Source organism: Nicotiana sylvestris, chromosome 3 (genome assembly GCF_000393655.2).
Source record: "Nicotiana sylvestris chromosome 3, ASM39365v2, whole genome shotgun sequence".
In the NCBI taxonomy this organism is placed as follows: domain Eukaryota; kingdom Viridiplantae; phylum Streptophyta; class Magnoliopsida; order Solanales; family Solanaceae; genus Nicotiana; species Nicotiana sylvestris.
In genome coordinates, this window is record NC_091059.1 from 52,090,222 (window position 1) to 52,162,310 (window position 72,089).

At 38.7% G+C, this 72,089-nt stretch overlaps 2 protein-coding genes across 3 annotated transcripts; one reads left to right on the plus strand and one right to left on the minus strand.

The window, feature by feature from the left end:
- The first annotated feature begins 21,656 nt into the window (after positions 1-21,656).
- On the plus strand, positions 21,657-32,736 carry LOC104228583 (guanine nucleotide-binding protein subunit beta-2-like). Of its 2 annotated transcripts, none has more exons than XM_009781059.2 (6): positions 21,657-21,963; positions 22,042-22,136; positions 30,547-30,971; positions 31,066-31,423; positions 32,091-32,204; positions 32,417-32,736. In XM_009781059.2, the coding sequence occupies exons 1-6, from the start codon at positions 21,849-21,851 to the stop codon at positions 32,450-32,452; spliced, it is 1,143 nt and encodes a 380-aa protein (XP_009779361.1). In that variant the 5' UTR covers positions 21,657-21,848; the 3' UTR covers positions 32,453-32,736. The 2 variants fall into 2 exon arrangements, with proteins under 2 accessions (XP_009779361.1, XP_009779362.1); XM_009781060.2 differs by having other exon boundaries at positions 21,838-21,963; positions 22,042-22,131.
- Positions 32,737-44,347: 11,611 nt separating this feature from the next.
- LOC104241872 (coatomer subunit gamma) lies at positions 44,348-56,348 on the minus strand. The gene is made up of 18 exons (XM_009796828.2): positions 56,183-56,348; positions 53,691-53,788; positions 53,443-53,493; positions 50,411-50,524; positions 50,119-50,319; positions 49,926-50,027; positions 49,158-49,265; positions 48,813-49,046; positions 47,957-48,207; positions 47,628-47,799; positions 47,323-47,478; positions 47,186-47,236; positions 46,378-46,518; positions 46,100-46,297; positions 45,882-46,013; positions 45,578-45,751; positions 44,933-45,172; positions 44,348-44,787 (listed from the first exon to the last, which is right to left on the minus strand). The coding sequence occupies exons 1-18, from the start codon at positions 56,226-56,228 to the stop codon at positions 44,593-44,595; spliced, it is 2,664 nt and encodes an 887-aa protein (XP_009795130.1). The 5' UTR covers positions 56,229-56,348; the 3' UTR covers positions 44,348-44,592.
- Between the last annotated feature and the right edge of the window lie 15,741 nt (positions 56,349-72,089).

A 72,089-nucleotide genomic window follows, 5' to 3' on the forward strand; every position in this document is an offset into this window, starting at 1 on the left:
TGTGCCTTTAAGTCACCACCATAATGAACATGTTGACATGCTAATACCACTAGTAAGTCACCTATAAACACACAGAATATCTTGTAACGAGTGAGACTAGCAAGATGTAATCTTATATAATGAGACATCAATCCGGAGCCTTTCTTTTTGCAACCCTGACCCTAAGGTTAGGAGTTTGGTATTTGTCAAGATTGATTAACCTCTTTCCTACACTTGGTAATTCTAAGAATGAATGATATTGGATTGTACCTGCAAAAGAGAACACAAGGTTAGTCAAATAATCAGCCATTGTGTTTCCCTCCCTTAAGACATGCTGAAACAACACATTGAACTTCTCATTCATCTCCTTAATCCACTTAACTTCAGCCCCAATGCACCATGGAGGATCCCATTCTCCTTCTATAATCTTTTTCATACCCAGAGAATCTGTCTCCAAAATGAGAGGGTGCAGGTCATGAGCAACACAATATGATAAACCTTTTTTTATTGCCTTTGCCTCAGCTACAGTATTAGTTGTCTCCTCCAGTTGTTGTGCCTTTTCAAACACTAGATCACCTTCCACATCTCCCATACAAAAGACAATAGAACTAGGACCCGGATTTCCTCTTGATGCCCCATCAGTATTGCACTTGTACCAGCTAGTATAAGGCAGATTCCATGGCACTCTTTTAGTTACAATCGTTGGACTATACTTTTCAAAGAAATCTATCATGTCTAGCCACAAATGTGGGATATGAGTAAGCCAACTATATCTAACTTTTTCCAAAAAGTATAGTGTCTTGTTGATCTCATGTATTACCCTATTTATTAACACTGACTGTTAGCACTGCCTGGAATAATGGATCTAGTTTTGGACAACATGAAGCATTCCACCATTCCCTAATAACCTAATGTATGGGCCTCTATACTCAGATACTTCTTCAATTCTGCATGGGCCTGTTGAAGAACTATTCTATTAGCTATTGTTGGCTCCTCCTCAAACAACATCTCTTTCACTTTTACTATGTCTTCCAAGATTTCCAACTGCTTGAAGATGTCACCAAAAGTGACTTTACTCCATTTAGATAATGCAGCCTTCACGTTCTTCAACTTATGCTTGAACATCAAAAAAGGATCTCCGGTAAAGTTTGCTTGCCAATTCTGCCTCACCACCTCTTTAAAAGATTCATCTTTGGTCCAAAAGTTTAGTAACCTAAATGGTTTCACATAGTTTGCAGCTTGTTCTCCACAACTCATGAACAAGGGGGCATGATCAGATCCAGTTCTTATCAAATGTTCAATCTCAATAGTAGGAAACAAATTTTGGAAAGGAAGATTTACCAATATCCTATCTAGTCTCTTAAAGATACATTCTGCATTAGGTCTTCCAATCCACCAAGTGAATGGACTCCCTTTGTACCCTAAGTTAAATAAACCACTTGAATTGATTCAAAAAGCAAAATTCTCATACTCAAGAGGGTACACTAGGAGACCACCAATCTTTTCATCTTCATGAAGTACCACATTAACTCCACCTACCATCCAAGGCATCTCCATGTCACTTGCAAGATAATACAAGTTATCCCACAAATCCAGCCTTGCTAGTGATATACACTTTGCATACACAAAAGTCATCATGATATGTTGGACAATGTTTTGCTGAAACACCTTAACAGTAACATGTTATGCAATGTCCATGATCAATTCCCATTCCACATTGGCATCAAAGATAGCCAAATCTTCCCATTAACATTTCACAAAGCAACTTCCATATTCAACCTTCTTTTATATCTTTGTATGTGTCTTTGATTCTGAGATGGTTCCATCAATGCAAATACAAGGAAACTGTCACAACCCAAACCGATGGGCCATGACGAGTGTCCGAGTCCTACCTACCGAACACCCTTAAGCATATGTCTAAGATATAAACATGAAATAGGGGTAGGTCATGCATAACATCTGTCAATAAACTACTGAATCATGTGAATAACATACGTGAGGAAATATGCCCAAAAGACATAGATACATATGCGGAATATGGTAGGGCGAGCAGACAAGGCTGTTATGGACAACTATATATCAAAATTGAATTCGACAAAGCCACATATTATCCAACTATATATGATTGTCTACAGATCTCTAATAGAGTGTACAATTATATAAAGGACAGGACTAGGCCCCGTCATACCCATATATGTATCAAAAATATTTTACCAAAACCCAATAGCAGCTCCGAATCAAATAGAGCACACCAACTCTCACTGAGCAAGGATCCTAAGAAGGGGGACCGTCAGCCTATTTACCTGCACCTACGGGAATGAAACTCAACCCCCCAGGCAATAAGGGCATCAATACAAATAATGTATAGAGTGTGTAAGGCATAAATATCAGTATAAAAAGACATGAAAGAACATGGAGTAAAGGACTCAACCTGTAAGTTTAAATAGCTTTGTGAATCATAAAACATTTATAATGCCATGCATATGTATATAAATGTCATATCATGCATAGGTATATGTGTATATAATATCATCAAGCCTTTGAGCGCATCCCATCACATCATCTCGGCCTCAGTGGGTGAAATCATCAACGTATACCAACTAATCAGGTGGTGGTGTGTTTATAATGCCATAACCTTTTTCCATACCCCATATACATATAATATATGTGTATATAATGTCATCTTGTCATGGGTCAATGTACATGTATAAATGAATGCAATGCATAAGAAGTAAGTCAATAAGATCTCTCGGGATGTCATAAGACCAATATGCTTTCGGTTAATATCATGAAATAAACTTTATCAACTTACGTATTTTCTGAGACCCATGAACAGACGATATAATAATAGGACACATGGGGAATCAAGAACATAGGCAACCCTAGTACTTCTAAGAATAGAGTCATCTGTGAAAAGTGTGTGTTTGCTCGTTTCGTTGTATCATATGGATCATGCCAAAAAGAAAGAAGGGATAGTCTTAACATATATTATAGAAATCTATCTAATAACAATGGTAAACGCAGCTCACTGCACCATAATCTATAACAATGACAGTGAAGCTATTGTCAAGCTATGAATGACTCTCTCATTTATATAACGAAAGTAACTCAATCTGTAACAAAATGGGCAGCATTTCCCTAAATTTTACTGCTCCCTCAAGCCTACTATAGGCGAGACAACAACACAATACAATTAGTAACTCAAAAACAACCTAACTATAATTCGGTATCTTTGATACAACAAAAATCCCAAATATATCATAACACACCCAATCAACAAGTTATCAATTAACTTGAAATCGCAACAACGAGCGACCAGCCCACTACCCTACCACATATGGAACTTCTCCATGCCCTTTATCCTTCCAAACTCCATAAATCAGCAGCACAAGTAGCCAACACAAGTGGACTACAAAATAGTCCACTAAAAGTGGAACAAATCAAACTCACAGCTTCCAATCACTGTCCCGTAAGTTCTAACTATTAGAAAACGAATTTATCAACCTTCCTTGTTATTTAAAAGCTTAAATATAGAAAGTATGCATTTTATTAACTATGAAGTACCTTCCAAAACTCAAACTATAACGAAAAAGAGAGGCGATATAATGATATTTATGTCGTAGGGATCGTTCCAATGTTATCGCTTCTTGATTTCATACCCGAGATGTTAATCCTCTTAGAAAGCTTAAGGGTAAGTTTATAGGTCTTATTTTGGTCGTGGTCTATGGAGAAATGAATAAAGATATGGCATAAGGCATATATATATATACCCACTTTTGAAAAGTCAAAGAGGTGCTAGCTTGGCATCCTAGCATTAGCCTATTTTCAGATGCTTATATCTTTTTATCCGGATGTCGTATGAATGAATGGTTAAGAGTGTTGGAAATGAAATTCCAAGACCTTCAATTTGGTATATAATATGTCCCAAAATGACCTCATATAACACACGGAATGTATTTCTCAAAAAGCTTTGTTACAAGGCAAATCCTTAGTCGTTTTTTCACAACTTAAATCCGATTTTGCCCAAACTTTATATTTTACATACAAACATCATATAAAGTAATATTATGACTTTAAAATCATTTAAATCATGATTAAAAAGTCTCATATTTATTATATGTCACCTTGGTATGCATAGGGTGTAAAAAATCGTCCCCCCTAGAAATATTTGTCCTCGAAAGTTAAACTCCTAGAGATCTATAGAAATTTTGGCAAAGTCTCCTCTGTAATGTTACTACTACCAACCTGTCACGTAGTAAAATCAACAATGAAAAGCCATACGGGGCCACAATCATCAATAACACCAATGTCCTAACACGACCAATGGCAGTAACTAACATAGGAATCTAATATCATATACGCACCTAAAGGCTATGATGTCTCAGTCTGATCCTCCTCCGGAAGCGAAAACAAGTGAGGATACCTAGACTTCATGTCTTATTCATCTTCCCAAGTCATCTCCTCCACATTTTTGTCTCTCCAAAGTACTTTAACCGAATCTACGTCCTTAGTTCTTAATCTCTGAACTTGTCTATCTAGTATAGCAATAGGAGATTCCTCATATGATAGCTGCTCTGTGACCTAGACATCGTCAACTAGAATGACCCTAGAAGGATCTCCGATACACTTACGGAGCATAGACACATGAAAGACTAGATGTACAAACTCCAAGTTGGAAGGTAAGTCTGACTCATATGCCACTTGGCCTACTCTACGTATGATCTTATAAGGTCTAATGTATCGAGGGCTAAGCTTTCCTTTCTTACTGAATCTCATAAAGCCTTTGATCGATGATACCTTTAGGAATACCCGGTCATCTACCTGAAACTCCAAGTCTTGTCGTCAATTATCTTCATAGGACTTCTGACGACTCTAAGTTGCTAGTATCCTTTCCTGTATAAGCTTAATCTTCTCAACTACCTGTTTTACCAACTCTAGTCCCATTAATTTAGTTTCCCTAACATTGAACAATCCGATAGGTGACTTACACTTTTGTCCATAAAGAGCTTCATATGTAGCCATCTGAATGCTAGAATGATAGCTATTATTATATGTAAACTCAATAAGTGGAAGATGATCATCCCAGCTACCCTGAAGTCTATCACACAAGCTCGTAGCATATCCTTAAGTGTTTGAATAGTACGCTCAGCCTGACCGTTCATCTGGGGATAAAATGTTGTACTAAGACTTACTTGAGTCCCTAATCCTTTTTGGAAGGACCTCCAGAAATTAGTAGTAAACTGAGCACCTCTATTTGAGATAATAGATATAGGGACACCATGAAGTCGTACTATCTCTGTAATGTAAAGCCTTACATAATCCTCTGCTATATACATAGTCCTACAAGCAGAAAATATGATGATTTTGTAAGTATATCAATAATCACCCATATAGAATTGAACTTACGCTGGGTATGAGGTAAGCCTATGATGAAATCCATAATAATTACATCCCATTTCCAAGTCGGAAGTTCTATAGATTGCAATAATCCATTGGGTTTCTGATGCTCAATCTTAACCTGCAGACAATTAGGGCACTGAGCAATAAACTCTGCTATATCCTTCTTCATTTTGTCCCACTAGTATATTTACCGATATCAAGATACATTTTTGTCGCTCCTGGATGAACAGAATAACGAGAATATTGAGTTTCTACCATAACCTACTGGCACAGCCTTGCCATATTAGGAACACATAATCGACCTCATATCTGAGGACTCTATCTCCAGTAATCTCAAATGGTGTCTTCTCTTTTTGAGGGGTTGTATCTCTGTAATGAGCTAGCACATGATCCTCATACTGGCGTTCCTTCACTTTAGTTACTAAAGAGAATGTTGTCGTGTCCTAAATAGTAACTCTGGTATCACCTGAATCTAGTAATCGAACTCCAAGATTAGCTAGCTAATGAATCTCAGGGGCTATCTCACTCTTCTCTGGCTATAAATATGATAGTCTACCCATAGATCTACGACTGAGGGCATCGGCTACTACATTCGCCTTCCTTGGATGGTATAAAATATCAACATCATAGTCTTTCAGTAGCTCCAACCATCGCCTCTGCAGTAAATTCAATTCCTTTTGCTTGAAGACATATTGAAGGCTCTTATGATTTGTATATATATCAACATGAATTCCATACAAATAGTTCCTCCACATCTTTAGTACATGAATCACTGTGGCTAACTCTAAATCATAGGTCGGTTAATTCTTCTTTTGCTTTCTTAGTTGTCTAGAAGTAAAGGCGACAACCTTACCATGCTAAATCAATACATAACCCAATCCAATGCCCATTATAACATCAGATTCTACCATATCTAACTCAATTAGGTCTGCTACTATAGAACGACTATGAACTACTACTATATAATTTCTATATACCTGTCTAGCTATCACTGGATCCCCAATAGGTGTAGACACTTGAAAAGGTTCAATCAACTCAGCTTCTATCTCAAACTTACTACAACCAACAGAGTGACGCACGATAAGGTAGAACCTAGATCAATCAATAATATACATGTAACAACATCAGGTGACGAATCCTGATCCTGTCAACCCGCTAAGGCCTAAATGCGGTTCTGAGAACCGCTCAAGCTAGATGCTCCACTTCTGCCTCTACCACGACTAGCTGGTGCCTATGAACCTTGCCCGGGGAGCGTACTGATGATGACGAACCAGATACAAATCCCGCTAATTAAACTATGCCTACACCACCTCTCATCAGACAATCTCATAACGTGGCCTGGATAACCACAAGTATAACAAACACCCAACCCTACAAGGCACTGTCGGCATGCTTCTTACCACATTGAGCACATCGTGGCAAGGGTGGCCTCATCTGACTTAACTCACCCCTGTACTAAGAACTAGAGGCCTTGGAACTCTAATTGGGCCTTGAATATAGGGAGCGATCAAACTCTTACCAGCAAACTGAGGGGGTTCACTAGCCGATGGTTGGGTTGGATACCTTGGGTACTGCTATCTTTGACCACTTCGAAACTGACCAGAAGGACCTAAAGATCTCGCTCTCGTACTTTGGCCCCTATCATGCTCATGATCGGCCTTCTGCTTCTGCTTACGCTCCTCTACACCCTAAGAGTATGCCTAAATACGAGAAATATCAATGCATGGCTGAAGTGAGATCGACATACAGTCATTAAGCAGGTGCGGCTGCAACCCTATCACGAACCGGTGAACCCGATCCTCCATCTTAGCTACAATAGTGGGAGCATACCTAGCCAAAGAATCAAACTGAAGGTTGTACTCCCAAACACTCATATTACCCTGCCGAAGGGTCAAAAACCTATCAATTCTGGCTCGTCTAAGCTCTGGTGGCAAATAATGATGAAGAAAAGCCTTTGTAAGCTCCTGCCATACTGTTGGAAGGGCATCCTCACCTCTGGACAACTCCTAAGACTCGTGCCAATTAACTGCAACATCCCAAATCTATAGGAAGCTAGCTCAACTGACCCAGTCACAGTGGCCTTCATTTCCCTCAAAGTCCTCAGCATCTTATCGATAAATACATGAGAGTCCTCGTTTGGATCTACTCCAGTGAATATCGGAGGGTCCAAATTAATGAAATCACGAACCCTCACACTGATGGACCTATTTGCATAACCAATACCTACTTCATAGTGTCGAGCCTATGCGGCCACCAATTGAGTCAATAGTTGAATAACATCTCTCATGTCCTAACCCGGTGCATCTGGCTAATGAGCTGGGGGTACTGGGGCAGGCGCTGGAGCTGGTGCCCCTCGGATCTCCTCTCGAGAAGGCAGGGTATGTGAATTCTGAGATGGAGTCTCACTCTAAGACTCTCCCCGAGCCCTGGTAACTCGTGGCGCTTGACTCGTAGTCTCATCAACCACGGACTTACCCTTCTGGGCAGCTGTAGCCTTCTTAGGCATCGCTAAAAACATTACATACCATTAGGAAAATGAATCATTATATTGCATGATCTAAGATAAGAAGGGAGGATAACATCTTATATGTCTTGTAGCCTCCTATTTATAAGTGTGGTGCTCAACACACTCATAAACAAGACTCTACTAGACACGGTCAGTAGACAACCCTAGGATGGAACTGCTCTGATACAACTTTTGTCAACTTTTCTTCCACGACTTGCTTGAATTCAAAACGTAACACACAACTATCATACGACTAAAATAACTCATAACATAACTTCCTTATCATGTTAAGCACCCTAGTCTACCCCAAAAGTATATGTTATAACTTTCCCTGCTTGTCGACTTTCGACGAAACTAATTTTTTTCAATTCGTTTAGCTTCTAAGACTTCCAACACTCTTGGTACTTGTTATTCATGATCTTAAATATTTGTAACCTCCAAGGTAACATGATTAAATTACTTTAAGTACTTTCAAAAATGATCTCGTTTATGTTCAAAAATGATCCCCTTTAAGTACTCTTTAACATGTTCTTATCATACCATCATGTGTAAATGGGATAGAAGGTCCATCATGATATAACCAAAATAAAACATAAGGGAATACTTGACATAGGACGACCCAGCATGATATACAAACTTATACATATGACATACGTGCATATAAGACCGAAATGATTATTTGTACACTAAAAACATAGGCTGAAAAGGCCATACAGTTATCCATATATGTGGCATATGTCTACAATCCTCTAAGAGTACATAAATATCATAAAAGTCGGGACAGGGCCCTGCTATACCAATCTATAGATGTCCAAAGAATACTGACTAAATAGGCAACTCCGTAGCAAGTGGAGTGCACCAAAACTTTCCGTTGAGCTGATAGCCTACTAGAGGACTGTCAACCTATCTATCGGGACCTTTGATACAACAAAAAACCCAATATACCATAACACACCCAGTTAATAAGTTATCAATTAGCCTGAAATTGCAACGACGAGCGACCAGCCCACTACCCTACAACATGTGGCGTTTCTCCACGCCCTTTATACTTACAAACTCCATAAATTAGCAGCACAAGAAGCCAACACAAGTGGACTACAAAACAATTACTAAAAGTGGAATAAATCGAACTCACATCTTCCGATCACCGTCCGGTGAGTTCTAACTATTAGAAAATGAATTTATCAACCTTCCTTGTTATTTAAAAGCTTAAATACAAAAAGTATGCTTTTTCTTAACTATGAAGTACCTTCGAAAACTCAAACTACAAAGAAAAAGAGAGGCGGTATAATGATACTTACGTCGTAGGGATCATTCTAATGTTATCGCTTCTTGATTGCGTACCCGAGATGTTAATCCTTTTTTAAACCCTTGTCGAAAGCTAAAGGGTAAATTTATAGGTCTTATTTTGGTCGTGATTTGTGAAAAAATGAATAAATAGATGACATAAGGCACATATATATATATATATATATATATATATATATATATATATATATCCACTTTTGAAAAATCAAAGAGGCGCTAGCTTGGCACCCTAACATTGGTCCATCTTCATACGCTTATATCTTTTTATCCGGACATCGTATGAATGAACTGTTAAGAATTTTGGAAACTAAATTCCAAGACCTTAAATTTCGTATATAATATATCCTAAAAATACCTCATATAATAGATGAAATGTATTTCTCAAAAAGCTTCCTTACAAGGCAAATCCTTAGTCGGTTTTTCCGCAACTTAAATCCGATTTTTTTCAAACTTTATATTTTACATCCAAACATCATATATAGTCCTATTATAACTTTAAACTCATTTAAATAATGATTAAAAAATCTCACATTCATGATACGTCACCTTGGGATGCATTGGGTATAACATAAATTGTGCTCTCTTTGCATGTTAATCACCATAGGAAAGACCTGCTGTGTATTTACAGACCTTATATTCCAAATTAGTATTTTGATAATCATTTAGTCTCTAGCAGTGTCCTTCTAGTCATTACTCTTAAAGGTTGAGGTACTTCGTTGTTTTGGGCATGCTTCTTGCTTTTCTTGCCTACCTTAGCACTAGCTCTAGGAGATATGTCAGCCTCCCTTGCTACCTTTTCAAAATTTCTAGTTGTGGACTCATCTTCTCCTTGCTCCTCATATTTTTGTTGTTCCATTAAAGGTGTATCAATCACCACAGGATCCATATTGTGTATCACTAAATCATGTAAAGTCTGAATAGGAGTCTTCACATGCACATGGACCTGGAACTGCCTATTTTGCTCAGTTCCTGGTGCGCATGCCAAGGGAATTGGTTCCGTATCTTCTGTTGCCTTTGGTACTATAGCCTGCTCCTTGTCCTCTTTGGACATCACTTTAGCTTCCTTTGTCATATTATCATTATGTCGCATAGCTCCCAAAACCTCCTGTATCACCTTAAATTGTAGCTTATATATATTACTTAGGCTAGGGTTTACTGTAGCTACTAATGCAGGAGTTACTATTCCATTGAAATCAGAAGGCATGTCATTAGTTGTTTGATCCTCTAACCTCACTGTATCTTTCAATGCATCATTGTGAACATCACCAACCTGTCCACCACCTAAAACATTCGCTAGACCACCTGAATCTAGGTCAAAAACCTCGGCAGTATTCCTAGGTTTTACTGCTCCATTGGCTTGCTCCTTCCCTATATCTTTCCTAACTGGATCCTCCATGTTTCTAGATTCTTCAAGTGACCCTGCATCTGCTCCAATAGGTTTCCTCCATGCTGCATTATAGTACTCTATGAATTGCTAACCATAGTTTCTTGTACTCTAGGGTTTACTGTAGCAGTGTTTTCACCTGCTCATGTGTGGTTGTCCTATATATTGCCAGTTTGTACTTGTATTACATTCATGTTTGCCTCTACATTATCCTCCAAAGCATGTAACTTATCACTCCATTGAGTTTTAGATTTGTTGATAACTTCAGTTGCCTGTATTGTCTTTGGTTCCTTCTCTACAGTATGAGAAACTATCTCCTCGCCTAACTAGTTAAGTGTAACGTTGGATACTTCCTTTGTTGAGCCAAATCTTCTTTGAACCTAATCAATTGTTCTCTCTTTATTGGCTAAATAACCAGACCCAGTTCCATGTGAATTAGCACTCTGTTCAACCCTAATCCCTTTATCACTAGGATTAGCATTGCCATGAGTAGCTACTGTAGTTCCAGCTTTCCTTGAGTTGGAATTGGGATTGTCAACATTGTGTGGCTGCTCCTTCTCATGTATTTTCTTGGATTCATCCTCACGCAGTCTATGTGTTGTCTCCTTACTATTTTCTTCTTCTTTTCCATCAGTGATTCTCAATATAGGTTGGTTAGTTTCTTCAACTCCTAGTACATCAAACTTGTTGCTTGTGTACACCACCTCACCATTGTTCTTTCCCTTCAATTTTTCATTCTCCTGCTCCTTTGCATTCTCAATAATATGACACCGATTATCTCTTTGATATTTGTTTTGCCTTCTTTGCATCCAATACTGTCTAGATTGATTAGGAATAGGCTTCCCAAGGATCTTTCCACTACATAAAACCTTAGTCGTGTTAACAGTTGTTCTCACGACTTCCTTTCCTTTGACAGTATCATCAACATTCTCCTTTACCTTCTTGTGAAGTTCGGGATGAATGATCCAACATTCATGTTCATTATGCCCTTATTTTTTTAAAAATCTTCCAATACATAGGCATATAGTCATATTTAATTTTAATCTACTTCAATTTTTCCGAGCCAGTTTCATCCTCTTCTTTTATAATCTTGATTCTTTTAGGAAGATTAGATAATAAATTCACCTCAATTTTTACCTTTGCATAGCTTGGCCTTGTGCCATTTTTTGTAGCCATATCAATATGTAAGGGCTTACCCATAATCCTCTCTAATGAGAACACAAACTCCTTACTAAAAAAGTTAGGAGGCAAATCATGAAACGAGATCCAAGAAATTGCTATGGGTGTTTCCTCCTCCAGCTTCCACCAAGGGCTCCACTTAATACATCATATCTGCCACATATCTCCTTGATCCTTCACGTAAAATGCTGGTTTGGATAGCAAGTGAATGGAATCCTCCATTAAAGACAACTTAATCAGGGCACATGCATCTTCAATCAAACTAATCGAACATGAACATTTTAATTCACATTGAATTGGTATCACCTTTCGCAATTCTTGAATAACATGCTTACCATAAAAAATCTTTCCTAGAACTGCCACTTGTAATCCTTGTTGTACTATAGATTTCTTTACTTCATTCTTCTTCCACCTGATAATTAGTTCCCCATGTAGTTACTATACTGGTTTGATAGGGACGTGATCTAGGGTTTGCATGGGAGCATTTAATGCTTTAGGTTGTAGAAGTTGCGCATAGTTTTGTAATGGATTAGGATTTGTAGTGGTTAGGGTGACTGTAACGGAGTGTTTGATGACTGACCAGCCTCTGGAGGAGGCTGGGCAATGGCCGGAGCAGCCATGGAAGCTAGGGTTTAGGCGTTAAGTGTAGGGTTTTTCGTGAGAGAGAAGAGGCGTGGGTATATTTTGGAATTTTTTGTGTTGTTTCCACTTTGATGGTTTGCTTTTGAGAATCCATTGGCCATTGAGATAAGCATGTGGGTGGAAATTTTATTTTATTTGTACCAAGTTGTTTCATTTCTTGTGTCATTCATGTTATAGATAGATCGTTTATTCTTTAACTATTCGTCTTAGTATTTAGTGTTTGTGTTGGAATTGTTGTGATCTTGGAAATTGAGTTTGTTGATTCTAACGCTATTATTGAAGTTAAAATTGCTTACCACCTTGCTTGATACTTTGGGTTGTTGTTGTTACTTGGTGAGGAAGAGTGAAAAGCACGAAGGGTGTTGCCGTATCATATTTACATATTGATATCATTGATTGAGTGAATGTGAGAATAAAAGCACGAAGTGTGATACCGTGCACTTGCTTATTTATCATGAGAAGTTAATGCATGAAGGGTGATGCTGTATATATGCATTTTTATTATGATCACGTGAGGATGAGAGTAAAAGCACGAAGGGCGACGTCGTGCACTTGCATTTATTTGATATGGCGAGGATGAGAGTAAAAGCATGAAGGTGATGTCGTACGAGTTTATTGATTTCAATATTTTACTTGATATTTGGTAATGTGAATTTTGACTTTGTGGTTTTATTGCTCGTTTTTTAAAGAGGTTTACTTGATGATTTTTTATTTACTGTTTCTGTTTCTTCGTAATGTCCCCTATCCCTGCCCCTTCTCCACTGCTTCATTTTACTCTTTACTTGTTATTCTTTTGTACATATGTATAATTGTACTTGTTTATTATAAGTATCTTGTTTTAGCCTCGTCGAAGTTAGGCTCGACACTTATAGATTGCATTGGGTCGGTTGTACTCATATTATGCTTCTGCACTTTCAGTGTAGATTTTCACATTGGTACCAGTGCAGTCCTGAGAGGTACTTAGTGGATACCAGACAGTGATTCAAGGTAGAGTTGCATCCCGTTCACAGGCCTTAAAGTCATTTTCCTATTTTTATTGTACTGGTTCCATTTTATTTTGGACAATATTGTATTTCTTTCAGAACCTTGTATTTAGTTAGATCTAGAAGCTCATGCACTTGTGACACCAAATCTTGGAATAGTTTTACGTTAGTTAATAGTTTTAAAACATATTATGTTATAGCAGAGTTGATTCACGTTATGCTATTTGTTTAGCTGTCGGTTATTTATCCTTCCCCGAATCCCGCGCATAGTGGGAACTTAGCGCACCGGCCTGCCCTTTTTTTTGCATATTGTTTATCGTGTTGGCTTGCCTAGCAAACGGTGTTAGACGCCATTACGACTCTTATTGATTGTGATTTTAGGTCGTGACATATTTAGACCTTTTTTATTTCTTAATTATCAAATGATTATACTCAAATTGTAAAAATTGGTGTTCAAATTTTCTTGACCTTCCAATTGAAAAAATTCTATTCTTTCATTAACTGTAAAAGTTAATGCTCGAAATTTTTGGTTTAAATAGAAGAAAACATATTTTGGACCACGGGATTAATACATTTAAGGACGTTTTGTGAGTTTTTATCAAACAACGTGTCTAACGACCATTTACTCCATCCGTTTACTTTTACTTGTCCAGTATTCTAAAAATAGATTTTCACTTTTACTTATCACTTTTAAGGGTTGTTTGGTAGGAGGTATTAGAAAAAATAATACAAGCATTAGCTCTATGTATTATTAATACCTTGTTTGGTACATTTTTTCAACCTCTGTATAATTAATACTTGTATTAGTTAAACATCATACTTGATATTATCCTATGTATAAGTAATGTATAAAAAACCATGTCATTAGCAATACCAAGGCTATTAATGCATGCATTAGTATGGTTAAAGATAAAATTATCCTTAAAGTCCATTAAAGCTAGAGAATATGGAGGGCATTTTTGTAAACAACTATTTCTCTTAAAATTATGTAATGCATTATAATTTTAATATACCACACCAAACAATAGATAAGAAATAATATCTGCATAACTAATGCTTGCATTACTAACCCATGCATTACTAATACACTTTATTCCGCGTTATTCTTATACACCTTAGCAGCCGACCCCTTACGCCTATTAAGAGAAGACAATTTCTTCTTTTCTGTTATACCCACAATATTAATTACTTACTTCAAACCATCCTCTCAAATCCATTAAATATATGCATTAATTAATATGGGTATCATAGTGAATTATGCACTTCATTTATTATTTTTTAAGGGACGTGTAAAGTTTACAGTGGACAACAAGTAAAAATGAACTGAGGGAGTATAATCTAAGTCATCCAACGTAGACCCGGCAACTTGATACAAAAAACTTTTATCCGCACTTAATACTTATCAAATTAGTAAATAATTTAATCTTAAATGTTTGCTGTGTGATTATATACCACTTAAATTTTAATTGAGTAATAAATTTTTATATACAAACACATGTATTGCATTAATTTGCTTAGTACAAGCATATAAAATTTTGAAACTACAATTTGAGATGAAAAGGCTAAGACCATGAAAAAAATTTATTCACTTTCATTTTTAGGCAGAACTAATGAGCGTCAAATATGTACTAGTATTAGTACCCGTGCGGATGCGCGGATATTAATCATGTCAAATATTTAAGTTATTTGGATTGTATTTTAGTAATTTTAAAATTTATACTTTCTCGGTAAATATAGATAATCATTGGATATTAACTACATAAAATAAATTAACAATTTCTTCTAAAACATTTTTTGATACCATTCTTGCCGGTGTCATTGGATCCTAAAATAGTCAGGAAGCAAAATAATAACTCATATTTATGGCAAAACAATCAAATGTTGAGACAATGAATGACTCTTTGGATAACACTTAACTCTTTTACTACTATTTGAACTCTTATTTAGTGTGTTGATATCTCTTAAAAAATATTTCTTTCTTAAAATTTCAGTTACTAAAATATTATTTTTCAATAATAATTATTTTTATAATAATGTAATTGAAAATATTATTCTTAATTCAAAACTCATTTTAGTTGGTTATCTAAAAATATAAAAAATTCTTTAGCTAGTGAATTTTTTTTACTCCATTTTGATAGTTGACATTAACCATGTTAAATATCTGAGTTATTTGAATTATATGTCCTTCTAAATAATTATAGATAATCATCATATATTAATTAAGAAACACTACATGAAAAAGGACTAACATTTTCTCAATTCTCGTGGTGATAATTTTATTTTTGCACTATTCTCATAGGTGTCATTGGAACCTAAAAATAACCACAAAGTAAAATAATAACTTATATTTATGGCAAAGCACAAAGGTTGACACGATATAAACGATTCTTTGATTACGACGTGACTCTTATACTACGATTTGAACTCTTATTTGGTATGATTTTATCTTTCAAAAAGTATTTCTATTTTGAATTTTCAATTTCTAAAACTTCATATATATTATAATAATGGTTATCTTTATAATGTGCAAGTGAAGATATTATCATTAGTTTAAAATTTACTTTAATCAGCTATCTAAAATTTAATAATTCTTTGGCCGGATTTATTTTAGTATGACTTCACTTTAAGTTTATCGATATCTCTAGCCCCAAAATTTGAATTTTTAATACCCTATTGTCACGACCCCGGTTCGCCCTCTGTGAATCATCGTGACGGCACCTAGTCTCTATGACTAGGTAAGCCTAACTTTGCGGAAGATAACCAAACTTGCGAAAGTAAAACAATTTAAAAACAGAAATAAAGTAATAACAATGTGTAAATGTGCCGCTCGGCATACACCATGTTTAACTCTCAACACCAAACATAAATCCAAGACCCGGAAACCCATGAATCACAAGCCAAGAAAGAAATACTACATAGCTCTAACTCCGAAATTTCTAATAAAGAACAGAAAAGTACAGAAGGACTAAATACTAAAGGCAAGAATAGAAAGGGACTCCTTGGTCTGCGGACGCGGCAGATGTACCTTGGAGTCTCTACGCAGTCGCCTCCCTCAATGATAGTAGGCCTGATCAGTGGTACCTAGGTCTGCACATGAAAAACATGCGCAGAAGAGGCATGAGTACACCACAACGGTACTCAGTAAGTGCCAAGCCTAACCTCGGTTGGGTAGTGACGAGTAAGGTCAAGGTCCTACTGAGATTAAATAAAATGTAAAGGTTAACAATATAGAACGGAACAGTATAATGAGTACAGCAGTAAAATAACACAGGGTGAACAGAACAACAACAACTATACAGAACCAGGTAAGCATGGAAAGGAAATACAACTCAGCACCGATAGTAACAATCGGGAACCTACCAGGATACCGTCCTGTAGTCCCATCTTTACATATCCAGTGGATCTCCCGGGATACCGTCCCGTAGTCCATCTTATATATATATCTCCGAAGGATCTCCCAGGATACCGTCCCGTAGTCCAACTCATAGTGCGAGGGGATCTATCTGAATCCCGTTCCATAGTCCCAAATGTAAATACCCAGTACTGGGGGAATCTACCGGGTGCATTCCCGTAGTTTCATATAAATGTGCAGGGGGATCTACCGAAAATCTAACCCGTAGTCCCAAAGTAAATATGCAGGGGGATCTACCGGGAATCTAACCCGTAATCCCAAAATAAATACACAGCAACAGCAGGAAGATATACAGAAATGACAAGATTTCATATTAAGGCAACAAGTGATTCTAGCCTAGCATGCTGCACAGATTCCAAGTAAGGCAGGTTAAATCAAATAAAGCAAATTAAGGCACTTAGACATGCTTTTCTAAGTTAACAACATGCTCAATAGTGCAAGAAATGGAAACAAGAACAGAAACATACAAGTAATTACTTAAGAAAAATCGGATTTCCAACAATTAGCTCAAGTACGCACTCGTCACCTCACGTACAAGGCATTTCAATTACCAAGTATACCAATCCTAAGGGGAAAGTCCCCTACACAAGGTTAGACAAGCCACTTACCTCGAACCGGCTCAAAATCAACTTGAAACCATACTTTTGCCACGCGTATCCGACTCCAAATGGCCCAAATCTATTCAATTCAATAGCGTATTGTAAATAACACTTCAAGTAACTGATTCTACAATTAAATTCTAAGCTAATACGCAAAATCATGTAAAATGACCAAAATGCCGCTCAAGCCAACGTTACGGAATAGGGTGAAATTTATATTTTCAGAAACCTCGTACTCTCACGAGTCTATACATAACAAGAACACCAAAATTGGAGTCCAAAGGACCCCTCAAATCCTCAATTAAAGGTCTCTTAAACTCAAGCCCTAATTAACCATCTTTCCCAAATTTCTCACCATTAATTAGGTTTTTAATCACATAGAAACGAGTTATGAAGTCGAGGACATTACCTCTAAGTGATTTCCCTTTGATTTCCTCAAAAACCTCTCTTAGAAGCTTCAAACCCGGACAAAAATGGTGGAAGAATAGCCAATTTTCGCAAAGGCAACTATTTATATGTTCTGCGCAGGCATTCCCGCATTTGCGGCTATGGGTCTGCATTTGCGGTCCCGCTTCTGCTGATCACTTGTCGCATCTGTGACTTTCATTAAACATCCTAGGAGTCGCATCTACGATACTTCTTTCGCATATGCGAAACCGCATCTGCGGTGAACCTTCCGCATCTGCGGAACCTGAAAGAGAATCGAGAATCCGCTTCTGCAGCTCATACACCGCTTCTGCGGCTCCGCACCTGCGGAACCCAAACCGCAGTTGCGGTTATGACAGACACCAACAAATTTTTTTGAAATCTCTAACTTTAAAATCTTTCCGTCAACCATCCAAAATCATCCCGAGGCACCCGGGACCTCAACCAAAAACACCAACGTCACCTAATACCTTATTCAAACTTGTACCAATCCTTAAAACACCTAAAACAATATTGGAAACTCGAATTAATCAAGGATTTAAGCCTAGGAACTCCAAATTTCCTCAAATATACGCTTTCGATCAAAAACCCAACCAAACCACCTCCGAATGACCTGAAATTTTGCACACACATCCAAAATGACTTAACGGAACTACTGAAACTCTCGGAATTTCATTCTGACCCTCGGATCAAAATCTCACTATCGAACCGGAAACTTCCAAACTTCAACTTTCGGCATTTCAAGCATAATTTAGCTACGGACCTCTAAAACACAATCCGAACACACTCCTAACCCCAAAATCACCCAACTAAACTAATAGAACCATCAGATTTCCATTATGAGGCCGCCTTCACACTGTTCCGGCTACGGTCAATTTTCCAACACTTAAGCTCTCAGGGGTTAAGTGTTCCAAAACTCTCCGAAACTCACAACCGAACATCTCGGCGAATCAAATTAGCAGAATTAAACTTGGAGAAAGTAGTTAATAGGGGATCAGGGCGTTACTTCTTAAGATGACCGGTCGGGTCGTCACACTTATATATACAAAAATTTTGTTCTTTGAATTATTAAATGTTAAATTAGTAGATTATTATTATTATTATAAAATATTGCATATATTGTCTTAAAATTGTCAAGTAGTTTATTTTTCGATACCATACTTGGCTTAACCTCAATGCAAACAACTCAAATTGCATTCCAATTCAAATTCGAATATCATATCAGTTTGTTAGTAATAGTGATTTTTAAAAACGATATATAATGTAAATTAAAAAAATATTCTAAGATATCCTTATCTTATAATCTATGTATTTGAGTTGGAAAAAATATTTGAAATCGATGAGATTAACTTTCAAATTTTTTATATTCAACAAAGATGAAACATAAGAAGAAATTTGTTGTCATCTTTTATTTCTCATTTTTAGATCTTTCTAACATTTTTTTCAATATTTATTTTCTTTTATCTTATTTTTTATGTCATTATATTTTTTGTTACAAAAAATTAATTCATTTCACTATAAAAGGATGAGTTTTAATAAAATATTGTATACATATGAACTTTAATTATATTTTTACTCTTTGGTTGAAATTATTTCATATTTTTCTTTTGTATTTATCTAATCAGCCTAAATAAGTGTTCACCCGACTACTTAAATTAAAAAATTGAATGATGTGTAATTTATATATAATCCATATATAATATGTGTATAATCGTGTGTTATCGGTATATATCTGTTTATATTAGCTATAAAAAGTAAACAATAAATATGGCCAGATATTATGTAAATATTCCGTAAGATTTCGGTTTTTTGAGTTTATCCGTGATACAACTTCTATTATAAATAATTATAAAAATCTCTATTAATGTTCAAAAATATCTTATCTTTTTATTATCTTTGAATTAAAAAAAGTAAAGAGTTTTTTCGAAATAATTTGTTTACATTTAAAAGAAGATCACGTCATACCAATTTTTTCTTTATATATACTCTTTGTTACACTTAAAAGTCGTTATAGAAACTATCAATTAGAAACCAATTTCTCTCTTGTTGAGTTTGAAAAAAAAACCTTTCACATAATCTAATGATTCAAAACTAATATTCTTTAATGAAAATAGTCAAATATAGAATAAAGTCACTATATACTATTGACATTTATTAACTTGCCACTTGGCTTAACCATAATGTCAATTATATATGGTAACTTTCTTGCTTTAATATATATATAGATTCTTCAAGAAGAAAAAAGAAATAACTTTTTTTTAATGTTGACTGATTTTGCGATGTTTCTTTCTCCAACATGTATGTTTACTTTATTATATATGTAAGTAAACTTTTATTTGGTTTTGTAAACTCTTTTTGTTATTTAGATAAACATAGACGTGTACCCTATATATTAAATTTATTTTAAAAGAATTTCGTTTTATTCAAATCTAGCTATAGTGTTTCAAAGAACTATACTTATAGGATTTTAAATGTGAAAGAGTTTTATAGTTATATGGAGTAGTTTTTTTTGCTAGAGGCGAAGTAGTATTTAAATAATTAAAAAATAATAATAAAAGTTCCTAACATGATTGCATATGATAACATGATAAAAAAAAGATAAATTTTATATTTAATTTAAATTCCAATTTTAGAACTTTATATATTCGAATTTTGGAACTTTATATTATATATATATTATATTTGTATTTAACTAAAATAGTCAAATATAGAATAAAGTCACCATATACTATTGATATTTATACTTGGCTTAATCATAAAGTCAATCATATATGGTAACTTTCTTGCTTTAATATATATAGATATAGATAATGTGTATTATCACTTTAATTTATAGCTCATATACAAGTTTTTGACCAATATTGTCCCTTATCTTTGATGGTAGGTCTATGTTGGTCCCTCAAATATAACCTGAGCATGTTTAGTCCCTTAAGTATGCTAAAGTGGAGCATCTTTAGTCCCTTATCTTTGAGGGTAAGCCTATTTTGGTCCATCAAATATAACCCTGAGCATATTTAGTCCCTTAAGTATGCTAAAGTGGAGCACTTTTAGTCTCATTGACAGAATGTGTTCAAAAACTAACGGTGTTAATCAACTCTGATTCATGAAGCAAATCTTCAACTTTGAAGCACAAGATTTCCTCTCCTTTTATTGGATAACACAAATTATCACTTTAATTCCTCATTTTTAGATAGTGTCTTCTAAAATTTTGACCTTGAAAATGTATAAAATTTGTATATTATTTTGTATATATATACATTTTGTATGTTAATATACAAAAATTATACAAATTTTATATACTTTTTCGGCTACCAAATGTAAATAATTTCTAGCGCAAGCTAAAAGTGATAATACAATCTGGTTATTCATTTGCTTCAATAATATACCTAGAAGTGATATTGACAGCTCTAATTTTTTCAAATTTTAACTTATCTTTTTGGAAAAAACAACCGAAATTTTTAGAAGTAAAAGTTTCAGACTTAAAATCTTAAATTTGTCAGCTCTGTACTATTATTGGGCGTTGGTTTATAAAATATTTTCGATAAGTAAATTAAAAGGACGGTGAGTGCCGAAACCAACCTCGTAATTGATCTTGAACGATTCTGTCAGTGAGACTAAATGTGCTCCACTTTAGCATATAAGGGATTAAATATACTCAAGATTATATTTAAGAGACCAAAATAGACATATTCTCAAAGATAAGGGACTAAAGGTGCTCTACTTTAACATACTTAAGGGACTAAATATGCTCAAGATTATATTTGAGAGACCAAAATAGACCTCCCGACAATATTGGTAAAAAACTAGTTTAAATAGCTATATACCGGATAGGCAAAGTATTTTCCCTGAAACCACACTCACCTACCAACACCAAACTCCCCGGCATCCCCCCCCCCCCTCCCCCCAAACCACACTGCCAGCCTCTTCCAGAGCAGCCACTGAGTCAACTTAGTAAAAATCTCCTCTCTCTCTCTCTCTCTCTCTCTCACTAATTCAAATGATGAATTTGATGGAAGTGAATGGTTGAATAATGGTAAATATGTCAGTTACGGAGCTGAAAGAACGGCACATGGCCGCTAACCAAACTGTAAATACTCTCCGTGAACGTCTCAAGCAGAAGCGTCTCCATCTACTTGACACTGACGGTTGCTTCTCTCTCCCTCCTTTTCTTCATGAATTGCATATTTAACAAAACAGGAGATCTAATTTTTTTATTTTGGCAGTTGCTGGGTATGCAAGGTCACAAGGTAAAGCTCCAGTCAGCTTTGGCCCGACGGATCTGGTTTGTTGTCGGATCCTGCAAGGACATACCGGTAAGGTAGATATTTTCTGTCCTTGTGCTTCTCTTCCAACACATTAAACCTATATGACTGACGACTATCTACTGTTGCACCAAGGCTTGTATGTTGGAGCCAAAGAACCTAAATTTTTAACTAGGTATTGTGTTTCAAGGGCAGGGAATTAAGCCTTAATGATTTTAGTTTTTATCTGTTCTAAAAATTACAAATTTGATCTCAGCGTCCTTAATGTTGCTCTCTTTGACCAACTGCTTCTAGTAGGTTAACACTAACATGTATAGTGTATGTTTCGAAAGGATGGACTTACAGTTATGTATTGTTTGCTCCAATTCAGAGGTTGCAACAAATTGCTGGCCTCGGTTTTCCTTTATATCGTTCTTCCATTTTATGATTTGCCTGATTCTATTGCCTAATAAGTTGTCACTGAATGCGACATTATTAATTTTTTTCAGTCAAATCAGTAAAATTTGTTTCTTCATGAAAAATAGTAAATTTAGTGTAGTCGCATGTTTGTGAAACCTTTTGTATTGTCTATACACTTGTTTATGCTGTGGTCTGAAGTCTTTCTTCATTATAGTGAGAATTTAATATGCATTTACCTTATGATCTACATGGAGTAAAGTTATATAGGAGCTCGATTTTTTTTTTGAAACATAACATGGTGACAAATGGTGCAATTTTGGTTTAAGCATGTCTGTTCACGAGTTCTATACCTAGTATTCATCAATTAGGTTATTGAATTAATTCTCTTCGGAACTGGAAGAAAAAAACTTGTAGTTTTGATATGCTACAAACACAATGTTTTGGAAAAGGTTGCTGTTATTTGTCCACAATATTTGCATCCAAAATATAAAGTGTCTACAATGCCTTAACTAAATAAGCGGATGACTTCATCGTTTCTCGCTACTTCCTTTTCTCTAAAAGTGAATCTCTTCCAATGCAAAAAGTGTTGACTGCAAAAATTGATCATTATATATCTAATACCTGCTAAAGGTATTATATACTAGACAGCCGTACTAAAATCTAAGTGGCTTGTAGTTCTTTCAACAAATACGATCAAAACCATGGAGGAGGATGACAATTTGGTTAATGAGGAAGAAAATTCTATTTTCTCAGATGAATTATTCTATTTTTTTTTATGAAAGTGATGTCTCTAATTGAATCCATGACGTGACGAACTATAAATGAAGAGTGATTATTTTTAGGAATATTAAGGTAGGACACTAGAGATTTTAATGAGATGCAGGTCGGTGAAATTCTAGAAGTATTAGAAGGTCCAAAAATTGGAATGACTTTTTTCTGGTATAGACAAATTGTTTGATTTATACACGAAACATGGAAACTAAAGGATTTAGTGTAGTGAAATGATCAATACGTAAGATGGTGAGTCCACCAAGTACATTTTTCCGTATGTGAGAGGTAAAACTCTTTACAGCAAGTATGCTGAGAGGACTAAATGTCTAGATAGAGTTAACGATGTGATAGATGGTAAAGTAAGGTGCCTTGTAAGCAAGGTAGTTGAAGTGCATTTGCATCCAATTAACCCTGACATGTCTTGGCTTATTGTTGACCATAGGAAAATGACATAGGCATTGAATAGGATAATTGAAGCAAATGACAGCTCACGTATTAGAATTTGTGTGAGTGAGGTTTAGCAATTGGCATGGGAGTGTTGAACGAATGGGATGCTTATCCGAGAACTAGAAATTTTATTCACAGTAACAACTGAGACTGTAGGAAGAATGCTAAGTCCATCCACTTTTTTATGAAATGCAAGGAAAGGATAGGGCTTCCTTCATTTGATGGATGTAGACTTGGAAGGTAGATTGGAAAATGTTATTTGGATTCATCAGCAGGTAAAGGATGCTTATGGACCTTATGATATAGTTAACTTCGATACCACATACCTTGTGGACATGTATTGACCGCCATTTGCAACATTCATGAGTGTTAATCGCCTTTGTCCGGTAGTACTTGGGGGTGCACTGATATAGCATAAAGATGCTAAAATATTTGGGCGGATGTTTTCTACTTGAATTTATGCTACGGGAGACATTCATCCAACTTGTATGCTGAGTGATCAATGCGAGAGCATAAGAGCAAACAATAGGTCAACTGATGTCTGACACTATCAGTCGGTTTTGCCTATGACATATATATGTAAAGATATCTACTAAGTTGAAAGCTGTTGCTGAATATAATATGTTGCAGCAAAGAATGAATTCAAACCAAACTATGGTTCACAGTAGAGGAATTTGAAAGAAGATGGGTCGAATTTACAAAAAGACATGGTTTGTGGAAAGTAATAATTGGATGATCAAGTTTTATGGTGAACGAGAAAGTTGGGTACTTTTTAATCTCAGAAATCTACTCTGTTGGGATGAGATCTACACAAAGGGGCAAGGGAATGCATTCCTTGTTTGATGGTTATGTGAATGGTAGTACACTTTAGATACTGTTGAATAGTACGAGCTTGCAATTATAGCAAAATGTGACAATGAGATAAAGTTAAATAAAAGTCCAGATACACCAAAGTGAAATGTGATTTTGGGTTTTTGCGGGTAGAACAACTCCAATCCGCTCTTACACGAACATTGTTTAAGATGGTCCAAAAGGAATTGGTGCAATTGTTGCACTGTTATTCGTTTATTCCATTACACAAGATTGGGAATGAGGTAGCTACACTGCTCGAGATGAATATTATTTACCGTTCGACTAGAAACGACTTTTTGGGAATCAATTGTATTCAAGGTTGAATACTGACCTTGAGGCAATATCTTCAGTGCACTTGCAAGATGTTTGGGTTAATTGGTTTATAAGCTGCCACATAATGAAGGTGATGTCTCATAAAAGAGTGCACAAAGTGAATCCCAGTACATATTGAGAAGATGGTGAAATGATGTGTACTGTTATTTCTTGAAGATTTTTTTTACCGGAGGTTACCTATGTCACACCCTTTTTTACCTTTAAAAAGATAAAGTATTTTTCCAAAGTCAAAAGGTTTTCAATTTGAAAGTAATAAAAAGATGTTTCCAAAAGGGATTTTCCCGGAGTCACCACCTAACAATGGAGTTTTGTGTGGTAGGTCACCTTAAAACAAGTTTAAAAGCATTTTCCTTTTGAAAACCAAAATAACTCCATTTACTTGTTTGCAAAAGAGGATTGTAGGCAAGGAGATTCTTTTGACGGGGGAAGGTGTTAGCCACCCCCAAGTTCCATGGAAAACATGGTTGCTTACTTGATCAAGTTGGCTTTTGAAAACACTTATATTGAGACCACACACACAATTGGTGGCACCGCTCAGGAGAATGATAACCATTGGATTGGGAGGCTTGGATTAAATTTAAGATTTTGATTGGCTGGTGGGTTGATGGGTTTTGGGCTCTTGGGTCAGGTGGCTTTTGGGCTCAAGGTGAGGTATTCGAAGTTTGACCTAGCTTGGTAGAAAATTTGATTCAAAACAAGACCTAACATTAGCTAGCCCAAAAATCTCTCTAAAATAAAATAAAATACTACCAAATATACTAATTAATTCTAGTTAAATTTCGACGAATTTAATATCAATCACATCCAATAAATTTCCATCTACAAAAAGTTTTCCTCCAAATTAAGAGAATTATGAAATTCGGTAAATATAGTTAGAGTCTAACATTACTCAGTGAAACTACAATTAAACAAATGAAATAACTTAAATGTTAAGAATACTTAGTATAGGGAAACATTTTAACATAATGTATATGGTCAGCGTATTATTATTAAAAAATTTAACAAAAAAAAAAGAATGCTTAGAAATGGTCATTCTTGTTTTGTACCTTGTAATACTTCAGTATTTTCACATACCCATATCTCATTAACACCTCCCGTTCCCCCATCTTGATGATCCTCAAAGAAATCATTCTCTTTTCATAGATCGTCATGTCATAGACTCCATTAGACTTTATTATCGTATGAAAGATTGAATTTTCTTCCTCATTAACTAGGCTATCATCCTCGAAGAACCAAACACATCATGTAAAGTTTCTCTGACATTAATGTCATGGCTGAGAGATTGAGTTCCTTCTTCATTATCTTGTTCCATGGTTCTGACCATGTTTGTTGAAAATATTTGAGTATTCCAAGCTACTTAAAAACTAGTATGGCTGTATGGACTTATATATAATGGTCCGCATAATTACCGTTAGTAGCTATTAGATATTTAATGATCATGTTTCGTCGCTATCATTTTTTGCATTGGAAAATGTGGAGCTAACTTTTGGAGCGAAAGAAGTAACGAGACAGGATGAAGTTACTCGCTTATTTAATCAAGCAGACATTATCAGAGTTTGGACGTTTTGGACTCAAATAGTTTGGAAAAATAACAGCACCCTTGAAATAGTTTCTCTGACAATTGACCCTGCCTTTGTAGAGGTAGGGTCATTTGGCAGAATTATATATCCTATCTCGAGCATAAATGGTCTTGTCTCCTTTCTCATCAGTTGTTTCCTTATTCTACACGTCATTTTCCTCATTAACCTTTATATCGTATCCTTTCCATTAGGTTTAACTTTTTTGTTTCTCATTCTATTTTGTGATGACAAGAATCCTTGTATCTTCTTTTTTCATCTGTTATTATCATTGTTCGAAAAACATCTATCTTCTGGATAAAGCGTGATCATCTTCCTGGTAAAGCTATTTGGCACGTCCTGTTAGGCAAGATTGATTGTTCGATCATAAGGTGCCACTGTTCTCTTCCTATTATTGCTTGTTCATTCTTTTGTTGGGAGCTTGATAAAGGCTACTGTTTAGGAATTTCTCTTATGTAAAATTTCAATTGTTCAAGAAAATTATTTTTGAGGAGATCTGTTGATACAAATTGATGTGCGGAAATTAAAGAAACAAAGATTAAAGGATAGAAATTAAGACTAGCCCGATATAAGGTGCAGTGTCAAACAATCGATATAATCATTTACTCAACAATTACAAGACTTATAGCACCTAATCTATAGGATTTCCCTCAAGACGAATTATACACCTTACAGAGTTAGATCAACAAGTAGGAAATACAAGTTCCTCATGATTCATCAACATTCTTCAATATTCAAAACAAGTCTGAAAAAGAAAATGACCTCATCCTATTCTATTTATACTAGGTCTAAAGGAAAGACATAAGTACCCCTAAATCGGCCAAACTACTATACCCCAAAGGGAAAATTTGTAGCCGAAGTATCCAATAATTGACAATCATGGCCTAAGTCATGTGATTGCGCATAAGCTCCCCATGGTGGCTCATGATGACGACGGTCATTGGATTGATCCATGGACATGGTGGCATGGGCTCGGACTGTTGGCACGGTCCATGTGGTCACCCTCTTGTACTTTTTGAACTGTTGGCAATAGATCAGTTGGCACAGGCGGAACCGTTGTGGCTTTAACCATTGACACGGTACTGTTGACACAACCCTTCTCACTCCCCTTGGACCACATTCTAGAAATGGACCCAGTTGGACTGTGTCCCTCAACCATTGGGGGGGGGGGAGGCGACGTGTAACTCCTCCTTAGAAATCACCCTAATAACATTGTAGGCCTTTAGGTGCAAGTCCCTTAGCTTCTTGACTTGAGATCTTGTGAAGGGTCTTGATGCTTTTGGTGATCCTTGCGGGGAGTCCGGAATAAAAATGTTGCAAATTTTGACGACCAAAATAGGTAAAAAAAAAAAGCGTTGAGGACAATTTTTATGTAAAACATGCGCTATACCTTAAAGGTCAGTTGTCCCGTTAAGGTATATCACATGTTTTAAATGCGTTATACTCGAAATTTTGAAACCTGTAGTATAGCGCATATATTACATGCGCTATAGCTGAATATAAAAAGTCGGTCAGGTATAGCACATGTAATACATAAATAAAATAAACCCCTTCTTCTTCCACGACAGAGCCTCTCTCGGTCCAGCCCACCTTCTCCCCCAAAATCACGTGTTGCTATTATATTACGGAAAAAAACACAAGATTCAGGGTTAGCTCGTGGTGTAGAACTTGATTTGTGCTCGATTTGGTAGAAACGGCGGCGTATATTCACCGTTAAAAAAAAAGGTATTTCGATAAACTCTTTTCGTATAAATTATTTATATTTTGTGTAACTCATTTTTATTAATAAATTCATGAATTAACTAAACACGCACCAAATCATGGCATAATTAGTAAAAACGAATTACACAAAAATATAAACAATTTATATGAAAAGAGTTTATCCAAATAACTTTTTTTTGAAAGTTTTTGAACGGTGAATATACGCGCCTTTTCTACCAAATCAAGTTCTACACCACGAGCTAACCTTGAATCTTGTGTTTTTTTCGTAATATAATAGCGACACGTGATTTTGGGCGGGGGAGGTGGGCTCCAATGGAAGATTAGAAAATAGATGGGGGAAGAAGAGGTTTATTTTATTTATGTATAGCGCATGTAATACATGCTCTATACCTGACCGACTTTTTAGGTTCAGCTATACTATAGGTTTCAAAATACCGAGTATCACGCATTTAAAACATGCGCTATACCTTAACGGGGTAACTGACCTCAACCCTTTTTTTCATGCGTTATATATAAAATTGTCCTCAACACTTTTTTCGAGGTTTATGTATAACACACGTTTTACATGCGTTATATATAAAATTGTCCTCGACACTTTTTTACCTATTTTTGTTTCTTGAGTCAAAATTTGCAACCTTTTGGTTCCAGACTCCCTTAGGGGCGTATCATCTATGAAGTGCTTGATTAAAGTTCTCAAAGAAAGACACTGTTTTTCAAGTGGCTCAAAGGAAGACATTGATTTAGCAACTAAGAAGGCTACATACATGATAAAGGAGCTTTTTTTAGGGAGAGAGAAGTTCTTAATATAACTAGTCTGCATTAACTATTTTATTGATGACTAGAAGAGTGCTTTTGGAAGAGTCCGGATATTTGCAGCGCCCCTTTGGGTGCCTCTAATAGTTATTTGTCGTATGACTCAAGATGATGCAGCGCAAGTTATTGACATCATAGGTTAGCTTGAACTTTAAATAGATGTACAAGTACGGTTGGTTCTTGTTAACCAAAAAGTTTTCTGTTATCATAAACAACTGGGTGGAAGAGAAGGCAAACACCACGAAGAAGAAGAGATAGAAAACGGGAAAAATTAGCGATGAAACAAGTTGGAGAATCTATTGCACTGGGTTTGTTGTTGTCAAATCCTTGAGACCTTGACAAGTGATACACTGCAATTGATACTACACAATTTTGGAAAAGTGTTATTCATTAATAATTTGCTTCAACTTAGGGTAAATTGTACTTCCATCTAAAAAAAATTACTTGTACTTAATGAATTGATAAAACTTGGTTAGCAGGCTAACTTCGGGCCACCAACAAACTTGGAGATGCAAAAGCGCAATACTACCAAACCAAGATAACATTTGGGAGCTGTTACTCAGAGGTGGATCCAGGATTTTGGGAAGATGACAACACTATTACGAAGAGGTGAATCCATGATATAAATTTTACGGGTCAACCTTTAATTCTTACTAGTGCACCGATTAGGCTTTTGGAATTATAAGTTCAAAATTAACTTTTTTTCTTATATATATAAAATTAAGGTAAAAAAAGAAAATAGGAATTTCACTGTGCCAGACTTGAAAATTTTAAAGCATAAACCAAATAAAGAAATGTAGAAAAAGAAAAAGTACTTAATATGCAGAAGTGACACCTGACATGCTAATCTCGCGTGGGTCCGCCCAATTCTAGAAAAAGAAATTAAAAAAACAACAAAATTGACACAAGATTTGAACTACTAACCTTACTTAGAGAGGTGCACTCAATAACCATCATATCATATGATACTTTGGGTTAGGGTGCACACATATATTTAAGTATTTAAAAAAAATACTTTTACACGTATCATATGATTCACGTATCCTCAGGACTCCCCCCCCCCCAAAGGTACCCCCTGCTGTTAGTCAAGCTTGTGAATGTTCTGAGGTTACCCAGGACGATAACTACTAAACCACAAATACGAAAACCCACATTTGAAGGGACCTTATAATTATAGATAACTAACAAAAAAACCTCATGACAAAATATTAAATCTCACCAGATAACCTACCAAAAAGAAGTATTAACCAGACTGGTGAAGAATACTTTTACACCATTATGCTTGCTCCTGAGTTTGATTCTCCCTGAGGTTATAAAATTTTAGAAATCTAATTGATGTATCTTCATCATATTTCGGATTTCGTCTGTGCTTTTTAATTGCTGATTCACTGGTTCACAACTTATGTGAAGTAATGCGAGGGTATTGATAAAAGTTGAAGGGGCAGTAATCTCAGTTTCACTTTGACCAGAATTTAAGTCTTTTTGGATCCTAGGATGTATACTAACTAAACATGGTTTTGCATGACTAAACTTCTTTAAAAACTTTTGGCAGGTATATTCACTGGACTGGACTCCAGAAAAGAATCGTATTGTGAGTGCATCCCAAGATGGCAGATTAATAGTATGGAATGCTCTGACCAGCCAGAAAACCCATGCAATTAAGCTTCCATGTGCTTGGGTCATGACCTGCGCCTTCTCTCCTTTTGGGCATTCCGTTGCCTGTGGCGGACTTGATAGTGTCTGCTCTATCTTCAATTTGAATTCGCCTACTGACAAGGAGGGGAACCTTCCGTTATCAAGAATGCTTAGTGGGCACAAGGGATACGTGTCAGCATGTCAGTATGTTCCAGATGAGGAAGGTCACATGATAACTGGTTCTGGTGATCAAACATGTATTCTGTGGGATATAACCACTGGCCTAAGAACTTCTGTCTTTGGAGGTGAGTTTCAGTCTGGGCACAGTGCTGATGTATTAAGGTAAGTTGGTGACCTATAGAGTGTTATGCAATATTCATTACGTTTTTTTGAAGTTTGTCAACATCATTTTTTTCATTTCTTTTGATTGGATCAGCGTCTCAATCAATGCATCAAATCCAAAACTGTTCGTGTCTGGATCCTGTGATACAACTGCCCGTCTGTGGGACACCCGTGTTGCTAGTCGAGCACAGCGAACATTCTATGGTCATGAGGGAGATGTTAATACTGTAAAGTTCTTCCCTGATGGTAATAGATTTGGGACTGGTTCAGATGATGGAACTTGCCGATTGTTTGACATTAGAACTGGACACCAGCTGCAAGTGTACTACCAACCGCATGGTGATGGTGACATGCCACATGTCACTTCCATTGTATTTTCCATCTCTGGTCGGCTTCTGTTTGCTGGGTACTCGAATGGTGACTGTTACGTGTGGGACACACTATTAGCAAAGGTAAAGCAGAGTTGCATTTTGTTTTCATTGCTTATGAGTTGGGGTTAAAGCTCAGTCATGATTCTACAGCTTACAGTAGGTTCAAAATTTTCCAGGAGTTATTTAAATCCGTCTGGAGGTGTGCATGTTAGTAGCAACTAGAGAGAACCTTAAGTATTTAGAGAACCCAAGTTATTGACTATAGGAATGAAATGGTACGATGGAGCTAAATGAATAGTGAGGATAATATAACATACCTCAACTAGCTTGGGGGTGAGGTACAGTAGCTTCTTTGTTGCTTATGCATTGTTTGTCTGAAATATTCATCTATCATCATCACGATTTCAGTTCCAGTTGGGATACCAAGTTTGGTATTTAAGTGGAGAAGGGTAGAGATGCGGGTCTATTATCCACCAATCTTTGAAGCTGGAGGCAGCATATCTCTTAGTTGTTAAAAAGAATATATACTACCGTTGGTGAACTTATTGTTGGAAGAGATTGTGAGATGATTCTTGTTCTAAGTTCCCATTGGTTTTTAAACAATATTCAACTAATTGTTGTTTTCTGCTGAGAGCTATAACTGTACTTGCTGTAGTCTGATGGTTTGTGTATGTTTATGTTGCTATCATCTTAGTTCTTCCTTATTTCACATCAACCTTATGTTTGCATTTGCTGTTTCAAATACTAGGTGGTTTTAAATTTGGGATCAGTTCAAAACTCTCATGAAGGTCGGATTAGTTGTCTTGGATTGTCAGCTGATGGAAGTGCCTTATGTACAGGAAGTTGGGATACAAACCTGAAGGTAAGTTTTTTTTATGTTTTCTTACAAGGATGAGGGTTAATTGTGCAACCAAAAGAGTTATCAAGTATTGCTCTCTTTCTTTCTTTTTTCTTTTTGAGATACAAGTTTCATTTATTGCCACATTGATCATTTCCCATGTATTCTTCTGCTCTCTGCGATCTTAGACCTGTGTGAGTGAAAAGATATGTTAATCTTTCATTTTCCGCTGGCAGATTTGGGCATTTGGAGGTCACAGAACGGTGATCTGAGTGATGAAACGTGCTACCTCTTTCCCTTTTCTGTCTCATTTTCAGGGACCGCCCGGCATATGGTCGTGGTTTCTTGGGATGGTCTTGTTGATCTCTTTGTATTTCAGCTAATGTTGTGGTTAGAGAATTGTAAATTTTGTGCGATTACATTTACTAGTTTCCTTGTTTCTTCTTTATCATAATTAGCGAGGCTTCCATCTGACCTTAATTACCCCCCCCCCCCCCGGGCCTTATGTTATAAACGAACTCGAGTACAATCAGAAGGCAAAATTTTTATTTCTTCATAGTTAGGTGCATACCTTTGGGAATATCTTTACTTGGTGGATCTTCCTTATTTAACTTCAATATATAGAGACTCGAATTTAAGCTTTCAAAAGGATTTAATGTGTAAAAATTTTAAGCTATCAGTGTATTATAACCTTAGCAGATTATCTCTCTTATTTTCAAGTTATTAATTTCTTTTATATAGACAGTTATCTGCATAAAAGTTAAAACTCCTTTTCAAAATAGTCCTTGCTTTTCGTTACCGGTCTTCTAAAGTGTATTTTGATTATGACATCCATTAATCTGATGAATATTCACACAACTTAAGGTCTTTAACCCCCTCCCTCCCTTCACTAAAAACAATAAGGTAGAAGTTTAAACATTGCGATGATCCAAAAAGTCATCACTTGTTTTAAAACGAAATTTTATGTTCTGAGGCCTTGAAAATCTCATTTAGAGTCATCTCGATTTGCATGCGCAGTTCGGGCGCGTAGCCGGAAAACTTAAATATGAAATTCTGTGAAAACTAATAAGTTTTGATTATAAAATGAGTTAATTTGACTTCGGTCAACATTTTGGGTAAACGTGTTTTGATGGTCCCGGAGGGTCGTAGGAAGATATGGGACTCGAGCGTATGCCCGGAATCGAATTCCGAGGTCCCAAGCCTGAGAAATGAATTTTCAAAGAAAATTATTTTCTGAAATTGTTTAAGGAAATTTGAAATGAAATTTGATTAGAATATGATGGTATCGGGCCCGTATTTTGGTTCCGACGTCCAGTACAGGTCCTATATATGATTTAAGATGTTTTTGTAAAATTTTATGAAAAACGGATGTCATATGACGTGATTCGGACTTAAATCGCAAAGTTGATGTTTAAAGAAGTTTTGAGAAGATTTCATTGATCTCGAGATTTAATTTGATGTTCATGATGTTATTTTGATGATTTGATCAAACGAATAAGTCTGTAGGATGTTTTTGAGGTTTGGTGTGCGCTTGGTTTGGAACCCCGAGGGCTCGGGTGAGTTTCGGGATGTTTTAGACTTAAAATCAGAAGTTGCAGGTCTCTGAATCCGCCAGTGCGATCCGCATAAAAACGTGTGCGACCGCAGAAGGGGGCCAGTGCGGTCCGCGATCGGCTTTGTGCGGTGCGCGGTGGAGGGCAGTGCAGTCCGCGGTCGATTTCGTGCGGAGCACGGTGGAGACCTGTGCGGCCGCAGTCCATTTCGTGCAGTCCGCACAGGGCACTGGACCGCAGTACCTCAGGAAGGCCTGTGCGGTCACAGTCCATTTGTGCGATCCGCACAGGGGGTCTGAGAGGGGTATAAATAGACGAGATTTTCAATTATTTTGCATTTTTCAAAACTCCAAAAATCTAAGAGGCGATTTTTCAAACAACCTTTCTTCTCCAAATCAATTGTAAGTCATTTTTAACTAGTTTTCTTCAATCATTAACATCTTTTAACATGCTTTCAACTTAAAAATCAAAGATTTTCATGGGGAAAATTGAGTGTTTTGGGTAGAACCTAGGTTTTTCAAAATTGAGGATTTGGACCTCGATTTGAGGTCCGATTTCAAAACAAATCATATATTTGGGTTCGTGGGGGAATGTGTAATCGGGTTTGGTTCGAATCTCGGGTTTTGACCATGTGGACCCGGGGCGATTTATTTTTGACTTTTTGGGTAAAACTTTGGAAAACTCATTTTCATGCATTGGGGTTGATTTATTTAGCGTTTATTGATGTAATTAAGTAATTTGTGACTAGATACGAGCGAATTGGCGGTGGAATCAAGGGGTAAAGCTATAATTGAACCATGAGTTGTGTTCATGGCATCGAGGTAAGTGTTTGGTCTAACCTTAGCTTGAGGGATTAGGAGTTGTGTCCTATTTGCTATTTGTTTCTTATTGAGTACGACGTATAGGCATGGTGACGAGTATCTATGCGTTGGTCTCAAGCATGACCGTGAGTCTTATATCGTGATTTTCATGATCTCGTTGTATTATTCATGCCTTGGTGAAGATTTCTATTTGTTGTGTAAAGTTGTGGAAAGAATTGTGACCTATGAACATTGAGGAGCGTTGGCTCCAGTTGTATAACGAATTGTGAAAGTATAAGTGATAATCGAAACTCTAGAGCATTGGCTCGAGTTGTGAAGTGAATTGTGAAGTAAAAGTGAGAAAGAGAAAGAAGTTTGGTTATAGTTGGGTAGTTAGGTGTTGAAACTAGTTGAGTTATAGTTGAGATAGTGAGATGTTGGAACAAGTTTGGTTATGGCTATTTCTCCCTTGCCGGGATGTATATACTTGTACTGTTGAGTTCTCTTGCCGGGATGGTGTAGTCTATTGTTGATCCTTGCCGGGACGGTTAATTATGATTATTGTTAACTGTATATTTGGAACGGGTTGCGCGCCGCAACATTATTAGATATTATATTGGATCGGGTTGTATGCTGCAACAGATATTATATTGGATCGGGTTGCACGCCGTAACAGATATTATATTGGATCGGGTTGCACGCCGCAACAATGTTAAATGATAAGGGATCGGGTTGCGCGCCGCTACAGTATTGTTATTGTATTGTTGTAGACATCGAGTGTTCTTTCATACTTTATTAAGTTTATGATAGAATTGATATGTTTCCCCGACGCATGTTTCACCCTCTATTTTAAACTGTTATTACCTGTTTATATTTCCGCTGTATATTATATAACTGCACAGATTTATCTGGAGTGTGGTCCTAGCCTCGTCACTACCTCGCCGGGATTAGGCCAGACACTTACCAGCACATGAGATCGGTTGTGCTGATGCTACACTCTGCATTTATGTGCAGATACAGGAGCAACGCTTGGTCAGCAGCATTAGGGGAGCCAGCCTTCAGTCCACCGAGATATCGAGGTAGCCTTGCAGGCATCCGCAGGCCCGGCGTCTCCTCTATCTTTATTATGTTCTGTTATCTCTTGTATCCGAAACAGACAGTGCTTCTTTCCTTCAAACAGTTATGTGTAGTGATCTTAGTAGTCCGTGGATATTGTGACACCAGTTTCTGGGTAGAGGCATGTGTTGACTTTTGAAATATTATGGTTTTATATTTATTTAAGACTTCCGCTTAAATCTCATATTCCGCTGTTATTTAGATGTTTATCACTTGTTAATATAAGTTGTAAAAAGGATTAAAACAGAAGAGTTAAAGATTTCTAAGTTCGTGGCTTGCCTAGCTTCTACGAGTAGGCGCCATCACGACTCCCGAGGGTGGGAATTCCGGGTCGTGACAAGTTGGTATCAGAGCTCTAGGTTACATAGGTCTCAAAATTCACAGACAAGCTTAGTAGAGTCTGAGTCGGTACAGAGACGTCTGTATTTATCCCCCAAAGGCTACAGAGTTAGGAAAACATCACATTTGTTCTTTCTCATCGTGCGGTTTTGTTTCTCAATGCTAATTGAACTTCTACTCTGTTCTTTCGCAGATGGCGAGAACATGCGCTTCCTCATCTACCGCTCAATAACCCGAGCCCCTAGCAGTAGCTCCCACAAGGGGCATAGGGCGAGGCCGTGCCAAAGGCCGAGGTAGGGGTAGAGCTCAGCCCCGAGCAGCAACCCCAGTAGCGGAGCCTTAGGTTGACTTTGATGACGAGGTTCCGGCCCTAGCAGCTCCGGTGGGCCTAGCTCAGGTCCCAGAGGGGTTTATTGCTGCCCTAGTCCTTCAGGATGCTCTTGTCCTATTAGTGGGCCTCATGGAGAGTGTCACCCGAGTGGGCTTGCTTCCTGTAGCACCAGCCATCTCTCAGGCTGGAGGAGGGGCCCAGACTCCTGCTACTCGCACTCCGAAGCAGGTAGCTCCTCAGATTCAGACTCCAGCAGTTCAACCAGTTGGAGCAGTTCAGCCGGGTGTGGTAGCTTAGACCGGTGATGGAGCGGCTATGTCTACCGATGCTTTGTGGAGGCTGGATAGGTTTACCAAGCTTTTCACTTCCACTTTTAGCGGTGCATCTACTGAGGATCCCCAGGATTATCTAGACAGATGCCACGAGGTTCTCAGGAACATGGGTATTGTTGAGACCAATGGGGTTGATTTTGCTATATTTCGCTTGTCTGGATCCGCCAAGACTTGGTGGAGGGATTATTGCTTAGCTAGACCAGCCGGATCGCCAGCCTTGACTTGGGAGCAGTTCACACAGCTATTTCTAGAGAAGTTTCTCCCTATTACTCAGCGAGAGGCTTATCGGAGGCAGTTTGAGCGCCTCCAGCAGGGTTCCATGACGGTTACCCAGTATGAGACCAGGTTTATCGACTTAGCTCGCCATACTCTTGTCATACTTCCTACCGAGAGAGAGAGGGTGAGGAAGTTTATTGATGGTCTTATTCAGCTGATTCGCCTTCAGATGGCTAGGGAGGCTGGGAGTGAGATCATTTTTCAGGAGGCGGCCAATGTGGCCCGTAAAGTGGAGATGGTCCTGTCGCAGGGAGGTGGTCATGGGTCGGATAAGAGGCCCCGTCATTCAGGTAGATTCAGTGGTGCCTCGTCTGGAGGCAGAGATTCATATGGTAGAGGCCATCCTCCTAGGCCCTTTCAGTTATCTCTTCAAGTCTCTCGCGGCGCTTCAGGTAGCCGTGGTCCGTAGATGCAGTATTCCGATCAGCAGTCCTACAGTGCACCACCGGCTCCTATCAGTGCACCGCCGCTCCATAGTTTTCGGGGTGGTCATTCGGGTTGCCAGGGTCAGTCTCAGTTTCCTCAGCCACAGCACTCAGGTGGATGTTTTGAGTATGGTGAGTATGGTCATATTAGGAGGAATTATTCGAGGGTGGTGGGTACTCAGTCGCAGCAGCAGGGTTCCCACTCTATGGTCCAGGCCCCAAGTGTTCCACAGACCGCCCAGCCAGCTAGAGGTGGGGGTAGAGGTGTTAGAGGTGGAGGCAGAGGATTTAGAGGTGGAGCTCAGGCCGATAGAGGTAGAGGCCAGCCAGCTATAGGCCGTCCCATAGATGGAGCCCAGGGTGGTGGCAGCCCCGATGTTATGCTCTTCCAGCCAGGTCCGAGGCTGAGGCTTCAGATGCGGTTATCACAGGTACTATTCTGGTTTGTGATAGAGATGCTTCAGTGTTATTTGATCCAGGGTCCACCTACTCGTATGTGTCATCTTATTTTGCACCGTATCTGGTTATGCCTAGTGATTCATTGAGTGTTCTCGTTTATGTGTCTACACCGGTGGGTGATTCTATCGTAGTTGATCGATTCCATCGTTCTTGTATTGTGGTGATTGGGGGTCTTGAGACTCGTCTAGATTTGTTGCTTTTAGACATGGTCGATTTCGATGTTATATTGGGGATGGACTGATTATTACCTTACCACGCTATCTTGGACTGTCATACCAAGACTGTGACCTTAGCTTTACCGGGTATGCTTCGTTTAGAGTGGACAGGGACTCCTGGTCATTTGACCCATAGTGTTATCTCTTATGTGAAGGCTCGACAAATGGTCGAGAAGGGGTGTTTGGCCTATTTGGCATATGTTCGTGATTCTAGTGCCGAGGTTACCTCTATTGATTCTGTGCCCATTGTTCGAGAATTTCCTGATGTTTTCCCTTCAGACCTGCCGGGTATGCCACCCGACAAGGATATTGACTTTTGCATTGATTTGGCTCCGGGCACTCAGCCCATTTTTATCCCACTGTATCGTATGGCCCCGCCTGAGTTAAAAGAGTTGGAGGAGTAGTAGTAAGACTTGCTTGAGAAGGGTTTCATTAGGCTGAGTGTTTTGCCTTGGGGTGCGCCGGTGTTGTTTGTTAAGAAGAAGGACGGATCGATGAGAATGTGTATTGATTATCGGCAGTTGAACAAGGTTACAATCAAGAATAAGTATCCATTGCCGATGATTGATGATTTGTTTGATCAGCTTCAGGGTTCCAGGGTATTTTCGAAGATTGACTTGAGATCTGGCTACCATCAGTTGAGGATTAGGGCATCCGATGTCCCTAAGACAGCTTTCTGCACTTGGTATGAGCATTATGAGTTCTTGGTTATGTCACTCGAGTTGACAAATGCCCCCGCATCTTTTATGGATTTGATGAACCGAGTGTTCAGGCCTTATTTGGATTTGTTCGTGATAGTTTTTATTGATGATATTTTGATATATTCCCGCAGCCGGGAGGAGCACGAGCAGCATCTTAGAGTGGTTCTTCAGACCTTGAGGGATAGTCAGTTATATGCTAAATTCTCGAAGTGTGAGTTCTGGCTGAGTTTAGTTGCATTCCTGTGTCATATTGTGTCAGCAGAGGGTATTCAGGTTGATCCGAAGAAGATTGAGGCAGTCAAGAACTGGCCTAGACCAACATCAGCTACAGAGTTTCGGAGTTTCTTGGGATTAGCAGGCTACTATCGTCGGTTCGTGGAGGGGTATTCATCTATCGCAGCCCCAATGACCAGGTTGACCCAGAAGGGTGCCCAGTTTAGATGGTCGGACGAGTATAAGGCGAGCTTTCAGAAGCTCAAGACAGCTCTGACTACGGCATTGATGTTGGTTTTGCCCACAGGTTTAGGGCCTTATATAGTTTATTGTGATGCTTCTCGTATTGGGCTTGGTGTAGTGTTGATACAGGATGGCAAGGTCATTGCCTATGCTTCGCGGCAGTTGACAATTCATGAGAAGAACTATCCAGTTCATGATTTAGAGTTGGAAGCCATAGTTCGCGCATTGAAGATTTGGAGGCATTATCTGTATGGCGTGGCATGTGAGGTGCTCACGGATCACAAGAGTCTTAAGTATTTGTTCAAGCAAAAAGAGCTGAATTTGAGGCAGTGGAGGTGGTTGGAGTTGTTGAAGGATTATGATATCACTATCTTATATCACCCAGGAAAGGACAATGTGGTGACCGATGCCTTGAGTAGGAAGTCAGCCAGTATGGGTAGCCTTGCTTATATTCCGGTCGGTGAGAGGCCGCTTGCTTTGGATGTTCAGGCTTTGGCCAATCGGTTCGTGAGGTTGGATATTTCTGAGCCTAGTCGGGTATTAGCTTGCACGGTCGCTCGTTCTTCTTTATTGGAGCGTATCCGTGATCGACAGCATGATGATCCCCATTTGTGCGTCCTTAGAAACACGGTGCAGCGCGGAGGTGCCAAGCAGGTTACCCTAGATGATGATGGAGTTTTGAGATTGCAGGGTCGAGTGTGTGTTCCAAATGTGGATGGACTTCGGGAGTTGATTTTAGAAGAGGCACATAGCTCCCAATACTCTATTCATTTCGGCGCCGCAAAGATGTAGGATTTGCGGCAGAATTATTGGTGGCGGAGAATGGAGAAGGATATTGTTGCATATGTGGCTGTTTAAATTTTCAGCAGGTTAAGTACGAGCATTAAAGGCCTGGTGGTTTATTTCAGAGAATTGAGCTTCCCGAGTGGAAGTGGGAGTGGATCACTATGGACTTTGTTGTTGGACTCCTGCAGACTCGGAGGAAGTTCGACGTAGTATGGGTCATTGTTGATAGGTTGACCAAGTCAGTGTATCTCATTCCTGTGGCAGTCTCCTATTCAGCAGAGAGGTTAGCTGAGATCTATATCCAGGAGATTGTTCGTCTTCATGGTGTGCCTGTGTCTATCATTTCGGACCAAGGTACGCAATTTACCTCGCGTTTCTGGAGAGCAGTTCAGCGAGAGTTGGGCACTCAGGTTGAGTTGAGTACAACATTTCATCCTCAGACGGACGGGCAGTCCGAGCGGACTATCCAGATTTTGGAGGATATGCTCCGAGCTTATGTCATTGACTTTGGGGGTTCATGGGATCAGTTCTTGCCTTTAGTAGAGTTTGCCTACAACAACAGCTACCAGTCGAGTATCCAGATGTCTCCTTATGAGGCTTTATATGGTAGGCAGTGTTGATCTCCGGTTGGATGGTTTGAGCCGGGAGAGGCTCGGTTGTTGGGTGCGGATCTAGTCAGGAGGCCTTGGATAAGGTCAGGATTATTCAGGATAGGCTTCGTATAGCTCAGTCCAGGCAAAAGAGTTATGCAGACTGCAAGGTTCGAGATGTGGCTTTTATGGTCGGTGAGCAGATATTGCTCCGAGTGTCGCCCATGAAGGGCGTGATGAGATTTGGGAAGAAGGGCAAGCTTAGCCCTAGATTCATTGGCCCGTTTGAGATTCTTGATTGAGTGGGAGAGGTGGATTATAGACTTGCATTGCCGCCGAGCTTATCAGTCGTGCATCCAGTGTTTCATGTGTCCATGCTCCGGAAATATCACGACGATCCATCCCACGTGTTAGATTTCAGCACTGTCCAGTTGGACAAGGACTTGTCTTATGAGGAGGAGTCGGTCGCTATTCTAGACTGGCAGGTTCGTCAGTTGAGGTCGAAGATTTTTCCTTCTGTTCGTGTTTAGTGGAGAGGTCAGCCTCCTAAGGCATCGACCTGGGAGTCCGAGTCCGATATGCGGAGCCGTTATCCCCATCTTTTCCCCGACTCAGGTACTTCCTTCTCCTGTCCGTTCGAGGATGAACGGTTGTTTTAGAGGTGGAGAATGTGATGACCCACTTGTTTTAAAACGAAATTTTATGTTCTGAGGCCTTGAAAACCTCATTTAGAGTCACCTCGATTTGCGTGTGCAGTCCGAGCGCGTAGCCGGAAAGCTTAAATATGAAATTCTATGAAAACTGATAAGTTTTGATTATAAAATGAGCTAATTTGACTTCGGTCAACGTTTTGGGTAAACGGACCCTGACCTATATTTTGACGGTCCCGGAGGGTCCGTAGGAAAATATGGGACTCGGGCATATGCCCGGAATCGAATTCCGAGGTCCCAAGCCCGATAAATGAATTTTCAAAGAAAATTATTTTCTAAAATTGTTTAAGGAAATTCTAAATGAAATTTGATTAGAATATGATGGTATCGGACCCGTATTTTGGTTTCGGCGCCCAGTATAGGTCCTATATATGATTTAAGATGTTTCTGTGAAATTTTATGAAAAACGGATGTCATATGACGTGATTCGGACTTAAATCGCAAAGTTGATGTTTAAAGAGGTTTTGAGAAGATTTCATTGATTTCGAGATTTAATTTGATGTTCATGATGTTATTTTGATGATTTGATTACACGAATAAGTCCGTATGATGTTTTTGAGATTTGGGGTGCGCTTGGTTTGGAACCCCGAGGGCTCGGGTGAGTTTCGGGTAGGTTCGAGATGTTTTAGACTTAAAACCAGAAGTTGCAGATCTCTGAACCCGCCAGTGCGGTCCGCACAAAAACGTGTGCAACCGCGGAATGGGGCCAGTGCGGTCCGCAGTCGGCTTTGTGCGATGCGCGGTGGAGGGCAGTGCGGTCCGCGATCGATTTCATGCAAAGCACGGTGGAGACCTGTGCGCTCGCGGTCCATTTCGTGCGGTCCGCACAGGGCACTGGACCGCAGTACCTCAGGAAGGCCTGTGCGGCCGCAGTCCATTTTGTGCGGTCCGCACAGGGGGTCTGAGAGGGGTATAAATAGGCGAGATTTTCAGTTATTTTGCATTTTCAAAACCCCAAAAATATAAGAGGCGATTTTTCAAACAACCTTTCTTCTCCAAATCAATTTTAAATCGTTTTTAACTAGTTTTCTTCAATCATTAACATCTTTTAACATGATTTCAACTTAAAAATCAAAGATTTTCATGGGGGAAATTGGGCGTTTTGGGTAGAACCTAGGTTTTTCAAAATTGGGGATTTAAACCTCGATTTGAGGTCCGATTTCAAAACAAATCATATATTTGAGTTCGTGGGGGAATGGGTAATCGGGTTTTGGTTCGAACCTCGAGTTTTGACCATGTGGCCCCGGGGGCAATTTTTTTTGACTTTTTGGTTAAAACTTTGGAAAACTCATTTTTCATGCATTGGGGTTGATTCATTTAGTGTTTATTGATGTAATTAAGTGATTTGTGACTAGATACAAACGAATTGGCGGTGGAATCAAGGGGTAAAGCTATAATTGAACCTTGAGTTGTGTTCGTGGCATCGAGGTAAGTGTTTGGTCTAACCTTAGCTTGAGGGATTAGGAGTTGTGTCCTATTTGCTCTTTGTTTCTTGTTGAGTACAATGTATAGACATGGTGACGAGTATCTATGCGTTAGTGTCAAGCATAACCGTGAGTCCTATATCGTGATTTTCATGATCTCGTTGTATTATTCATGCCTTGGTGAAGATTTCTGTTTGTTGTGTAAAATTGTGGAAAGAATTGTGACCTATGAACATTGAGGAGCGTTGGCTCCAGTTGTATAACGAATTGTGAAAGTATAAGTGATAATCGAAACTCTAGAGCATTGGCTCGAGTTGTGAAGTGAATTGTGAAGTAAAAGTGAGAAAGAGAAGAGATCATTATGTTGCCCCCTTGCCGGGCTATTGTTGAGTTGAGGTTCCTTTGCATTGTGTTCTTAATTGATGGTTGACGATTCTTCGTGTTAGGTGTTGTAACAAGTTTGGTTATAGCTGGGTAGTTAGGTATTGAAACTAGTTGAGTTATAGTTGAGATAGTGAGATGTTGGAACAAGTTTGGTTATGGTTGTTTCTCCCTTGCCGGGACGTATATACTTGTACTGTTGAGTTCCCTTGCCGGGATGGTGTAGTCTATTGTTGATCCCTTGCCGGACGGTTAATTATGATTATTGTTGACTGTATATTTGGAACGGGTTGTGCGCCGTAACATTATTAGATATTATATTGGATCGGGTTGCACGCCGCAACAGATATTATATTGGATCGGGTTGCACGCCGCAACAGTTATATATGTGGATCGGGTCGCACATCGCAACAATGTTAAATGATAAGGGATCGGGTTGTGCGCCGCAACAGTATTGTTATTGTATTGTTGTAGACATTGAGTGTTCTTTCATACTTTATTAAGTTTATGATAGAATTGATATGTTTCCCCGAAGCATGTTTCCCCCTCACTTTTAAACTGTTATTACCTGTTTATATTTTCGCTGTATATTATATAACTGCACAAATGTATCTGGAGTCTGGTCCTAGCCTCATCACTACCTCGCCGCGGTTAGGCCAGACACTTACCAGCACATGGGGTCGGTTGTGCTGATGCTACACTCTGCAGTTATGTGCAGATACAGGAGCAACGCTTGGTCAGCAACATTAAGGGAGCCAACCTTCAGTCCACCGAGATACGAGGTAGCCTTGCAGGCGTCCGCAGGCCCGACATCTCCTCTATTTTCTATTATGTTCTGTTATCTCTTGTATCCGAAACAAACAGTGCTTTTTTCCTTCAAACAGTTATGTGTAGTGATCTTAGTAGTCCGTGGATATTGTGATATCAGTTTCTGGGTAGAGGCATGTGTTGACTTTCGAAACATTGTGGTTTTATATTTATTTAAGACTTCCGCTTAAATCTCATATTCCGCTATTTAGATGTTTATCACTTGTTAATATAAGTTGTAAAAAGAATTAAAACAGAAGAGTTAAAGATTTCTAAGTTCGTGGCTTGCCTAGCTTCTACGAGTAGACGCCATCACGACTCCCGAGGGTGGGAATTCCGAGTCGTGACAAACATCGTGCCAACTCGAACCCAATTCCGTGTAATTTGAGGATATTAATTTTCCCACAAAGCAAAGGAAGAGTGAATGCCAAAATTCAGAATGAGTAGAAATGTGCTGAATGCTAAGTTTCAGGCTTGGGAAAACTGCTCTAGAAATCACTTTAGCATAGTAGAGTTGGATAAACTACAATAATCAACTCCTGTTTCCAAAATAGACTACTAGTCATATAAATGAATGAATTCCCATAACTCGTCAAAGAGTATCTCGCAGTTCTCACAGAGCCTATTGACTTTTGACTTTGTCAAAATCCCACCACAGAATCACCTGAGGACTACTTAACAACTAGTATCTCTCGGTCGATGTAAAGAAACCTAGCCGCTTGCAACAACTTCATGAATTGCATCACTTACAGATATATCTTCTGACCTAACAGCCAGCTTCATTGCAACCTCCTTTGCCCCATCCAATCCAAATGATAACCGAACAAGTACCTTTACGCTGCCAATGTATACACCAGATAATAAACATGTGTGCGATCTTGAGTTGCTTGGGACTACCTCAGTGCCCTGCAGAAACATCAGATACTATTTCAGCTTCCAAATCATGCAGAATTGCCTGCAAATATTTGACTAAAATGCAATACGGTATTCAACAAAACAGTATCTCCTGCTCGTAAAAAGGAGTTTTAACAAAGTGTTCAAGTTGATAAACCTCGCAAGGTTGCATGCCAAGAAGGTTAATGACTGCATTTACTGCTTCAGTCAGGCTTTCCCTTGGGCCAAGACCATATTCATCTACGCGTTCACAATCTGGTCCCAAGCTCTCCCATGCATTCCTAAAATTGGAGACTCCCAATTTCAGCATGTAATCTGCAGTGACAACCTCAAGGTCTTCTAGTTGGTATTCATCTTCAACACCATCATCTTCAGCCTCACCAGTGGTTGGATCAACCTGGTGGATCATCAAATTCATTAACATTACACCTTTGCATTTAACCAAGATTAAGAATAAATATGAGCAGTATACCATCCAACATTTCATTTTAAATCAAAACTAAGACAATCTTGGGAAGCAGTAATATGCGGAGGAGATAAAATGCTAAATCGGCAAGGTTTCGAGGATACATGAAAAACATTGAAACCATTTCCCATGTCTAGTAAAGGTCTCAACAAATGACCACAGCCCAAAGGATATCCAAAATAATGCCAGATATGTTATATACAGATAATAAAAGACACTATGTACTTTATGTACAAGTATCATAACCCTGAAAAGTAAATCATTAGTCGTCTCCCAAGTTATACATAGATTCCATAACACAATTTTTGAAGGTAATAGTTCTCATGAGAAGTATACCTCTTTAACAATGAATCTTAGTGTGTTCGAGAATTTCCCAACAGCAGGGACTCCTTCAGGTTTCTCAAAAGCCACAAATGTCTGCCCTGGAGTATCATATGGAAGAGACTTGAGAGGTTTGGATGCTATTTCAGAAAATTCCTCAGCTTCAGACGGATCCACAATAACAGAGACCTGGCAGGGAAAACATTGTTTGGATGAATAAGTGGGCCAAACATCAAAATGCAAGAAACTCTTCAAAGAATCTTAGAATAATAAGCAGATCACTTCAAAATGCAAGAAATTCCTTGGAAAAAATCATTACATTTTCCAACAATTGCTCAGGAATGGTATTGGTGCAGTTGTACTGGAACACTACATGACTATCAAAAATGTGCTTCACGACATTAACTGCATACTCTGTTTCAGCTTCTGTGAGCTCCACTGGCGCCGATGACTGAAACACGAGATAAAGAAAATTACTCACTGAGACAGCTGAGAAAGACATTAGAAAATAAACGACAAGAAAAAACAATGAGGAACCTTGAAAAGCTTCCCATAGCTAGCGAATTCTGGGATAGAGGACAGTAATCTTTCATATGAATCAACAGTAGAGGTGGGGCCGACAGGTGGAGCACCCAAACCAGTTGGCTTTTTACCCGGTGCTTTCTTCTCTGCCAAAGGCTGAGATTTAACTTCCTTGGGAACAGAAAAAATATCAAACGCCTCCTCTGATGGCTCCTGCAGCCATTTAAGCAAAATAATCAGATAACCAATAATAAAAGAACCAGAGGTCAAGAAAATTAAGAGAAGATACACACATAGTTCTTTAAACTTGTCTCCAGATTGGTTAGAGGGACACCGAGTGACCCGAATAGGAACTCTTTCACCTCATCATCAGTTTCAACAACTGCACCATCACCTCCAAGGGTATTCAAATACAGTGTTGCCCTATCGCGAACCTGCCAAAAGATTGCCACTCACAAGCTTAAAGGAATAACAATAATGGTAGAAATTTTCTTTTCTTTTACCAGCAATATTAACACATAAGAAACAGGTAGTGGAGGCTTTAAAGCTCTACACATTACGCAACATCACAGCTCTACACATGACGCAACATCACATTTCTGACAAGAGCCTTTGCATATATAATAGTTCAATTTAAATGCAATTACTTCTTATATTAGATATGAAGCTGCTCCATGCTATGAGAGATAAACAGCATACTTTGATACCACAGTCAAAACCCATACCCCCAGGAACATGGAAAATACACCCAATTACACATTTGAACCAAAAAAAAAAAACACCTTACAATTTCCAAAGGAAACATTAATGGATGGGAGGGCCAGGAGGAACTTAATAGGAAGGATAGGGACTTTATACATGTTCAGTTAGGAAAGCACATTGTTTATAATTTAAAGTCAAATACTTTGCAATCTGAATGGGATCCTGAACAAGGAAAAAAGAAAAAATAGCAAATAATTTCTCATATGTGATTCAAGAAGTTTCACTAATCAAAGATATGTTCTCAGAACTATCATGAAAAAGAAAAAGGACAAAGGAGAATCATCAATAATATAAACAAAATCATTAAAAAACTAAAATATGTAAAACATCATGACTAACCTCATCATCACCGTCGAATAGGCAACGTTTCAATAGCACAAATATACGGGGCTGCAGCATATTAGAGCAAACGTTTTATCAAGAGTCAAAATGTGGCATTCGGTCATGACACAAAGGAAAACAGAGAGCAACCCTACCTTCAATGAATCAACCAAGGCACCAAACTTAGCTAAGGTGCTCACTGCACTGGCCCGAACTGTTGCATTCTCAAGTATAACTCTATTGTATATATATCGTATGTACTTACTGGGGTCTGATGTCTTAGGTCCTTCATTTCCAAGAAAATGTAGTATCTATAGATACATAAAAGGAGATAAATAAATAGATTATCTCATAAGCTGAGAGAGAGAGAGAGAGAGAGAGAGAGAAAAGGTTCAGCAAAACAATTTAGATTAACAAGAAAACCATGAACAATGGAGATTGAATGGAGAAGCCAAATAACCTGAGTAGAAAGGTATGTAAATTCACAGTCCTCAATAAATTCACACAAGTGAAGCAGCCCACTTTCTTTAGCATCTGGAATGTCTCTGATCAGGATCACAATTGAGTCAACAATAGCCTTTTTGTACTCAAATCCTCCTTCTTCCCTCAAAATATTGCTTAAGAAATTCATCCTACAATATGAAAGAATTAGCAAACATTCAATTCCAGAAGTTAAACAAAAAAAGTATTATATTTGTTTTGGAGGCTTTTCTTGGCGGATCTATGGAACCAAAAAAGTTCATGTAGGAGTATTTATATGCACTTCCTTAAAAGTCCATGATTACTCACAAAGATCTGTACTTCAGGGGAAACTTCAAACACAATGATCTAATGGCTTCCACCACAACAATCTTGAACTCATCACCAATGTCGGACATAAAATTAGTTATCTGCTTCATCAAACGATCAACACTTGATTCATTGCCGGTCTTAAGAAGAGTCGTTATGGCAAGAGTTGCTATGCTCCTATTCTGATCAGAAATCAAGCTCTCCATATCTATGTTGCAGTTTGTCACAGCCATAGGATGTGTCATTGCCACCTGCACACAGTTCAAATTCCTAATCCTTCTGCTTCAATTACAGAAAGCACAAAAAGGGTTTAAACTATTATAGAATCAAATAGGAGAAAACAAGCATTTCTATTTTCTTGCACAAAGTATTACTCCCTCCATCCAATGATGGCGCTTGACTGGACACGGAGTTTGAAAAGTTAATTTGATTTATGTAGTATATTAAGAGTACTGGAAAAAAGTATTGAAGTAACAACTGAAAAGTTAGTTTGATGGATAAACAATAATAAAAGAATTTGAAGTCTTAAAAGTTGCATAGAATAATATTATTAGTAGAATAGTGTCAAATGTCTCAAAATAGAGAAGGTGCTATATTAAAATTGGGATTAAGAGGGATGAGGGGCCAACCACTTGGTCCCACTTTCAGCTGCATACAAAAACAATAATCTTTCATTGCCAAAGGGGAATTCTGGTATTTGTACAGATAAACACGCTGAGTTATCCCAAAAGGAAAAACATGGGTTAGTTTGTATCATTCATTGGCATAAGCATAACTACTTAACCAAAACACAATTACCGCATGGCCAACTATTCACAATAGAGCTTGCAGACCAATGAAAGTACAGATGAATCACCTTATTCAAGGTTCGAACAGCAGCAAACCTAAGAACTGGCTTGGAAGAGCTTAAAAAGAGCTGTAGAACAGTGATTGCAGGAGTTAATTCTCGACTAGTCACACCACTAAGCTCTGTGATTGCCCTGGCAGCTTCAAAAATAACCATTTCTGCTTTGTGACGTAGGCAACCCTCTAGATAGTCATAGAATGGCCTATCCCCTGTTTGATTACTCATGGCAGCCTCTCTTATAACCTGAATAGATATAAAATCCCAATTCTTAGTAAAATCTCATACTATAGTAGAAGTCCAATGAAGTTATGATGTTAAATCTCAAAAATTAGAAATGAAAGAAAAAGAAGGCACCTGACTAGTATAACGAATCAAGAGGCATTGAGCTAGAGGTGAGCGAACAGTTCCTCTTGTCAAACTGGTAACAAGCTTGCTCACAGCTAAACGGTCATTTTGCCTTATCTGTATATTTTGAAATAAAACATATCAGTGCATGCAAAATGTTACTTATTCAGGATCCTTTTGGAGAAATGACGTGGGATACCACAATCTCTAACAACTTAATGTAAGAACAAAACTGAGCAGATGAAAAGAAACATTAATTCTGAAATGCAACGAGATTCTACTGCTAACAGTCGGGAGTGGGTGGGGGTGGAAGAGCAGGATTTTAGCCAGTTGTAACTGAAAACAAATTATAAAGAAAAGTGATTCACCATATTCTTTAAGAGCTCATAACATGGTGCGGTGCTCGGATCCTCTCTAATCTCTTACAACCCACCCACCCACCCACATATATATTGGGAAAATACGTTAAAAAAAAAACCCATAGACTATACTCGTTTTGCTAGTTTCATACTTAAAATATGTGATGTTCACAGTATCCCCTGAACTATAATTTCTCCTACTTAAGACTGAACACCCCATAGTTTAAGTATGAAAGTAGCAAAACGGATATGGTTTAGGGGTTTGTAATGTATTTTCCCGTATACATTTGAGGACCAACTCTTTTTTTATAATTCGTACACAAGAATTTAGTAATCACATGAAAAGAAAGGATTGATGATAAAAGACAAATTCTCGAAAAGATTAGCAAATTACTTGATTAACCATGAGTGCTCATACCTGGTGCAGCAGCGCCAGTGCATGGAATTGAACGAGAGCTGCCCTTGACTGAACAGCTTCTTGGACCTCATTGCTCCATCTTTTCACAATCTCCGGGTTTGTCTGGGAAAGTCATAAACAAAGAAGATTTTCAAGAAGCTACCACCAAACAAGCAACCAAAGGAAAGAGGATTCTTCAAAATTCTGGGAGTACCTGAAGCAAATGGATTCCACTAACAAGGGCAGCACTTGCAACAACAGGGTTTTTGTCAACAATCGCTTGTTTCAAGTATCTCTCAATTTGTGTGAGAAGAGTCCCATCTGTGATTCGGCAGAGGACTCGAATAGCATTTGCACGATACATATCTGTACTGCTATTCATGTCCTTCATAAGAGAGCTAGTAACGATGATTACCTTTTGGAGCAAAAAGAAATGAAAAGTTATTCTCATCCACAGAATAAGTAGAACTTTACAAATCAACACAGGAGATCAACTAGGATCTTACCTCATCAGCTGAGGGAGAAAGCTCTTTTATCATCAAGTATACCATTCTCCTTAGACCAAGATCCTTTGACTGAAAGAGTTTTGTGACAGCAAAGAACACTTCTGTAGCTTCAACCTACAAATTAAAACAAACTAAGGAAATGAGCTCTCATGATGAAAAAGAGACAATGTACTCAAAGTGCCACAAAGACCTTGTATAAGGACAAGATAATTTGGTGGTTTTTTTACATAAAAAAGCAGCAAGAAAAGAAGCTTCATAAAAAGAGACATAGGAGCTAATTCGTACGCGGGATTAAGGTCCATGCAAATTAGTCAGATCTCGTCCCCCGTTTGAATTACCTCCCGGAATTAAACATACTTTTAAATTGAGGTAACACCCGATCCTTCAAGAGAGATCACGATCAGGAATATCTTGAATAAGGAATGATATTGTGTCCCTCACATTTTATAATAAGGAAGCTTTGTTCCATTCTCTTCTACTCAACCCCTACCTCCAAACAAGGCAATCATCTCTTCTCTCAAATCTCCTCCTTTTTTACTATCCCACTGGCAACAAACATCTCCTTTAGCACGTCAGTTTGTCTCCCATCTTATGCACAAGTGACTTCCCCTCTTCTATTGCACCTCATTTATCGTGAGCTTACTCCCCATTACCTCTTCCGCCTCCCCCCTGTCCAACAATTTGATAGGTTTCCTATTCTAGTAGAAATATGTAGATGATATATTGGTGGGGTGGGGGGTGGGGGGGATATACCCTGAACATAAGTAGGTGTACCTGCAATGCAAGTGGTACTTGATTAGGGTAGAGAGGCTTATTTCAAACGAGGCCCTCACAATAAGAAGAATAACTAGTTATTTAAAAGTAAAGGTTTTTTTTTTTTTGTTTTATGAATTCTACAACTCTCTACTTAGCCACATCTCTTCTATTGGTTTTTCTTTCATTCAATCATTAATTCTTTGATAGCTTAAACTAGACTCCAATTTGGAAATAGGTTTTTCACCTTAATAAAAATAGACCAAGGACACGATGAAACGGTTAATATCTACTTAGTCTCATATGAGAGTCTAATCTCCTTATAAAAAAATGAAAGACTAATCTCCTTATTATATTACTTTGAAAAATGTAGGGGGTCAGATTTAGCATTTAGGCTGCTTTTCTTCGACTGTGGGGTTGCATTAACAGGTACTATGAACTCCCCCCCCCCCCCCCCCACACATCTAACTAAGAGCAATTAACCGGTTCTTAAAAAAGTTTTTCATTTGTTGAGCAGAGTATAGTTCACTTCCCCTTTTTCTATAGCTTCTTTCCACCACAAAGCCGCCAATCTAGTTTCCCGTCCCCTCTCCCACTTAGAAACCCTACGACAAACTCCCATATTGCGTCTTCCTCCTAAGTTTTTAAATTTTTTCTATTTGTGATTTCTCCATCTTTTCAGGCTCTATTTTCTAATAATTAAAAAAAAAAGACTTTCTTCTTGTATTCATATTCAATTGAATTATTTTGTTTCATGTAATTTTTAATTTTATTGGTTATTTAACTTTTTCTTAGATTTTTGTCTTACATCAACCAATGTTTTTTTTTAGGAATGGACATGTTATTATGGAACAAATATTAATGGATAGAATAAAAAACTAATTGAATTCCTCCATTACCAAAAACCATTAGGTAATTCTAACTCTTTCTATTGCAAAACACTATTATAGTTTGTTTCAGTTATTATTTTGCATTGGGCAATTTTAATTCTTTTTATTGCAAAACTCTGTTATTGTTTGTTTAAATTATTATTTCTTATATAATTTTTTTTTACAAAGTATAATAGAGTTTTACGAAATTAAAAGTATTAAACCCCCGAAAAGGTTTTTTTTTGGTACTAGAGGAATCAATCCGGCTACATAGAGAAAGGCTAGAACAATATTAATGGTAACATATCTGTTCATTAATCTTATATACTGAAGCCCCACGTATAATAGGACATCCTCTAATTGATCTTGCACTAATGCAATGACAAGAATAATAGTTCCAAGTATAATTCCCCCATAATTATTCAATCCATGACGGATATCTAACATTATCCTATCCGGAGTACCAAATGTCTCTAACACAAATATATCTACATACGTCAAAACAAGTATTCATGCCACTGGCAAATGGCATTGTTAAAAATATTAGGAGAGGAAACATGCACTAGAAAGAAACTGGTACAGTTCTAAATTTTAGGCACATAAATGAAGGAGAACTTGGTAAATATTTAGAGGAACCTACTTTTTTGCAATATCAGCACACTTATTGACTAAATTATCTATCTGATTGAGAATCTACAAATTTTTTACATATATGCACTTTATGCCCCATTTTGAACGGCCAATCTATGAGTTCAAAATTTATATTTTTTCTTGAAAAGGGGGAAATTGGGCAAGATCCACGGAAGTCAGTAGCACATTACATATTCAATTTTTTTTTTAAAACTAAAATATGATTACACACTATCTCACGTAAAGGCATTGAGACTTTTCAGACTCTAGCTTACCAGGTCTAAGACAAAGTACACAATAGTCATTTTAACAAGAAATGATCTTGATACAGGCTGTATGTGACACACTGTTACAAACATCCTTCACTCTAGCTGCCATGTTTTAAGCTAAATGCAAAATGTGGTCTTTCATCGAGCTTACGTAATGATTTTGAGCGATGAATGGAGTTAAAACCATCTAGAGATCGATAGATATAATAAGCAGATACGAACTTCTGTTTGTGGCCGCATAAATCGAGATAAAATATAAGCTACACTAGAAGGTGAAAAGTGAAATAGAATAATGTTGTGCAATATCCAATATATTTTTCCACTATCTAGAAATTTGCTTTGTGACTTAATTCTCATAAAAAAAGTGGTCTAGCGTGAGCTGTGATGTCACATACTTCTTTTTCTTTCTGCTTAATAGTAACAACTTAATGTAGAATTTATCAAAAGAAAATAGTTGAGAAAAAGAGAATAGATGCTTCACTGCGAAAGCAGAATTAGCTTAGAAACTAACCTTTGTAAACGTCTCACCCTGATTCAGAAGATACAGAAGCTTTGTAATGACCTGGAAAACCCCGAAAATAAAGGAAGCGCTAACAAGTTAGTCTAAGTAAATTAACATGACATAAAATCTACAAGAGTTATAATTTCCATGGCAGAATCCGAAAACAAAGATAACAATAGAACAGACATGACATAAAATCTACAAAAGTTATAATTTGCATGGCAGAATCCGAAAACAAAGATAACAATAGAACATACCTGTGAGCATCTGCGTGCATCCAATTGCGGATCATTGAAAACCCTAGCTTCCTGAAGCACAGCCCCCTTCTCAATCCCCATAAACGGAGAGTACTCCGCTGCATTGTTATATAAATCCAATATGAAATGCTCTTTGACTACGAACGAAGTAAGTTCCTCCTACTAGCCAATGACTACATCACATAGATCTAGCAAAAAGCACTATTCTGGAGAGTTTTGAAAATGACACATTAAATGAACCACAAACAGTTAGCTTCCCCAACATTTTCACACTAAACCAACAAATGAGCAATTTCAACTCAATCAGCCAACTAAACCTCAATCCTGAATTAGTCAGATTCTATTATATCAATCATCTTTATCCACTCGGCTCTATTCAGGTATATATCCATAAGCGAGTGAGTTCTAGAAGTAAAAAGCGCAAAGAGAAATAAGGTCTATGAAGCTTTAAGCGAAAAGCAAAAAGTAAAGCACGCGTCTGCACGCTTCTTTGAAGTGAAGCACACAATTTACAGAAAATTAAAAGTACCAAGCAAATACCCCCCCCCCATTTCAATTTCTGTTGCATAGTTTAACTAGGCATGTATTTTAAGAAAGAAAGGAAGACCTATGAACCTTATGATTATAGGCATGTCATAATATTTGTGTGGCTATAAAACTTTTGAGACTTGTGGTCTTTTTTTTTTTTTTAAAGATAATCGTGGTGTCCGAGTCAGCTTGTGCGCGCCTCGACTAACTCCACCGGAAAATTGCTACCTCCTACTAGCAACAGATAGCAGGTAACTCTATCTATCAAGGCTTGGACAGATGAGAACAAATCACCTGCCTCAACTGGGATTTGAACCTGAGACCCCATGGTACTCACCCACTTCATTGACCACTAGGCCAGACCCTAGGATGCTTTGAAACTTGTAGTCTTAAACATGCCATAACATTTGTGTGGCTATAAAAGCTTGTCATTAAGGTTAAAATGAGAAGTTTAAGTTAGATTGATTCCAACTTTAGAAAGTTGTCATTATTTTTGGAACGAACTAAAAAAGAAAATGGTGTCACATATACTGGAATGGGAGGAGTATGAATTATGGTACTATAATAATAAATTACAATAACAATAATTAACTTCGGCATCGATTATACAATGATGCCGAGATCGGTCCAACTCCTCAAAGTTAAGATTTAAAGAACCAGCCCTTTTTTGTTTGGATCATTGAGCGTGTCGTTGTTCGAAGCGCATGGCTATGAAGCAATAACCTTCCGCTTCGCAGCGACGAAGCGATTGGCTTCATCAACACTGTCGTAAGCTCTTTTCAAGAATCAAATCACGTCTGTTTCACTCAAATCTTCAATAAGTTAGATGAGTAGCTTTTCAACTCGTCAATCCCTCAATCCCTCAATCCCATATCAGTTCGCCTAAGCTATATGAACCACCGAGTCCATTCCGTTGAATTACTTTTTAGTAGGAACTTTTTTACGCGAAAAGCTATTATGTCGATTCTTCTCAAAACAGTGACAACAGATCTCCATATGCCATTATTTACAAAACTTAGTGAGCAGTGCCAAATTTTCTACAGATTGCTTCTTTCAACTCATTTACAGTCGATGTGCCTATGGTGCCAGTTCATATGAATCTACACAGTTCGTTCCGCTCTATTCAGGTATATCTAATTCCAACACTAAAAAATGTTCAATACTGAATTCTAACTGATTTGCACATTGCATCAACGATACACGGTTATCAGAAAGACTATCAGTGGTCGTCTATTGATGCAGGGCTTTACCTTCTAGTTGTACTATACCAGCCATCTATTTCGTATTTCGTATTTCGTATCCTGTATTTCATATTTCGTATCTCTTATATATTGTTGTTATTTTATTACGCATTTTTATGGTATTAATATATTATCTCCTATTGCTTTTTTTGAGCCGAGGGTCTCCTGGAAACAGCCTCTCTACCCTTCGGGGTAGGGGTAAGGTCTGCGTACATATTACCCTCCCCAGACCCCATTTGTGGGATTATACTGGGTTGTTGTTGTTGTTGTTGTTGTTGCACATTGCATCAACGATACACGGTTATCAGAAAGAAAAAAGGTAAAAAGGCTAGTAACAGCAGCTGATTACTAACAGATCAACTATAATCAGACTCATTTTCATCCAGAAAACATAAAGTGAATGAAGCATTAAATCACAATGCAGATCTATAGGAAGCCTGCAAGGACAAATACAGTCGTAAAAGAAGCGGATCAATTCGCATCAAAACCACCGAGAAATTCAAAGAAGATCAAACATAAACTTGCCGCCATATAAATGCTAACGCGGTGGAAACGTCAACCCATAAATCCTAAAAGATTGACAGTAATGAGACTCGATATTCACTGGAACACATAATATTAAGAAGAAGCTAAAAAAATGCAGATCTAAAGCGTCGTAAAACAGCAATACGTGGATAATTATATGTTAAGACTGTAAAAACTTGAGAATTCAAAAATTCGTACCTTCGTCATCGCGATCGTCGTCTTTCTTCAGGAGAGGCTGAGCCATTTTTCAACGAGAGGAATTGCAGAGAGATGATGTGAGTATTCACCAAGGAAGGTGAAGGTGAAGGTGAGATTATTAGATTAATCTCTATAATATACAGTCTCACTGTATTTATATGGTGAGTAGTGAGGTCGAAAATTTTGATCTCTGAAGCTCTCGGTGTGCGAGCGCCGAGGTGAGTTAGGAGACGGGTCAATTGGATCTACTGTAACCAAAAGAGGGCCACTTCCACAAATAGCCACTTTAAGTTTCTCTTTAAAACATGACCACAAATTAAAATTGAGTGCAATTTTAATCATTTATAACCATAGTCGTCTTGGTGATTTATTTACCCGTAAAACGGTACAGTTTAATTTATACGTGATTTCTAGACAAGTAAACTAGTTGATCCTGAAAATAATAAAATAAGTAAAAAACTATGCAATACTTAGCCTTAGAATGTAGACGAAACAACAGAGATGACAGTTCCGGAACAATGTTTCCAGGCATAGCAAAGATGAAATCAAAAATCAAGAAAGTAAAATTGTATTAAGCTTTGTATAGAATGTAGTGTTAGTTTGCCAGAAAATTCGTCTCCTTTACAATAATAACTAAGCTCACTATTTATAGATATGTCTAGGGAAGAAGGTCCTAAGATCGTGCCCTCCTTTAATGTCAATTATGAGGGTCATTGATGAAGATGTTGTTACACTCCATGTTTTCGTACGTAAAAGTACGCCATAATAAATTGATATAAGCTCGGAAATGAGATGTTACATCCGGCATTTTTGTACGTTAAAGTTTCGTCGTAAGTTAATCAACGTAAGTTCGGGAATGAGATTATTTGGGATTATAAGTATCATGCTATTTCAAACAAGTGACAAGTAAACTCATGAAGGTCAGAGGGTAAGCAAATTGAAAAAAATGAGTTCCGTCGAAGCTTGACATTTTCGGATTAATACGGTCCGAGCTATAATACCGGGTATTTATGGATTAATGCCATACAAGGTACCACATGACCATGATAGTAAGGTGTATAAAGTATGTTAAAAGTGAGTATTATTTAAGTAATTTGAGATAATTCTTAATATGTGGGTAATTGGTTAATTATTAGATTAGTGGAGGACTAACAAGTTAATTAAGGAAATGAGCGAATAATTTTGGATAAGCCAACCCTCCCTCCCCCCAAACGTGGCAGCACACTAGCCCAAATAGGTGACTCTTACTCAATTTAGCAAGGTGTCACATTTAAGGAAACTTGTAGGCTTAATCATCTTGCAGATGGGGCCCACCCCTACAATAAGAAACTCTCAAATTAACAAAGATAGGGAATGGAGAACATGATTTCTTTAGCAAGGAAAGCTAGACGAAATTGTGATCAAATTCACAAAAATGGAGATGTTTTACATCTACCAAGTAACGATCTTCAGCTTCATGCGAAGTTATACGACGTAATAGTAATAAGACTTGCAATTCTAAGGAAGCTCAGTATAATCTTTCTCAAGAACATCATACGGATATTTCCCTACTTCGATCAGCAGTAACGTGTATTATCACAAAAGACGTGTGTTAGAGGGATTGTCAAGAAAATTGGCTCAGGTATGTTAAGGCTATCCCTTCTTTCCTTTTGGCATGATCCATACGATACAAACGAAATAAGTAAATGAACAACTTCCATAAATAACTCTACTCATAGAAATACTAGAGATGTATATGTTCTTGATTCCCATGTGTCCTATTATTCTATCATCTATTCATGGGTCTCAGAAAAATACGTAAGTTGAAAAAAAGTTTACTTTATGATATTAATCAAAAGCATAATAGTTTTATGATGTTCCAAAAGATTTTATTGATGTACTTCTCATGCATTATATTCATTTATACATGTATATTGACCCATGACCAGATGACGTTATATACGCGTATATATGTAAATTATATGTATATGGGATATGAGAAAAGGTTACGACGTTATATATGCATCACCACCTGATCAGCTAGTATACGTTGATGATTTGCCCACAGTGGCCGAGATGATATGATGGAATGTCCTCAGAGGTTTGATGATGTTATGAACGTATATACCCATGCATGGTATGACATTTATATGCATATGCATGACATTTTAAATATTAAAGGATTCACAGAGTTATTCAGACTTACGTGTCTAGTCTTTTACTCCATGTTTCTCACATGTCTATTATTTACTGATTTTTATTCCTTACATACTCGATACATTATTTGTACTGACGTCCTTTTTGCCCGGGGACACTGCGTTTCATGCCCGCAGATCCCGATAGACAGGTTGAGGGTCCTTCAAGTAAGTTGTCAGCTCAACGGAAGGTATTGGTGCGCTCCATTTGCTCTGGAATTGCGTATTTGGTCAGTATGATTAGTATAGTAGTGCTTTGTCCCGACCTTTATGATATTGTGTACTCTTAGAGGCTTCTAGACAGATGTCATGTATGTGGATACTTGTATGGCCTTGTCGGCCTATGTTTTGAGTTTACGAATGATCATGTTGGCCTTATGGGCCCGTATATCACATATGTAAGTTTCTATATTAGTTTGGGTCATTCCATGTCGAGTTATCTCTCATGTTTATTCTACTTATCTCACGACAACCTCCCCCGCTCATTTACCTATGATAGTATGACACGAAAGATATGTTACGTTGGTACTCGGTTGAGTAAGGTACCGGGTGCCCGTCGCGGCCCATCGATTTGGGTCGTGACAAAAGTGGTATCAGAGCAGTTTTGTCCTACGGAGCTTACATGCCGGGTCTAGTAGAGTTTTGTTTATGGGTGTGTCGTGAACCACACTGAAGCAGTAGGCTACAAGGCATTTAGGACTGTCACTCTTTCTTCTTACTCTAGATCGTGTGGTAGAGCTTAGTTGTAAAAACTCAATTTCTGAAATTCTATCTTATTCATAATACAACGATGCCTACATCTAGAAAGACGGTTGGTAAGGGATTGAATGCGGCTATGGAAGAGTGAGTCAGAGGAACTTGATTTTGCATCATGCTTATGATAAGTAAATGTAAGGTCTCCAGCAGATCATGTGTGTACTAAGACGTGTGAGCTTCTGGAAAAGGAGCCCTAAGGCATGAATGTCTATCCACCTATATGGTAAAAAGCAACGAGAGATTCAGAAGGTAGATACAAGCTTCAACAAGTAAAATGAGCAAGGTGAGAAGGGTACGAGGTACCCAGTTAATGAAGATTATCGGTATTTACAATTCAAGTAGAGAAATATAAGCACTATGAGTTACTTTCAACAGTGCAATTGGCCACACTCATCTTAGTTATGCCCTATAGGGGTTAACATGTGTGGTTTAAGAGAAGGACAGGATATCAAGATCCGGCTGGGGTTAGAGTAACCGAACATGGTGAATGGATTGTTTGTGTTAGTTGACATTTTCAAAGGATATTGCAAATGTGATAATAGATCTCTTTGTGAGACACCCAGATAGTGCACTCTAGAATAGTACCGCTTGAATACTAGAGTGTTCAAATTCTTTTAAAAATAGGCAACTCGAAGAGCCAGTGGATGGAGTAAGGGGAGCTAAAAGCAAGAGAATGTCTTGTTGAAATTTTCAGAATAAAGTGATAGACATAAATGTTAGCGGGAAATAAGAAGAGAGTTAATGAAGCATTATGAGTAAGATGTGATACAGGGATGGCAACGGTAAATCAAAAAAAATAACAGTATTACTGAGTCTATAAACAAGGAAAGGAAAATATGAAAGGTAATAGGCCTTGAGGCAACAAAAAATTATAGGTCATAAAGTCACATCCTCATTTCGAGAAATAAGTTCATGATTTTAACGTGATTACCAGAAGGAAAAGTTAGACCCTAGAGTAATAGAAATCAGTATGGACTGGTGAACAACATTAACTAAATATGAATTAGGGACTAAGTGGTTTGATAATGGTCGACATCATGAAAATTTTAGGTTGCGTTTCGGCGATAATAGAATGGACAACAGAAGAAGATTCATGAGAAATTCAGAGAATGGTCATTCAGGAAGACGCTTCCCTAAAAGCAAGCAATGTGAGAAAAGCTAAGCTTAAGGGACTGTATATGCCAGTTACATTAAGTGTCACCCTCACAAGTAAGGAAATTTGTTATCCTTGGTACAGAAGGATTACCACAAAGCGAGTAAGGGTCATTGATGATGTGAAAAGACGCCAAAGATGAAGAGGTAAAACATCTATAGGTAAATCGTCCTAGCACTAAATCCTAGTATTCCCCTAAGGGAGGGGGGAGGGGGGAATATGGAGTGATGTGGCATTAAGTCAGAATTAAGTGGTTCTAGTAAATATGGAATAATAAAGGAAGAATGCGATAAAAATGAGAAGGAATGAGATTGCACTTATCCAAATCCTACAGATATGCTACAATTTTGGAACATTCTACAAACACGGCGTCGAGGAGAGGAAGTAAGGGTTCCTACCCGAGATGTTATTGATAAATAAGGAGCCAATGCGAGACGTAAGTTGAGACGACGGAAATAACCCGAGGAAGATTACGTGGAATATTGATATGAGAATGGGAAAACGAGTAGTTAGTAGTTGATTTAAAGAGAGCCTAGTTATGGCTAGATAAGAGGATACAAATAAATCAATAGATCGTGCAAGATAAATAGAGTGGACCCCAACATGGGGAATTCAGTTTCGCAGATATGACATCGTAAACCTTGAGAAATATTCAGATAGGAGTTGGGGTAGATAAAGATACCATATGAGTGTTATGAAAATAAAAGAGAGTACCACCAGGAAGTCAATCAAAATATTAATTCAGAAGCAACCCTACAAGCACAAGGGCGTGGAGATAAGTAACTACGGATAATTATAGGCGAGGAAGAACATCAAAAATTCCGTCAAGCATACGACGTGGTAAGCTCGCAGCTTTACAAGAGTCAGAGGATCCTCCCTAAGTACTACAATGAAAGACTAGCTGAGGAAATAAGGAAGAAGACTTCAACCTAAGCACAATAACCTAAAGAGAAAATGGTCGTGTAACAACAATCTCAATACAAAATTGTATGCCCTCCAAAAGAAAGTGGCATCTACCATGGCTAATGAGCGGCGAGTAAGAATAAAAGTAATATTCGAGACCATATGAGTTGCACAAAATTTTTGGCATGCATGGGAACTCAGATAAGCTAAATATGCACGCAACAAGGGGGCAGAAAGACCATGAAAGGTAATAGTTTATGTTTGAAGAAAGTTGAGAAGAAACGAAAGGAATTATTCGATCAATGATCCAGAGTTAGTTACGTTATGAACGCACTTAAGATTTCGAAATATTATCCATGCAACATATATGTTGACAATCATACAGTCGTAGAAGACTCAGGTATAAGTTAAAAGGAAGAATTGAGCCCAGAGCATAGACAAAGTATTGAATTGTTAGAAGATTGTATCATGGATATTCCAAAGCGCCCGTGAAAGGCTAAAGTAATAACTAATACCATGAGCCGCAGATCAGAAGATAGCTTAAGCCTACATAAAGGTTGATCAGAGGGAAGAGAAAACTAAAGAGTTACATCAATTAAGTAAATCAGGAGTCTAATTATTGGACCTAGAAAATTATAGAAATCGTGATTGAGGACATTGCAGAATTACTCTCAATATCAGAGGTACAAGAGAGATAGTACAACAATCATATTCTACAACGGCTCTACGATAAAGCAAGTTAGAAGAGTACTAGCCTCATAAAAAGTCAGTATGAAGCTCCTACCGGATTGTGTATACACTAGAGGTGCAAGTATTATAATAGAGCTTCAAGTTATGGACGTGAATTATACCTATATGGAAAGGAGGTCATGAAAAGTAGAAGATACGATGCAAGATTTTATGGTAGTAAGGTAAAGGTGAACAACATACAAAATACTCAAATGCAGAAGGTTGTGAATAGTCCATACTTCGGATAAAAGGCTAGAAGCGCGGAGATTCAGTATCCAGAATGATAACGGCATTGTCAGTAGCATATCTTCCAGCATATGGTTTCTAGTTATCGAAAGGTCTAGTTAGAGAGTAAAAGAAAAGTTAGAGATGGTGTGATGTCTCGCTTGATGTTCCAGAAAAGCATAAGGAAATCGGTCGCAAGCTAAAGTATGGTAGAGCGACAAGGTTTTAGGAAGATAGGAGTAAGTGTTGAAACCCAATTTTTCCTCATATATTTTAATACATATATATACTTTCAAAATAGCACGTATGCAGTTATAAGCATGCACAAATATTTTTATAATTTTTCTATAATTTTTAAAAAAAGCTCCAAATCAATTTATTTCTTCTCTTTTATTTATAAAATACCCAATAATTATCCTCCAAATTACTTTTGTGATGATTTAGTTATCTAAATTCTTTATCTATGCCAACATAGTGTTTAAATATATTTAGTGCCTTTTTTGTAATTATATTTATATTTGTAGGCTAAATTGCACATCTTTGCAATAATAGCCCATACTAATGCATAATTACATTATTGATGCATAAAATGGTCTTTTTATATTTTAAAAAAAATGTTAAATAAATTTTCAAAATCATTTTAGTACATAAAAATATTTTTTGGAACTCATTTATCATTTTTATAAATTATGTAGTTATTAAAAGTGGCTATTTAAAATCTGGCCTATTTTTATTTCAATTTTAGCCCTATTTCAACCCAATACCAGCCCAATTTCAATTTAAATTTACCCAGCCCAATCCCTAATACCTGATCCGGCCCCAAAACCCTTTCAATCTCGGTAGTTGATCATAGAGATCAACGACCACAAACAGCCCTTACCTAAAATAAACCAAACGACCCCCCCAAACCCTCTCATTCCCTTACCGTCCGCCACCCTGAAATCCCTCTCCTCTCTCAAATGCTCTCAAACCTTACCCTAATCTCTGGTAATGCAAACTAGTCTAAGAGTTAATCGCTCTAGGTGCCCTAACGCACCATAATCCGTTATGTGGCGACTCTTCAAATACCCAATTCTAAAAAAGAAATGAGTTATTTTTTCCCATGAATGTCGAAACCCGGACTCCGCGAGGAAAAGGGGGACACGACAGCATGGAGACTTTGCTGGGGATATTTTTAGGCTCTTACCATAACGAACTTATCTTTTGTGAATTAGTCCAAGCATGCTCTATCCTACGTACCATTTCCCCTTATTTGAATTTAACTGTCTATTTTCAAGCATTTATGATTTCTTTATTCCTGAAACTGACTTGTCTCCTTGTTTTCTTTTTCTATAACTGTCTCTTCAATTATTTAAATACTACATTTATTATTTTTTTACGTGCAAATATTTGACAACATGCTCTTTATTGCTGCATAAATCATGCTCAATATCATATTCCACTCGTGCATATTAAATCATATAGCAACGCTTGATGAGTGGTTGCTCTCTTCCAATTTATTACCCTTAAATTCAAAAAGGCTTATTTGCGGTAAAACTAGTTGATCAGTGGTGCAGTCGGCGGTTCCGTGCCTTTCCCCCTCAAGTTGTCCTCTTGAGGTTACCAGTCTAGACCCCCATAGTAACCTTACTCTGATTGAAATTGTGCATGCATCATGGTCAAACCAAGTCGGATTAATATGTTGTCCACATAATGATCCTTTAAGAGGAGCCTTATCCAAAAGTCCATCGGGGTTTCCATAATCCTAACGGACACAACCACGTTTTGTGTATTAATTTGGAGAACTAAATGCCAATATGCTAATCATGAATGTACAAATAGTCGAGTCTGGTGGGGGAGAATGGCCTAACTTTTTTTGTTTTGCAGAAAATGAGGCACGAGGTCCCCAGTTTCAGTACGGTTAGCAATATTCCACCATTGCTACTAGACTGGTGGGAGGACCTTTCCTCAAGTGACAATAAACATGTAAGAAAGAACTTGGGAAACTTGCCTTCTCTAATAGATATTCAGCCAAACAACAGGTTGATCGAGGCTGCCACTTTATTCTGGGAGAGTGAAAGGGCTGTGTTCCGTTTCGGCGACATAGAGATGACTCCACTCCTAGAGGAAATTGGGGGACTTGCGGGATTGACTTGGGATAGCCCTGGATTGTTGGTACCGGAGAATCGGACTGGTAAAGGGTTCCTAAAGATGATGGGGTTGAAGAAAAATGCTGACTTGGGATGCCTGGAGAAGTCCTACATACCTTTCGAATACCTGTACGAGAGATATGGCCATAGCAAGTCCTACCATACCTTCCATGACGAGCTCTCTATCACTTATCTAGGACACATCCATCGTAGAGTTTTCGTGTTCATTGTGTGTTTCTTGGGCCTGATAGTGTTCCCAATGAAAAGGGAAAGAATCCATACTAGGTTGGCCATGGTCGCCAAAACTTAGATGGAGGGGATCAATGGGCAAGCATACACTATAGTCCCCATGATCATAGCTGACATCTACAGGGCTCTAGAGCGCTGTCAAAGAGGGGTTAAGCATTTCGAGGGTTGTAACCTATTGCTGCAGTTGTGGTTATTAGAACATCTTCAAAAAGGTCACTATCGCTAAGAATTTCTGCGAAGGGATTGGAATGACCATATTGCCTTCCATCACCCCAAGCGGATGACTTATATTCCGGACAGGTTTGTTCAGCCGGAAAGCGCTAAAGAGTGGGTAGAGTTCTTCAACAATCTGACCGCGGAACAAGTGCAATGGATGTTTGAATGGTTCCTAACGGATGAATTCATCATCAGATCTAGGGACGCTCCATACTTGGTGCTGATTGGGTTGACAGGGATATACCCTTATGTCCCTATCCGAGTCATGAGGCAAGCAGGCAGGAAACAGGTTGTACCCAGGATCGCCAAATGAGCCATTTCAGAGCTGACTTTCAGGATGATGATGTCCCTTACAAGTGCCATGCTCAACACATGTGGCACTGCAAGATCATTCTGGAAAAGAACACCATTGAGCCAAACAGGTATCATGCAGGGTGTGAAACTCTCTACCCAGCGTGGTTAGAGGACAATCTGAAGGGGATGGTGATGCCAGGAGCTGGTCGAGGGAATAGGATCATAGACGAAGAAGCTGAAGCTCAAGTCAAATATAATAGGCTACGCAAGAAGGTCCACGACTCTGAAAATGAGCACTGGGAAATACACGAGAGAAACATGAGGTTGATCGACAAATGGAAATAAAAGGCTATCACTTCCAATAGAAAATTGGAATATCTGGAGCGAGGATTAGTGGAGCTAGAGGGAAAAGTCATAAAGAGGATTGAGGATTTCCAGAATGCTGAAGGAAGTGAAGGAGGACATCTGGCCAAAGCCTACCTGCTGATGGGTCTGCACGAGCTGGGGAACCTGTACGATGGAGTCAAGAAGATCGAATCTGGGGAAGGTCCTTCTGGGACCAAGTAGGCTAGATTTATTTGCTTTCCTAAATATAATAAGGCCAAGTGCCAATAGTGACTTACTTTTCTATTGTCTTAGTGTCGTTCTGGGATTCGTCTATTTTTACATTATGAAATGAAGCATTTACTGGCATCAAAAGTTCTCCAAATTTATTTGTCACTAGGCCTACTTTGGGCAAAACGAGGCTTCCAAATTAGGACACGAATTTACATTCCCGCAATATGTGTTTAAATATTGCAAACATTTCAGAATCCTTACTGACTTGTTTACCTTTTCATTTTTTCTTTATTTCTTATTCCCATCCCCTAAGGTTGGTTCACTCATACTGGCATCGTCAGCATATCACACCAGATCTATAGGCCCTCCACCTTCTCCTCTTCCAAGTAATACAAAAGGCAAAGGAAAAACAAAAATGGACGATTTAAGTGGCATTTGAAAGGAAAATGCTGAGAACGCAGAAGCTTTAGACGGTCGGAGTACTTCGACACCAAATGATCTAGTCTTGAGGTTAGAACAAAAGATATTGGAGCTACAGGGAGAACTTGAGTAGGTCCGCAACTTGGTAAACTTGTCACTCACCCTGAATGTCCGCGACATTAACCAACAAAACACAAAGAACCCAGCACCTCCTAAAAACACAACAAACCAACATTCGCAAAACCCTCATGCACAGCATCAATATGCAACCCCACCCTAAAATCTCAATCCCCTACCAATACCAACTCCGCCATAACACCACCATCAACCAATTCATTACCCACCAACCACCACTTACCATACTCCCCAAAATACACCACAACCCATTCCTGATCCTCAAAACTCTACTAATGACCACCATTACACCCAAGCACCGGGAACTCACCAAAATAACCCCGTATACGTGGAAACCGTACCTCACTTTATCCAACCAATCTCCTATACCCCAAAATCCTCCGAGAAGGACCTGCTCATTCAAAACATGGCTGAAGAACTCAAAAATTTGACAAACCGAGTTCAAGGTGTCGAAGACGGCAAATGAATAGAAGGTTTGAACTATGAAGATCGATGCATACAACCAGATGTAGAACTGCCAAAGGGATACAAACCTCTCAAGTTCGAGATGTTTGATGGTACAAGTGATCCCAGGGTTCATCTGAGGACCTATTGTAACAAGCTTGTTGGGGTCAGGAAAGACGAAAAGATCCGAATGAAACTGTTTACCGTGAAAATGGTAACAACAATTAAATTTATAAATGGGACTTTAAGAATACGTGATCTATTTTTATGCTAGTTGTTAGAGCAGTTGATTCTAGGAGTATGAAGTTTAATGATAAGATGCAAGTTAAAACGGGGCAGTAATTAAACCGAGGGGCTTGATGCTCGGGCTTCGGACTGATCGATGAAGGGCCTCGGGGTCGATATCCGGCACGAGCTCGAACTATCAAGGGTAACCGCGGAAGGGACAATAGTTAGAATATAATTAAAAAAGGCTCTTTATGGTTAATACCAAGCAATAAATGAAGAAAAAGTATGAAAGCAATAGATGTTAAGAGTAGCCTCGGGCAGATGAGTTAGAGAGAAAAGAGAGAGAGAGAGATATTATTGATCTTGTATAGAATAGTTGGAGCAACATCAGCCATTTACAAGGTGGTGAGGGTTCCCTTTATATAGGAGGAAAAATCGTTCATAGTACAACATACATTAATTATAAAAGCATGGAGATGGGACGGCTAGAAGTGACGCCTCGACACACGCTTTGGGTAGACCGGCTCTGTTAGACTTAGTCGCATGTCTTAGGAATTCCCCTTTTTGTTCCAGCCTCGATCTTCATCTTCTTTGACTCGGGCCTCGACGAGCCCCGAGGGAGGGGACTCGGTCGCAACTCCACATCCTCGGGGTCTCGAGGTATTCTCCCAAAGTGGCTTGGTAGCAAGAAATTAAGCCCTCTGATTTCGCCGCATACAGGTAGTCTTTGCGTTTCCCAGAACAAAGTGATGGGAAATGATTTTGACACCAAACTCTACGAGCTTCTCGCCCTATCCTTTGGGGATATCAATGTGGAAGGTTGGGATGAGGCTTCTGAGGATGCTTTCCCGGAGGCGCTTGTTGCACGAGATGGACCCTCGAGGGTAGACCGAGTTCTTGGGCTTTAATCATATGTACATCCTCATGCTTTTTCATGTTTGTGTAGAGGTCCTCTGTAGGCTTTTGTAATCATATGAGAGGGCCCCTTGAGGGCAATTGTACATGAATATTCATGAATATAGAGATATGTCCTTGATTCCTATTTTTGATACTTGCCCTATCATTGTATGCTCTTGTGTACTCCGAGGCTTTTGAATGCTTTCCTTTGATTTTGACTTTGATTTTTATTGTGTTCTCGTATACTCTTGTGCGTTCGTGGAGATTTTGAATGTATGCCTCTATTGACGATTTCCAATATTTTTCTGGCCTTTGTTTGACAGAAATGGATCTTTTCCGAGCTCATCGCTATTCTCGGAATCAAGCCCAAAGTGATTTGATAAACCTGGATCATCGGGGCCTTTGAGCCCCATGGAGATAGATCACCGAAGCGAAAGTCGACTTCGAGCGCTCGGAGCTTTTACTTTGAGCTTGGCGTAGATAACCTTTTGAGGTGTTGTAGGCAGGCTTTTGAGGAAGGGGCTATTCGTATTTAGGCAATTTTCTTCAGTCTAGCCTCGTGGGCGGAGCTTGAGGTGCTTATATTTTTTTTAGAAAGGAAAACCACGAGACCGGATACTGCCTCAAGCTCTATGATGGCGCTGAAGGCTTTCCAAAGCCTGACTTCTTTTTGATGGAGGTCCTTGAGGTCGGGTACCACCTCGAGACTTGGAGATGATGCAGTTGGCTCCTTGAAGCCTAACTTCTTGTCGATGGAGGTCTCTAGGGTCGGGTACCACCCCGGGATCTGTACCGAGGCTGTTAGCCTCCCAGGGCTTACCCTGGATAGGCGAATCATTGCTGCTTTCCACATATATGTGGGGTGGCTCTTTCTTCTTTGGAAGATATCATTATTTTAGATAGCTATCCTTCCACCTTGGCATAGGGTCCTTCGTTTCCTTAAGTGCAAAGGTGTTGGTGTAGGCCTCTGCTTCAGTCTGCCAATTTACCATATCCATGGCAGCTACTTCAGGGCCGACCAAGCAGGGAGGGGAGAGTTCCACTCCTAGTGCTCAGAATCCGCGGGAGCTTATTCTGAAGATTATGTCTTCGATAAGAGAGGAACATCTGGAGATGGTGGGGAGACATTGCAGATGGGGCGGGGGGAAGCGTTGCGGGCGCTTTCCCCGGATGAGAGTATTACGGACTCCGCTGATGGATTCCTGAACATATACTTATACCCTTTTGCACTAAGCCCCCTTGATAGGGTTGTGCTTGATTTCTGTCTAAAGTATCTGGTTACTTTGGCTCAGATACATCCATCGTTTTGGCGAGTGGTGCTAATGATGAGATTCTTTGCGGAGAAGGCTAGGCTTGAATTCATGCTTAGTCACCTCGTCAGGCTGTACCAGCCCTTCCACCATCGAGGCCTGCTGACCTTATGGTGCCGTTCACCCATGCCCTTTATTGTTAATGATGAGGAAGATGAGGATCAGGAGTGGGTCAGTCGATTCGTCCGGGTTCAGATGGCTGACATTATCCCCATGGAGCTCATGCCATTTCCTGAGGGATGGAATTACGCGCGTGAGTGGGGTGTCATGTGCTTTCTTAGACTCGCTTATAGCGAAAATCAGTTGAGTAATTGTGTATCCTCCTTTTCTGTAGCAACTTTATGGATGCCGGGCGATGTTCCGGATTTGCTAGGATGGGTTCGGAGGTTGGCAACCCATTCGACTTGCAACGAGCGTAGGTGGCAAGTTGTGTCTCGGGTCAGATGGGAAGCCTAACACTAAAGTGTGCGCGTATTCTGCTTTTACCTTGGTCTTCGTGTGTTTAAGATGACATTTTCCTCTTTCTTCTGTACTGGCTTTGCCGTTGTAGGTATCAGGCAGTTCTTTGGGGCGAGGCTATGTCCTTCCGGAGAGGGGGAGGAGTCGTTGGCCTCAGAGCTAAAGGACGACGACAATAAATGGGATTTGCACTCACAGTGCGATGAAGCTTTTAGCGGGCTTAATCGGGCTCGTGTCTTCGAGGAGAGATCATCGCCGAGCCTGTTGTTCCCGAAGTCTTTGGTTCTGGAGTGGTGGCTCCTTCGAGTGATTATGCCTCGACCGAGGTTGGTTCTTCCCGGGTCGGAGGGGCTAGATCAACAGGAGTGTGCTCGACCTTCGAGGAAGTCAGCCAACTTCACTCCGCGATGAGTTTTGGCATAGTTCTTATGCATTTCGCATCTTCCGTTACTTATCAAGTTTTTCTTCTACCAGCCTTTAATAGGCTCAGGTCTGAGCTGCTCCATCATGGGGCTAGGCTTCGGAAAGCTCTGGGTGAGGGTGAGTCCCTTAGGCTCCTCAACAAGGAGAAGGGGTTGAGTTGATGCACTAGCGATATAAGGCGTAGCGGAGCTCGAATTACGAGAGCTATTTGATGGATTTTTGACTGAGTAAGGCCAAGGGCCTATGTTGTGAGGAAACATTTGATACTGATTATGAGGCCGAGGGCCTGAGATATGTATGGCACGAGGTGGCTTGATTGATATGCGGCCAAGAGCCTAGTGATGATACCGCGAGATGACGTGATATTGCGCTTGGGTCGTAAGGGGCCCCTCCAGGAGTCTGCACACCCCTAGTGATCATGGGTACTAGTATGCATTTCACCCTTTTGACCCTTAAGGTTAATATTTCTACCTATCTTAATTGCAGAAAAAGATGGAGGCTCTGGAGTACCTTAGGGGCGAAGCCGACCGAGTTAGGAATGCTTGTTGTGAATTGAGGGCTCAGGAACATGCTCAAGCTTTAGAGGAGAAAGGTGCCTTGGCTAAAGTTCCCGCCTTCAAGGCCCAACTCCGCTTAGCTCGTGACAACGCTTCAATTCAAGTGGATATGATCACGAAGCTCGAGTCCGATCTCTCGACGATCAGGGCTGAGATAATCGATGCTCGGGCTGAAGTTGCATTGAGTCGGACTAAGGCTGATCAGGAGATGGTGATTCATTTGAAGGACGCTACTGATGCCCAAGCTGAGTTGAAGCGGGCCCTCGATCGTGAAAAGAGGATTGAGGATTATGTTCGTTGCAGATCCCGAAGAGAGGTACTCGAAGAGATTAGCGTCAGGGGCTTTGTCCTCTCGGAGGAGTTGGCTCAAGCGAGGGCGGATGAGCGTGATGCTCAGTCACTTCTTTCCGACGTCATAGAGAGCGAATCTGGGGCTGGTAGGCTGTAGCCTTCTGAATCAGAGCGTGGATTTTGCCATTTTGTATTTGACATTCGCAAAACATGTTTGTAGATGGAGAACGCACCTTTTGCATATGTAAATAAAAGAAAACTTAAAGCTTTATCTCTTTTGTATCTCTTTCTGTATTGCTTTCGACCAGGCGGGCTGGTTCCAGCGTTCGGCGAGGGCCCTATGGATCCGGAGCTCATTAGGCAGGTTTGGAGGCTCTTTCATGCTCGGTCAAATGCGATTTTTAGCACGAGTAGGCGTTAGAGCTTTTTTTCTTTGCCCAGTTGTTTTGGATTTAGTCTCCGAGTCAGGCTTTGGCTTGAGCTTACCTGACCTTCGATCTCCTGTGCCCGCACGGGAGGACGATAATGGCTTCTGCGCCTTGCCCTCGGGCATTTACATTTTAACTATTTTGGGTTCAGTTTTCGAGCCGTGTTGCGACTCGAGCTTTAATTGACCCTCAAGTTTTTGTGCCTGCGTGGGCGGATGAAAATGGCTTTCATATGCCATGGGTCAAAGCGACCTTTTAGGTATGCGGACCTGAGGCTCGTGAAGCTGGCGATGGTGACTCTTACGTTGTGCCCTTAAGCATGTATAGTTAACTATTTTGGATCCTGTCTCCGAATAAGGTTACGATTCGAGCCCATTTTAATCCTCAAGTTTTCAATTTTCTTTAGCTGGAGGCAGTGGCTCTTACGCTTTTGGTCGTTGAGACCTTTTGGTATGCGGCCCTAAGGCTTGTTTGGCTAGCAACAATAGCTCTTACGCTTTTGCCCATGGGCATATTGTAGGCTTTGTTTTCCTCTCGTTAAGGTTTTTTTGAAATAATTTTGCCTGACCCATCATCGGTTTGGGAAGAACCTCGATTTCAAGTCATTAGCGGCGATGTTCGAGCACCTCGAAAGATTTAGCTCGTAGGCTGAGTAGCTCGAAGCCTTGTGATTTGGAGCTGACATGGTCGAAACTCATTTGCTTATTGAGGGTAGCCTATTTTAACTGGTTCTTTTCGAAGTAGATTCGAAGTAATGGCCTACGATTTTGTTAGCGACAGTCGGGCATCCCCGAGTCGTGTTAATTTGGATGGTGCAACCGTCTTGATCGTAGTCACATCCGTTTGGACAGAGCCATTTTTGATCCCGAGTGATAGTTTAGGCGTCTACATCGAGGGTATGCCCTTTTGGGAGTCTTATAAATGCGACA

Coding starts and splice junctions, on each gene's coding strand:
- LOC104241872 (XM_009796828.2), bottom strand. CDS start 56,228: ATGGCTCAGCCTCTCCTGAAGAAAGACGACGATCGCGATGACGAAG. Junction 46,519..47,185: donor TATTCGACGGTGATGATGAG/GTTAGTCATGAT, acceptor ATCTTTTGGCAG/GTTCGCGATAGGGCAACACT. Junction 44,788..44,932: donor TTGGCATGCAACCTTGCGAG/GTTTATCAACTT, acceptor ATGTTTCTGCAG/GGCACTGAGGTAGTCCCAAG.
- LOC104228583 (XM_009781059.2), top strand. CDS start 21,849: ATGGTAAATATGTCAGTTACGGAGCTGAAAGAACGGCACATGGCCGCT. Junction 30,972..31,065: donor CACAGTGCTGATGTATTAAG/GTAAGTTGGTGA, acceptor TGATTGGATCAG/CGTCTCAATCAATGCATCAA. Junction 32,205..32,416: donor GTTGGGATACAAACCTGAAG/GTAAGTTTTTTT, acceptor TTCCGCTGGCAG/ATTTGGGCATTTGGAGGTCA.